This window comes from Zea mays, chromosome 5 (assembly GCF_902167145.1).
Source record: "Zea mays cultivar B73 chromosome 5, Zm-B73-REFERENCE-NAM-5.0, whole genome shotgun sequence".
Classification (NCBI taxonomy): domain Eukaryota; kingdom Viridiplantae; phylum Streptophyta; class Magnoliopsida; order Poales; family Poaceae; genus Zea; species Zea mays.
In genome coordinates this window covers 211,225,831-211,296,461 of record NC_050100.1, presented here as the reverse complement: position 1 = coordinate 211,296,461, position 70,631 = coordinate 211,225,831, and the positions used below count along the sequence as shown (strand labels likewise).

The 70,631-nt window shown below is 45.1% G+C and overlaps 4 protein-coding genes across 8 annotated transcripts; 1 reads left to right on the top strand and 3 right to left on the bottom strand.

Moving 5' to 3' along the window:
* Positions 1-10,826: 10,826 nt before the first annotated feature.
* LOC100381905 (uncharacterized) lies at positions 10,827-42,566 on the top strand. 2 transcript variants are annotated; one of them, XM_020553468.2, is made up of 30 exons: positions 10,827-11,084; positions 11,382-11,629; positions 16,219-16,280; positions 16,357-16,546; positions 16,627-16,758; positions 16,925-17,081; positions 17,585-17,778; positions 17,876-17,977; positions 18,485-18,620; positions 18,696-18,824; positions 21,265-21,604; positions 21,768-21,872; positions 22,448-22,566; positions 23,674-23,782; positions 23,888-23,959; positions 24,315-24,333; positions 34,798-34,913; positions 34,986-35,156; positions 35,229-35,315; positions 38,529-38,660; positions 38,766-38,915; positions 38,999-39,067; positions 39,310-39,468; positions 39,602-39,658; positions 39,731-39,771; positions 40,244-40,363; positions 40,774-41,083; positions 41,156-41,263; positions 41,497-41,562; positions 41,832-42,566. In XM_020553468.2, exons 2-30 carry the CDS (start codon positions 11,386-11,388, stop codon positions 42,291-42,293), a joined length of 4,158 nt encoding a protein of 1,385 aa, XP_020409057.1. In that variant the 5' UTR covers positions 10,827-11,084; positions 11,382-11,385; the 3' UTR covers positions 42,294-42,566. The 2 variants fall into 2 exon arrangements, with proteins under 2 accessions (XP_020409057.1, XP_008646169.1); XM_008647947.3 differs by lacking the exons at positions 34,798-34,913; positions 34,986-35,156; positions 35,229-35,315; ... (9 more) ...; positions 41,497-41,562; positions 41,832-42,566 and adding exons at positions 24,522-24,692; positions 24,765-24,851; positions 26,007-26,138; ... (8 more) ...; positions 28,975-29,040; positions 29,310-30,044 and having other exon boundaries at positions 10,858-11,084; positions 24,315-24,449.
* A 3,075-nt stretch (positions 42,567-45,641) lies between these two features.
* On the bottom strand, positions 45,642-49,421 carry LOC100280772 (protein translocase/ protein transporter). Of its 3 annotated transcripts, none has more exons than XM_008645355.4 (3): positions 49,133-49,421; positions 48,622-48,942; positions 45,642-46,017 (listed from the first exon to the last, which is right to left on the bottom strand). In XM_008645355.4, the coding sequence occupies exons 2-3, from the start codon at positions 48,923-48,925 to the stop codon at positions 45,875-45,877; spliced, it is 447 nt and encodes a 148-aa protein (XP_008643577.1). In that variant the 5' UTR covers positions 48,926-48,942; positions 49,133-49,421; the 3' UTR covers positions 45,642-45,874. The 3 variants fall into 3 exon arrangements, with proteins under 3 accessions (XP_008643577.1, XP_035823876.1, NP_001147166.1); XM_035967983.1 differs by having other exon boundaries at positions 45,642-46,003; positions 49,133-49,391; NM_001153694.1 differs by having other exon boundaries at positions 45,670-46,017; positions 48,622-49,039; positions 49,133-49,243.
* Positions 49,422-52,992: 3,571 nt separating this feature from the next.
* LOC103627653 (uncharacterized) lies at positions 52,993-54,451 on the bottom strand. Its single transcript, NM_001152010.2, has 2 exons — positions 54,276-54,451; positions 52,993-53,792 (listed from the first exon to the last, which is right to left on the bottom strand). The coding sequence occupies exon 2, from the start codon at positions 53,671-53,673 to the stop codon at positions 53,266-53,268; it is 408 nt and encodes a 135-aa protein (NP_001145482.2). The 5' UTR covers positions 53,674-53,792; positions 54,276-54,451; the 3' UTR covers positions 52,993-53,265.
* Positions 54,452-56,951: 2,500 nt separating this feature from the next.
* On the bottom strand, positions 56,952-62,562 carry LOC100191735 (uncharacterized). 2 transcript variants are annotated; one of them, XM_035967662.1, is made up of 5 exons: positions 62,299-62,562; positions 58,838-60,721; positions 58,712-58,761; positions 58,174-58,241; positions 56,952-57,309 (listed from the first exon to the last, which is right to left on the bottom strand). In XM_035967662.1, the coding sequence occupies exons 1-3, from the start codon at positions 62,450-62,452 to the stop codon at positions 58,757-58,759; spliced, it is 2,043 nt and encodes a 680-aa protein (XP_035823555.1). In that variant the 5' UTR covers positions 62,453-62,562; the 3' UTR covers positions 56,952-57,309; positions 58,174-58,241; positions 58,712-58,756. The 2 variants fall into 2 exon arrangements, with proteins under 2 accessions (XP_035823555.1, NP_001130635.1); NM_001137163.1 differs by lacking the exon at positions 58,174-58,241 and having other exon boundaries at positions 56,954-57,309; positions 62,299-62,497.
* Between the last annotated feature and the right edge of the window lie 8,069 nt (positions 62,563-70,631).

Below are 70,631 nucleotides of genomic sequence, written 5' to 3'. Positions count from 1 at the left end.
AATCCTCTCCAAATTCCACACAACGCCATAGTGATTAGAGAGAGTGATTTGCTTGTGTTCTTTCGAGCTCTTGCGCTTGGATTGCTTTCTTCCTCCTTGATTCTTTCATTGCGATCAAACTCACTTGTAAATTGAGGCAAGAGACACCAAACTTGTGGTGGTCCTTGTGGGAACTTTGTGTTCCAAGTGATTGAGAAGAGAAAGCTCACTCGATCCGTGGATCGTTTGAGGGAGGGAAGGGTTGAAAGAGACCCGGCCTTTGTGGCCTCCTCAACGGGGAGTAGGTTTGCAAAAACCGAACCTCGGTAAAACAAATCTCCGTGTCTCACTTGCTTATTCGCTTGGGATTTGTTTTGCGCCCTCTCTCGCGGACTCGTTTCTTTATTACTAACGCTAACCCGGCTTGTAGTTGTGTTTATATTTGTAAATTTCAGTTTCGCCCTATTCACCCCCCCTCTAGGCGACTTTCAGCACCAACATTTGAAACTTTACTCCTGAGGATCATTTCAAGTCGGCTTACCAAGTCAACAGAAGGAATTCTCCTATTGGTAACCCGAGTTGAGTCGGCCAGCCCTCGATACAGATATGCCGGATAGGCCCTGTCTTTCAGTGGCTGAATGTTCTTGAAAACAAAATCAGTGACCACAGCTTCGGCAGTCAGACCTCTCTCTTTCAGTAATCCGACTTCAGTAAGCAGCACGCCTGCCTCGGCCACTTCTTGATCTGTGGGAGACTCAGTCCAACTCGGAGTGCGAACGTCTGGCTGTCTTCCTGACCGGGAGGGGAGAGAATTTCCATAATTATCAACTATAAACCACTCCAGACGCCACCCTTTAATGCTATCTTTGAGGGGAATCTCAAGATACTCGGTCTTCCGCCCATGACGCATCTCCAAACTGGCACCTCCGACCAGCTGATGTTGCCCCCCGGCCATACCAGGGCGACAATGATACAGATACTTCCATAAACCGAAATGCGGCAGCACACCGAGGTAGGCTTCGCATAGGTGAACGAAAATGGAGATTTGGAGAATGGAATTAGGGTTCAAATGAGTCAAGTTGATATGATAGAAATCAAGGAGGCCACGGAAAAAAGGAGAGATGGGAAGGCCGAGGCCGCGGAGAAGGAAAGGAGCGTAAACTACTGACTCGTGAGTATCTTCGGTTGGGACAGTAGTCCCGTGGCAAATCCGCCAAGAACAGAGTTCCTGCGGAGGAAGAACCCCGATGGAGACAAGACGGAGAAGCTCAGCTTCGGAAATAACAGACATATGGTTACCTGCGAAGGGTAACTGACTGTTGGGGTCGATTGTGGGGATCACCGCAGCAGACGAGTTCGCGGTCTTCCTCTTGGGTGCCATCTTGCTTCTCACTGGTGAACAGAGTAGGAGGCGAGTGGCAGAGAAGATTCAGATGCGGAAATGCAAGAACTAGGGCACGAAAAGCAAAGGCGGCTAAAAGTGCAACTCTTATGGGATATTCTTGAGCCAGATACCGCTTCAAAAAGTGCCCAGTCATCACCCGGCGGTTATTTCCAAAACCTCAGCATGCCACGTGGACATCTGGCAGTCATTTCCGAAAAAGCCGACGTGCCACTTCATCACTCGGTTATTATCCTCAAAATAACTCGTGCGGCTGGCTATCACTCGGCGTTGCCTCCAAAACGATGACCTCGTGTTCAATCGCTCGGCATTACTTCTAAAATGTCGGCGTCGACCTTCAATCACTCGGCGTTGTCTCTAAAACGCTGATCTCGTGTTCAATCGCTCGGCATTACTTCTAAAATGCCGGCGTCAACCTTCGATCACTCGGCGCTGCCTCTAAAACGCTGACCTCGTGTTCAATCGCTCGGCGTTACTTCTAAAATGCCGGCGTCGACCTTCAATCACTCGACGTTGCCTCTAAAACGCTGATCTCGTGTTCAATCGCTCGGCATTACTTCTAAAATGCCGGCGTCAACCTTCGATCACTCGGCGTTGCCTCCAAGACGCTGAACTCGTATTCTATCGCTCGACATTACTTCTAAAATGCCAACGTCGACCTTCGACCACTCGGCGTTGCCTCCAAGACGCTGAACTCGTATTCTATCGCTCGGCATTACTTCTAAAATGCCGATGTCGATCTTCACTGACTCGGCGTTGCCTCTAAAATGTTGGTTTCATGTTCGATTGCTCGGTGTTACTTCTAAAACACTGATGTCAACCTTCAATCGCTCGGCGTTACTTCTAAAACGCCGATACCGACTATAATATTACTCGGCGGCTACTTCTGGAAGCGTCAATGCGATGCGCAAGTTATTCATCTACTATATCAAAAGAATCAGTTCAACAATCAGAGAAAGCGAGTCATCGATAAGGGGCCAACGACAGTTCTTCATTAAGGGGAAGTTAATAAGTTTACAAACCAACTCTTCGCGAGTTGGTGCTTCCCTACTTCTACTCTACATTACTACTACTACTAAACTACACTATACTACTCTACATTACTACTACATTATTCTAACTACACTATACTAATATCTAAAGACCAGTGGCGTTTAGCCACTGGCCTTGCTGCTGCTGCCCTTGCCGCCGCCGCCCTTGGTGCTGCCCTTGCTGCTGCCGCCTCTGGTGCTGCCCGTACTGCTGCCGCCTCTGGTGCTGCCCTTGCCGCCGCTGCACCCACCGCTGTTGCTGCCGTCACCGTCGCCGTCGCCACCATCGTCGTCGTCGCCGCCGTCGTCGTCGTCATCTTCGTCCTCGCCGCCGTCCGAGTCCTCCTCGTCCGAGGAGAACTCAGACTCATCCGAGCCCTCGAGCCCGGAGCGCTCGACGGCCCGGATGTACGTCCAGACCTCCGCGGCAATCCCCTGGGAGTCGTCTGAATCATCAGACGACGCCGGGGGAGAGATGGGAGCCGGAGATCCCTCGGACTCGGAGGAGAACTCCTCCTCCGAGTATTCCGAGTCACCGAAATCATCCGACGGAGGAGTCGGCTCGCGCTTGCGCTTGGTACCCTTGCCCATGGTGGAAGCAGACAGAGGGGAGAAGAAGGACGCAGTAAAGAACAGCGAAGAGACGTGAAAAAACCAGAGGAGCAAGGGCGTTATTTATAGAAAGGAAAGGCAACCGCTCACTTCCAACCACGGTCACTGAACAGTCGCAAAGCATTCAATAAGCACTCCCACCCATCTGAAGACACGTCAGACGGCAGACGCCGTTTCATGCAACACTACACCCATTGGGACTCCAGTCAACAGCGCAAAGGATATGATTACACTAGCCGTCCCATCACATTACTACTCAGAAGCAGCCGGCTAAAACACTCAGCGTACCAAGCCGTCCCTTGCCCACACCCATTGGGAGGGGACGCCCAGGAATTATCAGTATATTTTTCAAAACGGTCAGATCCGTGCAGGGCACGCAGTAAATACCTCAAGACAAAAATGAGATATCAGTAAGGATCAGAGGAAAGCCAAATATAGCCAGCAAAGTACAAGACATGACCGACAGAAGCGATGTGAGGACTAGACAGAGAACGTCCATCAAACGTCCAATCAAGTCGCAGAAGCAAATAAATTGCATTACCTAGCAAGATATGGATGGATTGCAAACTCGGCTGCTAAAGACAAAATATATGCTGACCTCTGCAGCAAAATTTTGATGACATAATGCTGACCTCCAAAGCATAATGCGAATAGCTTCATGCCAATTTTTACAAGCAAAAGGAATACCTTCGAATGGATTATCCTTAAAAAATCCATTTGAAGGTCGGGGGCTACACCCATTGGGTGCACCTCCGGTGCACCCCATGGATTATCATTCTAAACCGATATAGCGCCGACTTCTAAGGCGTGGGACAAGATTGAAAAGACCAATCCTCAACCAAGATGCAGGAGCGCGAATGGAGATAATCTTTGGGGAAGACCTTCGAGTAGATTATCTTCTAAAATCTACTCAAAGGTCGGGGGCTACACCCATTGGGTGCACCTCTGGTGCACCCAATGAAGTCCAGAATCCTACAATTCAAAATGCCGACCTCTAAGGCACAAGCACAAAACTAAACTTTGGTCGAACGAGTGATCGGAGCAAGAGAAGACAGCAGGAGGTCATTTCTTGGACCTTGGATCTTTGAGTTGATTACCTCTAAATCAACCCAAAGATCGGGGGCTTGTGGGGGATAGATATCCCCTGGGACCACTAAAGAGATAAAAGACCTCACGAAAGGCCCAAGGGCCCAATAAATCGTAAGGTCGTTCTTTCGTGGGCCTGGGGAAAGACAATCAACGAAGCAGAGAAGACGTAAGACTGGATTGGAGCAAACCCGGACGGCCCACAACGTCGAACGAGTAAATCGCAACAGAGACCCGACTTTCCCGCGCTGAAGCCCCCATGCAACAGAGCCATGCGAGGATAAGTCGGCAAGGGTTACGTAGGGATAAACTCAAGAGGTTTACTATCTTTCAGCTACTTGTTGTTATCATATCCACGTGTACTGCCCCACGGTCGAGTATATAAGGCCTAGGGGGCACCCCTTCAGAACGATCGACCCTACTTTACTTAGCCACCCACGTAAACTCTCTGTGCCTTCAATCCAAAGAGCCCTCTTGTAACCACACTCGAATACTCATCAGGACGTAGGGTGTTACGCATCTCTAAGCGGCCCGAACCTGCAAATCTTGTTCACTGTCCCTCGTGCAATCGGCACGAACCATTTTGCTACAGTCGTTGACACCGTCCTACTCCTAAAAACACCTTGAGGGGTAACCCCAGGTGTGCGGTCGGACCCAAAACACCGACAAGGTATTCCATCCCGAATGGCTTGCCAACCCTGTGCTTGTGAGAAAGAAAGGAGGGAAATGGCGGATGTGTGTAGACTACACTGGTCTAAACAAAGCATGTCCGAAGGTTCCCTACCCTCTGCCTCGCATTGATCAAATCGTGGATTCCACTGCTGGGTGCGAAACCCTGTCTTTCCTCGATGCCTACTCAGGGTATCACCAAATCAGGATGAAGGAGTCCGACCAGCTCGCGACTTCTTTCATCACGCCGTTCGGCATGTGCTGCTATGTCACCATGCCGTTCGGCTTGAGGAATGCCGGTGCGACGTACCAGCGGTGCATGAACCATGTGTTCGGCGAACACATTGGCCGGACGGTCGAGGCCTACGTCGATGACATCGTAGTCAAGACGAGGAAAGCCTCCGACCTCCTTTCCGACCTTGAAGTGACATTCCGATGTCTCAAGGCGAAAGGCGTGAAGCTCAATCCCGAAAAGTGTGTCTTCGGGGTACCCCGAGGCATGCTCTTGGGGTTCATCGTCTCCGAGCGGGGCATCGAAGCCAACCCGGAGAAGATCGCAGCCTTCACCGGCATGGGGCCCATCAAGGACTGAAGGGCGTACAAAGGGTCATGGGATGTCTTGCGGCTCTGAGCCGCTTCATCTCGCGCCTCGGCGAAAGAGGTCTGCCTCTGTACCGCCTCTTAAGGAAGGTCGAGTGCTTCACTTGGACCCTTGAGGCTGAGGAAGCCCTCGGGAACCTGAAGGCGCTCCTCACGAATGCGCCTATCTTGGTGCCCCCAACTGCCGGAGAAGCCCTCTTGATCTACGTCGCCGCGACCACTTAGGTGGTTAGCGCCGCGATTGTGGTTGAGAGACGAGAAGAGGGGCATACATTGCCCGTCCAGAGGCCAGTCTACTTCATCAGCAAGGTACTGTCCGAGACCAAAACCCGCTACCCACAAGTTCAGAAGCTGCTGTACGCGGTGATCCTGACGCGGCGAAAGTTGCGACACTACTTCGAGTCTCATCCGGTAACTGTGGTGTCATCCTTCCCCCTGGGGGAGATCATCCAGTGCCGAGAGGCCTCGGGTAGAATCGCAAAGTGGGCGGTGGAAATCATGGGCGAAACCATCTCGTTCGCCCCTCGGAAGGCCATCAAGTCCCAGGTCTTGGCGGACTTCGTTGTTGAATGGGTCGACACCCAGCTCCCAACAGCTCCGATTCAGCCGGAACTCTGGACCATGTTATTCGACGGGTCACTGATGAAGACAGGAGCCGGCGCAGGCCTACTCTTCATCTCGCCCCTCGGGAAGCACCTACGCTACGTGTTACGCCTCCATTTCTCGGCGTCCAACAATGTGGTCGAGTATGAGGCTCTGGTCAACGGGTTGCGGATCGCCATCGAGCTAGGGGTCCGACGCCTCGACGCTCGCGGTGACTCACAGCTCGTCATTGACCAAGTCATGAAGAACTCCCACTGCCGCGACCCGAAGATGGAGGCCTACTGCGATGAGGTTCGGCGCCTGGAAGACAAGTTCTACGGGCTCGAGCTCAACCACATCGCCCGGTGCTACAACGAGACTGCGGACGAGCTGGCTAAAATAGCCTCGGGGCGAACAACGGTTCCCCCGCACGTCTTCTCCCGAGACCTGCATCAACCCTCCGTCAAGATCGGCGACACACCCGAGCCCGAAGCGCCCTCGGCCCAGCCCGAGGCACCCTCAGCCCAGCCCGAGGCACCCTCGGCTCGGCCCGAGGCACCCTCAGCTCGGCCCGAGGCATCCTCGGTTCAGCCCGAGGTACCCTCGGCCCCCGAGGGTGAGGCACTGTGCGTCAAGGAGGAGCGAAGCGGTGTCACGCCTGATCAAAACTGGCAGACCCCGTACCTGCAATATCTCCACCGAGGAGAGCTGCCCCTCGACCGAGCTGAAGCTCGGTGGTTGGCGCGACGCGCCAAGTCGTTCGTCTTGCTGGGAGATGGGAAGGAGCTCTACCACCGCAGCCCCTCAGGTATCCTCCAGCGATGCATTTCCATCACCGAAGGTCAGGAACTCCTACGAGAGATACACTCGGGGGCTTGCGGCCATCACGCGGCACCTCGAGCCCTTGTCGGAAACGCCTTCCGGCAAGATTTCTACTGGCCGACGGCGGTGGCCGACGCCACTAGAATTGTCCGCACCTGCGAAGGGTGTCAATTCTACCCAAGGCGAGACCCGTTCAACGTTCCGCCCAGATCGGCCGCGGGATTCAAAAACTCAAAGCGAAACAGCCGTTCCTCGAACGGCTCGCGCACGCGCAACGGCCGCCCTGCGAACCGCTCGCCTCGTCGCATTAACTCCGCGGCGGGACAGGCGGCGCCTCTGGCAGGAGAAGCAAGCGACGCTTCACCTTCACCATAATGACCGCGTCAAAAGAGGTACGCCACGTCATTCAATTTCGTATCCTTTTTCTTTTTCCTCTTTCTCTCTCTTGCAACAGGGACCGGGAAAGGGGGATACCCCGAAAAGGATCCTTCTCTGTGAAGGAACCAGGCTCCGAGCCTCCCTACTGATCAGAGGTTCGAAGGCTGGCCCCTCGAAGGGTTCAACAGCCGCCTCAGAGCGCGTGGGCTCCACACCCACTACTGGTCAGAGGTTCGAAGGCCGGCCCCTCGGAAGGGTTCAACGACCGCCTCAGGCTACTCGGGCTCCGTGCCCACTACTGATCAGGGGTTCGAAGGTTGGCCCTCGAAGGGTTCACAGCCGCCTCAGACACAGAGCGAGGGATGACCATGGGTACGTTCGATACATAACCAAGGCTCGGGCTGCGCTCCCGAGGTACCCTAGGACATTTCCGAGACCAGCGGGAACGATCTTGTAACGGAATCCCATCAGAGGGAGGCATCGAGCCCTCGGACCCCGTCGACAGGGGACCGGGTCCGGCAGATCACCCGCAGGTACTTTTGGGCGCGCCTCTGGGCCTCTAGCCGACCCCTAGCGAATGGGGCACGGACGTCCGCTCGGATTACCCGCCAGCAGCTCACCGGAGACACCATGTTCGACGCCCTCCGAGGGCAACATGGCGCTTTCCCCCCTCCTTGCGGAAAGGCGACGCAGGGGCGTATGTAAAAAAGTCGAGTCTGTCCCTGACCGTCCTCTCGCCCTGTGCAGAGGCTCGGGGGCTGCTCTCGCAAACCCGACTCCGGCCAAACCGTTGACAGCGTCAACATACCAGCCCGAGAACTTGGGACCCGACCGTGCACCCGGGCTACGACCAGCTCGCATGAGGGAACGACCAGACCAGCCAAAGCATTGCGCGAGGCATTAAGACATCGGAGGAGTCAAACCACTCCTCCGAGGCCTCGGGGGCTACACCCGGCGGGTGCGCTCGCGCGCACCCATCGGAACAAAATGCAACCGAGAAAGGCTGGTCCCCTTGCAAAACAGTGCGACAAAAGCCTCCAAGCGAGTGTTAACACTCCCTTCGAGGCTCGGGGGCTACTGTCGGGGACCATAATTAGGGGTACCCTCAAGACTCCTAATTCTCAGCTGGTAACCCCCATCAGCACAAAGCTGCAAAGGCCTAATGGGTGCGATTAAGTCAGGGATCGGTCCGTTCGAAGGACTCGATCACGCCTCGCCCGAGCCTAGCCTCGGGCAAGGGCAGCCGACCCCGGAGGATCTCCGCCTCGCCCGAGGCCCCCCTCCAGCGATGAACATACTTCCGGCTCGCCCGAGGCCCTGTCTTCGCCAAGAAGCAACCCTGACCAAATCGCCGCGCCAACCGACCAAATCGCAGGAGCATTTAATGCAAAGGTGGCCTGACACCTTTATCCTGACGCGCGCCCTTCAGTCGACAGAGCCGAAGTGACCGCAGTCACTTCGCCGCTCCACTGACCGGCCTGACAGAAGGACAGCGCCGCCTGCGCCGTACCGACTGCAGTGCCACTTGACAGAGTGAGGCTGACAGGCAGTCAGGCCCGGCCTCAGGCACCATAGGAAGCTCCGCTTCGCCCGACCCAGGGCTCGGACTCGGGCTCAGCCCCTGAAGACGGCGAACTCCGCTCCGCCCGACCCAGGGCTCGGACTCGGGCTAAGCCCCGGAAGACGGCGAACTCCGCTCCGCCCGACCCAGGGCTCGGACTTGGGCTCAGCCCCGGAAGACGGCGAACTCCACTCCGCTCGACCCAGGGCTCGGACTTGGGCTCAGCCCCGGAAAACGACGAACACCGCTCCGCCCGACCCAGGGCTCGGGCTTGGGCTCAGCCCCGGAAGACGGCGAACTCCGCTCCGCCCGACCCAGGGCTCGGACTTGGGCTCAGCCCCGGAAGACGACGAACACCGCTCCCCCCGACCCCAAGGATCGGACTCAGCCCTGGCCTCAGTTGACGGCCTCCGCCTCGCCCGATCCAGGGGCTCGGATTCGACCTCGGCCACGGAAGACATACTCGACCTCGACCTCGGAGGAGCCTCCACATCGCCCAACCTATGGCGCAGATCAGCCACGTCAACAGGAGGCGCCATCATCACCCTACCCCAAGCTGACTCAGGCCACGGGGAACAAGACCGGCGTCCCATCTGGCTCGCTCCGCCAGATAGGCAATGATGGCGCCCCGCACACTCTGTGACGACGGCGGCTCTCAGCCCCCTTACGGAAGCAGGAGGACGTCAACAAGGACTCGACAACTCCGACAGCTGTCCTTCCCCCAGGCTCCAGCGCTCCTCCGACGGCCACGACACTACACGAACCGGGCGCCAAAACCTCTCCGGCCGCCACGATGGCGTGTACTTAGGGCGCTAGCTCTCCTCCGCTAGACACGTAGCACTCTGCTACACCCCCCATTGTACACCTGGATCCTCTCCTTGCGCCTATAAAAGGAAGGACCAGTGCCCTCTTAGAGAGGGTGGGCCGCGCGGGAACGAGGACGAGACAGGCGCTCGCGTAAGGCCGCTCGCTCCCTCACCCGCGTGGACGCTTGTAACCCCCTACTGCAAGCGCACCCGACCTGGGCGCGGGACGAACACGAAGGCCGCGGGATTTCCACATCTCTCACGCCCGTCTCCGGCCACCTTTCTCCCCCCTTCGCGCTCGGCCTCGCGCCGACCCATCTGGGCTGGGGCACGCGGCGACATTTCACTCGTCGGCCCAGGGACCCCCTGGTCTCGAAACGCCGACAATTATCTTTTATCTTTTAACTATATTTATGTTTCAGAAGCTTTAAAATGTACATGCAATTTTTTAGTTGTCTCTTGTAAAACAATTGTATGTGCCTTAGCCTATCCACACTCATACAACTCTACATTTCTACTCTAAAAATATTTTGTCCTTGTCAACAATTTCTTTACCCTATCTCATAATTATCCGTAGTCATATTTACTTATCTCAACTCTATACAAGTATAACGTATTATATTATTTATTTTCAATTCTTGTTAATTCACCAACCACATATGGTTTGTACCATGTACGCATGCCCACATGCACACACGCTGTCCCAAGTGAGATAGAGTAAATGCAAGGCACTCTGTAAATAGCGTTTTTGTTGCCAGCCTCTATTTTACCAGCGTATGGCGTTCCTCACTGCAGCTTTTTTCACGCTGTATCGTGTACTCCAAATCGATATAGGGTCTGTTTGGTTGAGCTGTGGCTGTGAAAAAAGTTGCTGTGAGCTGTGAGCTGTGGAAAAAGCTGCTGTAGGCTGTAAGCTGTTAAAAAGCTAAAAACCGTTTGATGGAAATCACTAAAAGTCATTAAAAATTCTTCGATATATGTTTTCATAGTTCCATCCGAAAAGCCACTAAAAGCAGGTCAGGGGTGCTTTCAGATTTGCACTACGAGAAAGTCGGCTTTTAGAAAAAGCTGCTTCCTGGATCCAGCCCTTTGGTTGGCTTTTGACTTTTAGGGGGGCAAAAATCAAAGCCAAAAGTCAAACCAAACACACCCATAGTATTGCATAAGGTGCGCCACCGTGGACAGCCTTACGCCGCCTAAACCCCTCCCAGAACCCTAGCAGGTTAGCAATCCAAATCCCATGCCGTGCCAGACTACCCAAACTGCCCCTACGAACCCAGCTCACCGAACGCAGATATATCACCTCCGTCAGACCGTCACTCCGTTTCCGTGCAGCGACGGAAAAAAGAGAGTGAAAAGAACGAAACCACTCACCCAGACTCGCAGAGGCCACACGAGAGATTAGGAGGGTTTGCCCATCCGTATAAAAAGGAGCGGCCGGCGAGGGCTGCAGTCTGCAGATCCCGTCTCCGCTTTACCAAAACAGCTCCTCGCCCAATCATTCTCTCTGCCTCGTCCTCGCGCCGCCTCTCATCTTCCGGGAGTCAGCGGCGGCGGTGAGTCACTCTCACTCTCCAATCAAACCACTTCCCATGCATGCTGGTTGTATTGAATCCATTATCCATCTCATCAGGGCGTGCCCCTGAGGTAGAGGGGACCCGATTGGTGAGGGGGTTTAGGGTTTTGATCCTGCGGCAGATTGTTCGGTTGGCTAGTACTTTGTTGCGCTGTGGCTTTGTAGGGCTGGCGATGTTTCCCTGTTGTTTTAGGGAGCCGTGGTGTTTGTTGTCCCGTAATTTTGTATTTTTTTTGGCCTAATTAGATTTGCTGGTGTCGGTTTCTGGTCTGAGCAGGAATATGGCGGGGAAATCCAAGGGTGGGAAGAACAAAGGGAAGGCGCAAGTCGTGGGTCACTCCGCCTCAGCTGAGCCAGAGGTGCTGGCGACTGATGGAGCCGAATTGGTTAATCCAGATAACGGGGAAGTAAGCGAACCCGGGGAAGTAAGCGACCCCCCTGCCACGGAGGATGGCGTGGCAGATGTAGAGAAAGGAGACGGGGATGCTCCGGAGGTTGTGCAGTCTGCAAAAAAGCCAGCTGAAGGTGAGGCTGTGCCTCATTTACTCGTGCACTGATACTGACATACTGCAGATGAATTGTATTGTTTGAGTAGTAACACATTGAACACCTGGGGACATTGTGAATACCTTCGATTTAGTATGTTCTTTGGCTGAAGCTATGCTGAACGAGTGATGTGTTTGCTCATTCGATGTTTTCTATGGCTGTGCTTACACCGATGATTCTGGATATATATTGAAAATAATAGTAATTCGTTTGTGATCTATTTTTTCTGGCCAATCTCTGTTAGAGTAGTTATTGGAAACCCTAACCCTAGAATAGGGTGAGGCGAAGCCGGTGGGCTGGCTGCAGTAGACAGTCTCCGTCAGAGTGCCATGTAGGAAGGCGTTCTTGACGTCGAGCTGATGGATCGCCCAGTTCCGGGAAAGGGCGAGGGAGAGGACGGCGAGAACGGTGGCGAACTTGACGACAGAGCTGAAAGTTTCGTGTAGCGGTCAAGGGAGCCGTCTGAAGTCATCTTGTGGCGAAAGAGCCACTTGCCGATGACTACATTGGTGCCAAGAGGACGCGGCACCAGGTCCCAGGTGTGGTTGGCCAGCAGGGCCGCGTACTCCTCCATGGCCCAACGCCAATGAGGGTCAGCGAAGGCGGTGCGAACGGAGGAGGGGACGGGGGAGACGTCCGGGGGAGTGGTGGTCGTGTCACCGGCCAGGATCAGCCTGTCGATTGGTCGAAGGACGCCTGCGGCGCGACGAGTCACCATCGGATGGATGTGCCCGGGATCGCGGTGAATGGCAACTGGGTGGTACACGGATGGCTCAGAGCGAGGCGCCTGGACGGCGGGAGCCCCGTGCGTGGTCGACTTGCGGCGATGATAGACAACCGCGAGGTCGACGAAACGGATCGCGCTCGTCGAGGGACCCGGGTCCGTGGGCACCGAGGGAGGAGCGCTCCCGCGACGGCGGTAGACGAGGGCAGTGTCAGCGAAGCGAGTCACGCTCGTGGATGGGGCCAGGGTCGCCGGGGCCGCGCGTGGCGCTGGCAGGGTCGACGGAGCCGCGCATGGCGCAGGCGCAGCCGACGGGGCCGCATGTGGTGCAGGTAGAAGTGCGGGCGGGGGCGTCGAAGCCGCGTGTGGCACGAGCGGTGTCGACGGTGCCGCACGCGAGGATGGTGAAGCCGCGCGGGGTGCGGGCAACGGTGCGAGGCGAGGTGCCTGGGGGAATGGGTACTCGGATCAGACTCAAGGAGGGAGTCGAGATCGGTGGGTGGGGAGTAGTCAGCAAGGGGAAACACATTTTTGTCGAAAACAACGTGATGAGAGATGATAATGCGGTGGGATGTGAGGTCAAGACTGTGATACCCCTTGTGGTCAGGGGAGTAGCCAAGGAAGAGGCAGCGAGTGGAGCGTGGAGATAGCTTATGAGGGGCAGTAGCGGAAGTGTTGGGATAGCAGACACAACCGAACACGAGGAGGTGGTCGTAGGAGGGGGTTGTGCCGTACAGGGCAAAGTAGGGGGTGGGGTGGTTCACCGCCTTCGATGGGAGGCGGTTGAGGAGGTGGGTGACGGTGTGCAGGGCCTCTGCCCAGTAGCTGGCAGGGAGAGACGCCTGAAAGAGAAGGCAACGAATCATGTTGGTGGTGGTGCGAATCATGCGCTCGACCCGACCGTTCTGGGCAGAGGTGTAGGGGCACGAGAGACGTAGCTGAACGCCACTGGTGAGGAAGAATGATCGAGCGACGTGGTTATCGAACTCGCGGCCGTTATCACATAGCAGTGCACGGACCGGGCGACGGAACTGGGTGGAGACCCAGGCAAAGAAGTGAGTGAGGGTGGTAAAAGTGTCAGACTTCAACTGAAGAGGAAAAGTTCATAGAAAATAGGAAAAATCATCCAAAATTACTAAATAGTTTTTGTAACCAGAGAGACTGAGTACAAGGGAGGTCCAGAGATCACAATGAACCAGGCCAAAAGCCTGCTCAGCCCTAGAAAAAGATGTAGAAAAAGGGAGACGAATATGTCGCCCAAGCTAACAAGCATGACAGAGGCCCTCAAAATGTCCCCTAATACAAGGATCTAAAGTGCTGGAAAGCTTTGCCATGACGTCAGGTCCTGGGTGGCCGCGACGACGATGCCAAGTGATGGAGGTGGTGGTGGAGACCAGGACGGGAGGTGGAGACGCGCCGGTGGAAGGAGGCCAGAGCGTATAGAGGGACCCGATGCTGTCACATCGGGCGAGTGGGATCCTGGTGGCCAGATCCTTCACAGAAAAACCAGAAGGGTCAAACTCAATAGAACAAGAATTGTCGGTGGTGAACCAACGGACAAAAAGGAGATTGTGAGTAATGTGAGGGGCTACGAGAACGTCGTTGAGATAGAATGGTCCAAGGAGTACCGAGGCACCTACTGAGGTGACTGGAAGAGTGGAACCGTTTCCAACTATGATCGAGGTAGGGCGTGTGTGGAAGGGGATGGGTGTGAGCGAGACAGCATGCTTGTGGTGGGGGTGGTGTGGTAGGCTGCACCGGAGTCGATGACCCAGTTAGAGGGTGGTGGAGCCAACGCCATAATGCTATAGGCGGCGGCGAGAGAGGCTGGGTCCCAGCCTCCAGCAAACGAGGACCAGGGTGTCGTGGTGGGGGTCCTCGTAGGCGGGAGCTGAGGCGAGGCCGGGGTCGTCGGGGGGCCGCCCTAAGGAGGCATGCCATAGGCAGGCGACGGAGGTGTGCTGTAGGGTGGCGTCGTCAGGAGAGCCGGCGCCGGAGGACGGGAGGCATTGGGGCCTGACCCGGCCACATGGAGATGGTGCCGGTCCTGGGGTTGTAAAACGACGTCCAGCCATGGCCGCCACCCACGTCCGCCCTTGCGGGGCGACGACCTCCGTCGGCGGTGGAAGCCGGACGAGGGGCCGCAAGTGTCGCGGCAGGGGGCCGAGCGGGGGCCCCGGTCGGCAGAGTGCGGGGGGCTTGTCCCTTGGAAGACGCCTGTGCACCAGTGGTGGCGCTGTAGAGTGCTGGGGCCGGAGTGGGAGCCTCAATCGTCATGGTGAGCTCCTCGAGGAGAAGCTCATTCCGCACGACATGGAAGGTGGGAAAAGGCATGATCCGCTTGATGAGAGCCTTCAGGTGGCCGTAGCGGGGGTTGAGGCCACGCAGAAGGTTCAACACTAGGGTACGGTTCGCTACCGACTCGCCGCGGTCGCGGAGGGAGTCCGCCAGGCCGTTCATATGGCGGTAGTACTCCCCCACGGAGAGGTCTCCCTGGGAGAACTGGTGGAATTGGGAGTCGAGGTGGAGGGCCTGAGCGTCCCGGTTCCCGAGAAACTGTTCCTCGAGAGCGAGCCATGCCTGGTGGCCCGTGTGTGCCTGGTCGCAGATGATGTCCTGGAGCTCGGCGGTGATGGTGTCGTGGAGCCACGAGAGCACCATAGTGTCCATCAGGGACCAGGCCGGGGACGGCGGGGCGACGATGTCGTCGAGAATGTGGTTGGTGAGAGCATAGCGCTGCAGGGTGAGGAGGACCTGCCCCCGCCAACGAGGGTAGTGGGAGGACGCCGGGTCCAGCACGATGGATACGAGGGACCAGATGTTGTGGAGACCGGCGGCCTGGGCGTGGAGAGCGACGATGTGGTCGACGTCGAGTCCAGAGGCGTGGGGAGCCTCTAGGGTGGGCGGCGATGTCTCATGAACGACTGGAGGGGGCCCGATGATAAGACGCTGTGCAGTGGCCATCTATGCAGTCAGAGCGGCTCCAATGTACGCTCCTGCTCCAGTGCACGGATCGCGGCGCTGTGAGGCCGCTAGGACAGTCTGGATGGTGGCGATGGCAGATGCCAGCGCGGAGTCGGTAGAAGGCGTCGCGGAAGCCTGTGTGGCGTCAAGAACGAGCGGACGAGTGGTGGAGAACCCAGGGGGCGTCTGCCTGGAGAGACGGGTCGGCGAGAGGAGACCATTAAGGGCGCCTGTGCACGACAGGTGCGGCTGCGTCGATGTGGGCGCCGGCGTCCTGCAGGGCGGCGTGGAGGGGACCCATGGCCGCCGAGGGCGCGCGCGGTGGAGAAGGGCCGACGGCGAGGGTGGGATCCGGCGGCGCGGGCGCGACGGGACGGGGGGCGCGCGGCTCCGGCTCCGGCGGAGCAGGGGCGCGGTGGAGGAGACGGTGCAAGGGTGCGGCCCGGTGGGAGGAGAGGGAGGCGCCCGACGCAACCATGTGGTGGTCGGCGGCGACTGTGAAGGGAGGGAGAAGAGGAAGGTGGCATCGGTTGTGGAGGAAGAGAGGAGAGAAAAAAGGAAACTGGCCCTATACCATATTGGAAACCCTAACCCTAGAATAGGGTGGAGATATGTTTTAATAGGCTTGGTGTTGGGCCTGGCCCATTACAGAGGGGCGAGAGGGTAAATACACATGGAAGACCCCCAAACCCTAATACAATTCTAACAGTGATCATCTACATCAGGTTACACATTTCAGTTAGACAGTTAGAACTTTCATCTATGGAATTCAGGATGTGTTGTTGTTGTTGTTTTGCCTGAAAAACCTTGCCTGCGTACTCTTAAGTGGAGAAAGTTCCTGTGAATGTGCTGTTGCTTTAACAATTAACCATTCAAGCAGGAGAGCTTCATCTGTACCCTGTTCCTGTCAGGACACAATCTGGTGAAAAGCTCGAGCTGCAGGTAACTGTAAAAATGTTCTTTCTTTTTCTATTTAACTTACTAGTTCTGTTGTTTCATGGTATGCTGTTATTTACAGCTAAGCCCAGGAGATTCTGTTATTGATGTTAAACAATTCCTCTTGGATGCTCCTGAAACATGCTTCTACACATGCTATGATTTGATATTGCATACTGAAGATGGGTCAGCTCATCAGTTAGAAGACTACAATGAAATATCTGAAATAGCAGATATAACTTCTGGTGGATGTTCACTGGAGATGGTTGCTGGTATGTAACACGTTCCAGTTTCTTCTCTGATGTCCTATATCAGTGCTTATTTTGTGGATCTGAAATAAATGTTCTTTCAGCAATATATGATGAGAGGTCTATTAGGTCACATCTCCGACGTGTGAGGGAGTTACTATCTCTGTCTACTCTTCATGTTTCCCTATCGACATCCTTAACTCTGCAGCAGGAGTCTGCCCAGGGAAAATCTGCAGGTACATCAGGTCCAATGTTTTTTTTTGATCTGCAGTTGTATTTATATCTTCCATATTTGGTGTAAATGGCTCAAGTAATGCTTATTCTACTATATGAATTGCATGCAAGTTTTAAACCAACCTGCTATCGATTTTGACCTTACTTGATTCTACCCCTGCTGAACAGATTCTGGAAAAAGCCCTATTCAGGAGCTTGATGGTTTAAATTTTATGGAGGATAGTGCTGGTGCTCTCACTAATTTATTGGCATCTACACCAGCAGAGATAAAATGTGTTGAAAGCATGGTTTTTTCTTCTTTCAATCCTCCGCCGACCTATCGGAGGTAAGCCTGCTGTCTTGCATCTTACCATTGTCATATATTTGTGAGTATCTTTTTTAGAATCATTCTTATGAAAACGAGGGTGCACAAATCTTGAAGTGCTTCATGGGTTAAGTGAAATATCCTTTCGCTCTTCTGCTTGTGCTTTAAAATGTCATTAGCTGAAAGAGTGAAGCATAGAGGCACCACCCATTATTTTTCAAGTCTGGTAAGATCTGGACATTTTTCCTAGAAAGGTTGTTTTACCTTAAGATATATTGCTTTGCCTATACTTGGTCTATGTTAATATTTTTTTATGCTAGTCATAAGCTGTGGTGCTGGAATTCTGGATAACTGTATTATTGTTTTTCTGTGTATTTCTTATTAAGGGCACAGTTATTCCATGTTAGTGCAGAGGATATATTCCATATAATGGTCCTGATGCCCAAATTCTGTAACATTGTTGTGACCTTGTCACTATCGAGTTGGAATTTTGTGGAATTAACACTTGATAGTGGTTTCCTCAGGTTACATGGAGATCTCATCTATATTGATGTTGCTACATTGGAAGGAAACAAATACTGCATTACTGGAAGCTCCAAATCTTTTTATGTTAACAGTAGCAACAAAAATATATTTGACTCGAAACCTACAAAACAAGGACTGGAGGCCAGCACTCTCGTAGGCCTACTACAGAAGATCAGTGCCAAATTTAAGAAAGGTCTGCTATTGTCTACTCTATTGATCTGAATTTTATCCTTGTTGGCTGTTCTGCGCTATGCTTAATCTTTGCTGACATTTGGACGAATCTTTTGAAGGTTTTCGTGAAGTTTTGGATCGCAGGGCATCGGCTCATCCATTTGAGAATGTTCAGTCTTTGCTTCCAGTGACTTCTTGGCTAGGAGCGTATCCTGTGCCCGGTAATTTTGACACCGATTCCCTTCTGAGTGTATTATATAGTAGAAATCCAGAAGCAAGTAGCTGTTCTGTGGCATGTTTTTTGGGGGTTTCCTTCATATTCTCTAATATGATTTTGAAGTGCTTTGGTGTCAGTATGATTTGACCATGCTATATATTATGGCCTAAAGTTAGTTTTGCCACACTTAGTTAAAATCTAGTTAAACTCTAGTGATCTAGTCTATATTAAGTGCGCCATGAATCCATGATGCTAAACAGAATATGCCAATGCGTTCATCTTGTTTAAACTTATACTATTGGCTTCATAAACTACAAAGGCATTGCAGCAGTACTGTTTACTTCTCAGCTTGTTCTTTACATTGGCTTGGAACACCTTACACTTCTAATTTTGTTTCTTGATGATATTTGATAATGCTATAGTTGATCTCCAATCTTGGTATAAAGTATAAACGTACCATGGGAAATCTGTTATGAGAACTGAAGGCACTACACATTCTTATATGTAACAGAACATAGAAGGGATGCAGCCAGGGCTGAAGATTCTGTTGTGTTGTCATATGGCACTGAGTTAATTGGCATGCAAAGAGACTGGAATGAAGAATTGCAGTCCTGCCGGGAGTTTCCTCATGGCAATCCTCAAGAAAGGTTCTTGAGTTGTTATCCCACTTACTGGATTACCTGCTTTACACCTGTAGTAACTCATTACTTTTGGCTGTGCAGGATACTGCGGGGCAGAGCGCTCTACAAAGTAACATGTGATTTTGTTGATGCTGCAGTAAAAGGTGCAGTTGGTGTCATCAATAGATGCATACCCCCAATAAATCCAACTGACCCAGAATGTTTTCATATGTGAGTAAATATAATGTCTATATTTCTTCTTTGAAATTTGATTAAACAATATCAACAAGTTTTATGTTGGAGTATTTGAGTAGTAAGTTTGTATCCATTCAAGTGGCTATGTATTATTTTTTCATATGATTTTTGAAGCTAATGTTTTTTTGGAGTTTGTTTAAAATTGAAGGGATGACATTGAGAAGCTGTGTAGAGCCTCTGGGATTTTATCCTAAACTAATACATGGTTCGGCTTTGTACTCTCTGCGAAGAGCCCAAAGACCGACAAAAACAAACACTTGTTTAAAATTGGGCAAATATTACTTTTAAAGGAGCTATGTTCCTTCCAAATTGTTAATTTCAAAGTTTCAAACCTCTGAACAATTTAAATCTCTTACCATCTGTGATTTCAGGTGCATTATGGAAACTTAATTTATCTGCATCTGATTTGAATCCAGCATGTTATTTTCAAATTGCTCATCCATTTGTTCCTCATGTCCATTTGAATCTAGAGCATCCAAATGTCGTCACATGGACCACAGCTTAAGTTATGGATTCTGTACGTACTGTTAGAAAATACTTACAAATTTATTGTTGAACCTAGTCGCCACGGGACTGACCAGGTGACTAACCACGATTAGCCATCGACCATATCGATTAGGCGAGCTTAGTTGGTTCTAGTCGTCCTATATATTTCAGGACAATTGTACAGTTCCCTCCCTGTGGTTTCTTGTACTTTTGTTAAGCCTCTTTTTATTCTAAACTTTACAGTGGGGGCCTTCCCTGCTGTATTTTAGGATAAAAAATTAGTATGTATGTACCTATATATATACTATATAGTGTACACAATAAAGCAAGCATCAAGACTACATTAGTGGTCAATCGGCGACTTGTGAAAGTTGATTTCTGCACTGTCCAGAACTCAATATCCATGTCCCAACTCCCAAACATGATCTCAGGATGAAGAACCAGCAAGTGAGTAGCAGAGGGCAGCACAGCAAGCTAATCAGACTTGTAGAGAGGCAGCTTCATCCTGAGATCATGTTTGGTTTGCTACCTGTAGCATGCGCTGGGAGGAATTACGTGCGGGAGGATACACCCTCGTTTGTGGGTGGAGAGGGATCGTGTGGGAAGAATAGCAGTCACTTGCAGGGGGAATGTGTCCAGCGTTCGGAGGATTCCAAGCGCTTCCTAGTGTGCGTTTTTTGGGCACTCCTATGCTAACCCTAACAGGCCATACAGCCTGCCCAAAGCCCACATGTAAACTCAATTAAGCAGGCTCAGAAAAAACAGAGCAGCCAGCCTAGTCGCCCCCTCCTAGTCAGATGACTAATCACGATTAAGCAACAACCAATTAGACAACTAGGTTCTTAGTCGAGCTAGTCGCCTCGGTAACCTCCAGTGGCTGACTAGGTCGATTAATTGTGATTAATCGACGACTTGTAAACACTGTATTATTGAATTATTGATAGTAAATTAATACCAACCTCCACATGAGTCACCAGGTCGATGGTTCGAACTTTGAAGGAACCTCTCCGCATTTGCGGGGAAAGGCTTGCCTCGGTTTATTTTTTCTCTAGACCCCACTCATTGGGGAGCCTCCGACACCAGGTCTGCATTTTTTAATGCCTATTTAGGGCGTGTTTGGCATGGCTCTAGAGCAAAATTTCAAGGAGGAGCTGGCCAGAGCTCGCCAAACACCCAAACTCCATAGTTGTGGAGCTGGCCAGAGCCTGCCAAACACCCTAACTCTAGAGTTGTGAACTCCATAGAGTTTTCAGAGTTGTAGTACAATTTTTTGGAGTACCTCTTTTGCTGGACATGGAGTTTAGGGTTATTTACCCGCCACTACCACTAGTTATGATATAGCAATCTAAACTCTGGAGTAGAGCTGCTCCAACCAGAGTTTTGGAGTAGAGCTGCTCCGGAGTAGAGCAGAGTCATGCCAAACACGCCCTTAAAGTATCCTTTTCACCAATTTGTACTTCCTGGGTTCCATCATTCCATGACACATTCAACTACCCTGTTTCTGTTAACTTGATGCTAGACTATTGTTTCAAGTTTAATTTCAATTTCAATTTTCTCAGTTTATGGGTACTATAATTGATTTTTTGTTTCTCAACATCCACATTATTCTGATATTTTTACTTCTCTATAAAGGATGATGAGGTTATTTGTGCTGTCAATTAAAGTTCAATCTTTACTCTCTCTGCTACAACACTGAGTGTATTGTTATTTGTGCTCTTGTTCTAGCTTAGTGAAGCCTTCGAATGTAAACGGTTTTGCTTTGTGATTTTGGTATTTGTGTAATGCAGATTTTTTTTGTAATATGGATTGTTATGGCTACAAAACTGTTAGGAGCTTGTCACTTCCTTGCAATGTATACATGCTTGGTCAAATATTATTTGAGTTTCTTGACAAGTCTGTTTTAATCTCACTCCTGCTATCTCTGCCCCAGGTATGTTCACAACAATATTTTCTTTAGTTTTGCTGTCGACTCCGACTATGAAGACATTTCAAAGGACCACAAGCCAGATTGCCAAAATGGGTCCAGCAGAAGCACCAAGGTTTCCTCCCCAGATGTGATAACTAAGCCAGATGCAAACCATGGCAAATCTGCTGAGGTAGTTGATTCAAAATCTGAAGAGGCACAACTCGCAGATAGTGAGCAGGCGACATATGCTTCTGCAAACAATGACTTAAAAGGAACTAAGGCTTATCAAGAAGCTGATGTTTCTGGCCTTCACAATCTTGCGATGGCAATAGTTGATTACAGAGGTCACAGGGTTGTAGCTCAGGTCTGTATTTAAATTACATTTCCTCGTATATATAGCGCTTTTAGAATCTTTTGCTGTTTTTTATTATGGTTATGCAATTTGTTTTTTCACTCAACATCTTTTTGTATATTATTATGTCAAAATGTCACAAATGCTAAGCTCAATTCGAACTTTGGACCTGTAGAGTATAATACCTGGTATTCTTCAAGGAGACAAGTCCGATTCCCTTCTGTATGGTTCTGTTGATAATGGCAAGAAGATATCTTGGAACGAAACGTTCCATTCTAAGGTCAGTTGACTGTTTAAAAAAAATCTAATGTCTGTCTGTTGCAATAAAGAGTAAACAATTTTCTCTGCTGAAAGAAGTCTGAAAATTGTCTCCATATTTTTTTACAAGTGGCTAGTCTAAACCTTGAAATATAGCGCATTTCAAATATTTGTTAATTTGCAATACCATCCTGTTTGGGTCCGAAAGGTTTTGGTGCAATGTGAAGTATGATGATCGTTTACATGAATTGGTTTACTGTGCTAAGTATTCCGTACTGAACAACATTGTTGTTAGTGCACACTTGACATGGTTTGACTGACTGATATTTCTGTCTTACTTTCGGAGTGCTTACATTTCAGGGTTTCCCTAGCTTTTTTTTGTGTTGTTGATTTGAAGTTCTTTATTACAATTTCGTTTGCATAAGAATATTTCAATGATTACACTCGATTCTTACTCTTGGTAGGAAACTTGCAGTGATGAAGTTAATCCGCCTGTTGCCATATTAGTATTAATGTTAATGCTATTTCATCTTCTTTTGCAATTCAGCTTGTTCTTCAGTTTAACTAATGTTGTGCTATTCTGTATTGCTATTTTAGGTTGTTGAGGCTGCAAAGCAGCTCCATTTGAAGGAACATGTGGTATTGGATGGTTCTGGCAATCCTATAAAATTAGCTGCTACAGTCGAATGCAAGGGTATTGTTGGGAGTGATGACAGGTAATTTGATTCTTGAAGTTACACGCTGGGGTTTGTTGATGTCTGGTACAAGTAATGGAATCACTTGCGACCTTTTCATTTTCTTTTCTTGAAGGCTCATCAGTTGGTAGTAGTTTACATTTTTCTGTGCACGAAAGCAATGATGAGCATGTTTTGAGTTATCAGTAAGCACATGGTTTAACTGTGTTGCTGATAGACTGGAGAGAAGAGGGCTGGAGCACCCGGATGCTTGCCCTCTCTGCGACCATGAACAGGAAACCACTCAACATCTTCTAGCTTCTTGCATTTCTGGCACATCATTCTTTTACCTTTTGGTTTGGGGAACCTCTCTCCTGGGGCACATGTGTCGTCTTTTGCTTATTGGTGGAAAGAGGTGAGCAGCAAAGTACATAAGGAATGGAGAAAGGGCTTCAATAGTGTCACCATTTTAGGAGCTTGGTGCTTATGGTTGCAAAGAAACCGGGCTGTCTTTGATGGTGAATCTCCTACCATTGGAAAAGTGCAGAGATCCCTGTTTGATGAGCTAGCATGTTGGGTGATGGCTGGGGCCAAGAATCTGGAAAGCTTAGGCCTAGCAACAGCACTTAGCTCGGCAGGAATATTCTAGTGGGCATTGTGTGGTCGTGTTTCTATTGTGCCTCCTGATGGATCAGTTTTTTGTTTTTTTGTTTTTGGCCGCCTTAAGTGGCCTAGGATGCTTGTATCTGTCCGCTTGGACTTCTTTTCCCCCTCTACTTAATATAATGATGCACAACCCTCCTGCGTTTCCGAGAAAAAAAACTGTGTTGCTGGGTTCTAGCAATCCTGTAAAGTTTACATGAACTGTGAGAAACCCTTAAGACATTTCATAATTTGTTGTGACCTTGTTTTTCTTCTTGAGCTATCCTTTTTCTTTTACAGCAATAAACATGTGTTTTGTACTCGTTGGTATATTTAGCACAGTTGTAAAGTTTACATGAACTGTGAGAAAACCCTTAAGACATTTCATAATTTGTTGTGACCTTGTTTTTCTTCTTGAGCTATCCTTTTTCTTTTACAGCAATAAACATGTGTTTTGTACTCGTTGGTATATTTAGCACAGTTGTTTTGGTACTTGCTATCATGCAGACATTACATTTTGGATCTGATGAGAGTGACTCCTCGAGATTCTAACTACATTGGACAAGAGCACCGCTTCTGTGTGTTGAGACCTGAACTTATAGCATCATTTGTTGAGGTCAGCTTGTCACATTTTTTAACCGTATTTACCAAACTGCAACATGGTTTATTTTGTCGAACATTTGAATCACATATTACTGTATTTTATCATTTATATTTGCAGGTTGAATCCATAAAACAATCGTTGAAGCAAAAGGTTCCAGATGCTCCAGTTGCAAGTACTTCTGATGCTAAGGTTCGTGTCGATAGCAATCCCTGTGTTCTTGCTGTGTGTTCAGAAGCGTTATGCATAAATAAGCAACTAACCATTGATTTTTTATGCTACTTCAATAATGCAGAATTGTTGAACTTGTAATCTTGTGTCATTTATATGTTCCCTAAGATTCAGTTGCATGATCCCTAGTTTGATTTCCAAGAGCAGAGGTCTTTAACCCAATGATATATATCAATTCATTGTTACCAATTTATCCCTCAATGAATATTATATTAGTTTGTGCACTCATAGACCATTTTTGTTAACAGAATGAATAATTAGACTGAATAAAGATATGACATTTCACATTTGTAATCTGGAGTTCCTGTTATAACAGGCTACCTCTGTTGAAGGAGATGACAAGTCTGAAGAAAGCTCTGTTCATACACACGAGGAAAATGACAACTCAAGCTCCGAGATTCTTTTCAATCCGAATGTGTTTACAGAGTACAAGCTTGCTGGCAGTGCAGAGGTCTTTAAAACTACTCTTTGTGTAATTAATATCATCATATATACCAATCTGATAACTGTCTGCTATTCCTAGGAAATCGCTGCTGACGAAGAGTTGGTAAAAAGGGCTGGTACATATCTTGTAGATATAGTGATCCCAAAGTTTGTTCAGGATCTTTGTTCCCTTGATATCTCCCCTATGGATGGACAGACTTTAACAGATGCATTGCATCTCCATGGGATAAATATTAGGTATCTGGGCAAGGTGAGTCTATAGGTGGACCAGCTTTGACATTACATTTCATCTGTTCTGTTCATTATATGATTCTTGTTTCAGATTGCAGGCATGGTCAAACATTTACCACACCTATGGGACTTGTTTTCTACTGAGATAATAGTTAGATCTGCAAAGCATGTTATCAAGGTAGTATAACTTCCTAAATTACAATAATTACTCAATCTGGTTGTTGATTGTGTGATTTATTGCAAATTTATGAAAACCTACAATTGTGTATATTTATAGTTAAATGCAGTTAGGGTTTTCGGGCTATCAATATGGAAATGAGTGGTCTCACTACTTTTTTTATTTTAATCCATTTGATTTCCATAATGGTAAATCCGATTTTCATTACTGAGAAGCGATGAAATTTCAACGAGTTAAACAAGTTTTGCAACGTGTTTGCGACCATAACAGGTACTTGGCCACACTTGAACACGAAGGGTTTAGCGGGTTAGGCAACACTACCCTTTAACGATACTGAAGCTTAGTCTTCAGAGACGACTTGAACTAAAGTACTATACTAGGCTACTAGCTAAATAGTTGTGTATTAGAAGCAACTTGAACTAAAGCACTGGCTAAAAGTTGCTTATTACAAGCCACTAAGGATGACATAGCAGTATAGCACACAGGCTGAAGCAAGGGTCAAACCACTGATTCCAAATCATTACTTGGAGTTGGAGATCTCTAGCCACCCTGCTCTTTGATGGAAATGAAGTGCCATTTTCTGCAGAACCTTTGTGCCTTTTTTCACTTGGTGCATGTATGGGTGACAATGGGCTCTAAATTTTACACTATAAGATTTAAGGATCGGATCGGACCCTATTTCTATTCATTTTTGAACTAAATTTTATTTAAGGCTCTACCATTTTGTGAAGAAGCATTTGGATCGTGATCCATTACCACCCCTAGTTGCATGAACTCGTGGTTATAAAGCCCTGTTCAGTATCCCGGACAGAGCAGATTAAACAAATAATCTTGGGACAAAATTTGATTCTTTTCCCTTCGACCAACCATGTACATGTTTTTCTGTAAGGGAGGCTCCATTTATCCAAACCTTGTGACTAATCCATTCAATTCACAGCACCGTATTATTAGATAGTTATTCATGTTTGGTTTCTTATTCTTCAAATTATCCAGCACACCACTGCAAGACCAACCATGTACATTTGTTTTCTGTAAGGCAGGCTTCATCCAAACCTTGTTCTGATTTTAATCCATTCAATTCACATAATTGTTTTATTATGTAGTTATCATGTTTGATTCCTTGTATGCTAACCAAATTGTTTGTTCCCACTCTAGGATATACTGAGACAAAGTTTGGACCATGATATTGCGCCAGCTATTGCTCATTTCTTAAACTGTTTCGTTGGGAAAGTTTTAGGTGCTTCCACAAAGAGTAGTCTTAGCAACGCACAGTCAAAAACTCTGAAGGTATGCCTTCCCAATCTTGGTAATCTTGTGGTTTTGATATCTGCAGCAAATATTACTGTTGAATTTTGTGATGTCACAGTTTCATCTTTTTTATTTGATTTTTAGGGTCACGAAAATAGCCAAACTCAAAAGTCTACTAAAGGCCCTAAACTGAGCCATGCTGCCGTTTCAAGAAAAAGCTTATCAACTTATTCTCATCTAACCTCTGATGGAATTTGGTTTAGCATTAAGGAATTTGCAAAATCAAAATATCAGGTACTTACGATTCCTGCTGTGTTTCTTTGAGGTCTTCACTTTTCTATTTGAGGAACATCACTAATGGAGTTTATTTTTTTTAGTTTGAAGTGCCAGATGAAGCTAGGCTTTCAGCCAAAAGGGTAGCTGTTCTCCGCAACCTATGCCGAAAGGTTAGTACCATTCTGCTTCTGCCTTGCATGCTACTTGTTCATGATCGTTGGTTTGTTTGTTACCAAAAATATTGCTAATTTGTGTTTGGTCCAAGCAACTTCTATTGTGTTTTTTTTGCTAATAATGGCCTGCATGTAGTATACGTGTTCTCCATAGTATAATAGACCCACTGAATCTATCAAATGCCATTGTTTGCGCATCCGTCAATTGCTTTAGTTAGTGTTCCTTGTACATGTAACAGGTAGGAATAACAATTGCTGCACGAAAATATGATATGGATGCTTCAAGTCCATTTGAGGCCTCGGATATGTTAAATCTCCAACCAGTTGTCAAGCATTCTGTTCCAACCTGTACAGATGCAAAGAATCTTATGGAAGCAGGGAAAGTCAGGATGGCTGAGGTATACAGTTCTGTTATTTTTGTTTCTGATATAGCATTGTCGCTGTGACGTCTTATCCTGTTCTCTACATATATAATACTCCGCAGTTTTTTTGTATAAGGATGCAATTTTTTAATGCATTCGAGTGTTTCAGGGAACATTGAATGAGGCATATGCATTGTTTTCTGAAGCCTTTTCACTGCTTCAACAGGTATGCACTAGCTGTTTAACTTGAAATATCTGCAGAACTACTATTTACTTGACCTTTGATTTGAAATTACAGATTACTGGTCCCATGCACAAGGATGCTGCAAATTGTTGCCGGTGAAGTGCTAACTTCTTTACTTGCCTATTGTGTTGGTCTTACTTTTGTAAGGAACACACACATGAAAAACTGAGCAATCTATTGGATGTACTATGCCACGTTCTTCCATTTTAGATCATGGCATATGCTACTTATAGTGTACATGGTGTTAGAAAAAAAAGACTCATGGCTTGTACATGATTTCACTATCTTTCACTTAAGTGAATTACTATACACATTATGCAAGAGGAGCATTAAATCAGGGGCATGATGTTTACTCAGATGAGCATTTGTCGTCATTTACTGTTCCAAATTATAAGACGGTTTCGCCTTTCTAGATACATAGCTTTTGCTATGCACTGTCTAGATACATAGTAAACGCAACACATCTGAAAAAGCCAAAATGTCTTATAGTTTATAATGGAGGTAGTACTGTTCTTCTGTACATTCAGATTAAATCCTCAGGGAACAAATGTTTGTTCTTTGTTATAGGTACCTTGCTATGGTTTTGTACCATGCTGGTGATACAGCCGGTGCAATTGTGCAGCAGCATAGGGAACTCATCATAAACGAGAGATGTCTTGGTCTTGATCATCCGGACACAGCCCACAGGTACGCATATTTGTTTTTAAAAATGTTACTGCTAAATTTTGGTATTATCCTTGAATCTGACATGAAGCCTGACGTTATCATTGGAAAAACTTATTACCTATGCTAAATTCCTTTCGTCTACGTTAAAAACGTGAAGCAACATTGGAAAAATCATCTAAATTTTGCTATAAAATTGTTCTGAAAACGGCCATCTTACCTGATGCAGAAGTTGCAGTAAATTTGAATATGTTGGTTAGCTGCTGAGCTAGTGTTATACTCATGCAAACATTTTTTTTAGCTTATTACTGGTTTCAAGCCAGTTAAACAGAATCATAGTTTCTTTTGTTTTTCTTAAATTTGTCAATTGCATTTTACTCTATTAATTCAGCGAAAGTTTACTATCGTTATCCTGTTATACACATTTTTTTCAGTTATGGTAACATGGCCTTGTTCTATCATGGGCTCAATCAAACTGAATTGGCACTGCGGCACATGTCCCGTACACTGCTGCTGCTAAGTTTGGCGTCAGGACCTGATCATCCAGATGTTGCAGCAACTCTCATAAATGTTGCAATGATGTACCAGGATGCCAGTAATATGAATACTGCTCTTAGGTATCTTCAAGAAGCCCTTATGAAGAATGAACGACTTCTTGGCCCTGACCATGTTCAAACAGCCGTATGCTATCATGCTCTTGCCATTGCATTCAGTTGTATGAGCTTATATAAGCTTTCAATTCAGGTTAGTTCTGACAAAAGATACTGGTGTAGTTATTTCGAACTGTTAGCTTGACATCTTGGTGTTTCATGACAGCATGAAAAGAAGACCTATGATATACTGGTAAAACAATTAGGGGAAAATGACTCACGGACTAAAGATTCAGAAAATTGGTTGAATACATTTAAGCTTCGAGAAGAACAGGTATATTTTCTATGTTTATTAGCATTTTACTTTTTAGAATATTGCAAATTATTTAGCTTTACTGGTTGATTCACTTTTGGCCCTGAGATTATTGTGTGCGTTCTAATGTGCAGTTATTATGTAACGTTACAAAGTTTGTTCGTAACATATATTTCCCCCCATCTGCTTCATTAGCTCTGCATATCTTTGTCATTCTTGCATGGCGAACATTATTCTATTGTCAATCTGCACAGGTCAACGCCCAGAAGCAGAAGGACCAGGGAGCTAATGCATCTGATAACGCTGTTAAATTCTTGAAGGTAAGCTAAATTGCAGACCTTCCTTCTATACCAGCCTAATTCATCCAACTTTAATGGCCGAAACAATATCCATACTTGTACACAGAGCTTACTGTTGAATAAAGTAACGTGCTTTTGTGCTACTTTTGGTTGTCGTAAAGTCTCTTAGCACAAGTTCAATGAGATATTTGGTCTGAATATTAACTCCTATAACTGTATGGCTAATGATATTTATATCTGCTGTTATTGGATTTATGGTTGCATTGATTTGTTTCCTTTTGCCTTTTCAGGCAAACCCTGCATTTTTACAAGCAATGAAGGCTGCTGCGCTCCAATCAGGTGACAGGTCAGCAAATGTCAACAGGTCCCTCAATGCTGCAGTAGTTGGAGAAGGTGTACCACGACTGAGAGGAGTGGATGAGCGAGCTGCTCGAGCGACCGCAGAAGCTCGGAAGAAAGCTGTTGCAAGAGGCCTGAATGTCCGTAATGGCCCTGCGGCAAACCATGCGTCTGATGAACTAGCTCAGATTCTCAAACTCATCAATACTGCTTCGGGGTCTTCCACTTCGGCATCTGCAAAAACCGAGGAATCTGCCTCTGAAGGGCAGGCAACAAATGGATCTGTTCAAAACGGAGCTGCAACCGATGCGAAGTCTGCAGATATCAACGTGCCACCTGCACCTGCCAACCAACCAGTTGGATTGGGGGCAACATTGGAGTTGAAGAAGCAGAAATCAAAGCAAAAGTCGTAGAAAACCCGTGCCTGGAATTTCTTTTATGACTGCAGTTTTGGACTTTAGGGTGATTTGTTTTTTTACATTTATAGAAATTCCACGTTCACGTGGTGGAAGAGTTCATTTGTTTCTGTTGGAGGTTCTTAGGAGAGTTCAATAATCATTACGAGAAAGAAGACAATTGTTTGGAATCATCATTGATAGACCACTGATGAGATAATGGCTAATCCTTAAGCTAATAAATCTGTAGCCGGTACAACCTGTTTAATTTTTTTTTGTGCAAGATTAGTATGCTAATTTGTTGTCCAACGGAGGTGTTGCGCTTATTTCTGTTAATTTTTTTAGTTCTTCTGGTGGTGCGTGACTTTGTGTGCAGAACGATTTTTTAGTGATGCGCGTGCCGGCGTTTGTGCAGGGTTGTGTTCGATATTTCATTTTCAGCATCGCGCTGCCCATGTGCAATTGTGGTGCTATGGATAATGGGATTTTTTGCGGCGTATGCTGGTATATCGTTAATATTATTAATATAGTTCTTTAATATTATTAATATAGTTCTAATATTGCCGGTTATTTTACTATGGTTAGCAATAATGATTTAACTTTGATGAACGCTTGTTTGGCCTGGCCGTGAATTAGTTTTAGCATCATTTTTTCTGACTCGGACAAATATTTGTCCTTAATTTAGATTAACTAAAAGTTTGCGACGGGTAGCCGCATCCACTCATAGTTTTTAAGGGCTTGTTCGGTTATTTTTAATCCATATGGATCGGAGGGGATTGATACGGATTGAGAGAGGTTTTGACTTACTAGGGATTAGAATCCCTCAATCCTCCTTAATCCATATGGATTAGGGTAGAACCGAACACGCCCTGAATGAGCTTTTCTAGTGGCTTCTCGGTAGAAATAGGGATGAACTATTATCGAGCGAAGCTAGCTCAAAATCTTTGGCTTTTTCCCGCATTACTTTTTGATGAGACCCTTAATAAGGATGGAGTTGTTTTTTTATAGGAGCCAAAGTCAAGGCTAGACCTTATATCCATACCCATCATTCGTATAACGTTCATCCTATACACATCTTTATTAAATTCTTGTTCCTAACAAGAAAAGTATTGAGTATACTATATTGTATATGACATTAACAATCACACGACCACCAACAACAATACATCACAAATAAATCTTACATGTAACAAGAAAAACATTATTTAAACATGCAAAACAACAAAAACAAAGTGCCACATGGGCTGGTGGATGGGGTAGCTTGTGGTTGGTCGCCCGGGTTGGGTGGATGAATGCCTAAAGAGTTGAAGAGGCAGGGTTAGTTTTTGCGCTCATTGCTTTCTTCCTCCTCTACGCCCTTGAACGACCGAGGTCCGTGCGGCAGACAATAGTGAGGTACGTGTTGCTGGCGCTATGGACCACACTAGACCTGAAGGGGCGCTTGCTCTCATCGTGGGCATCTGGCCACAACTCATGCGTGTTGGCACAATACGGGGGATTCAAGGGCATCACGTGAGATGCCCTTGGCGCGCCAGCGTCTCCCTATAGGGGAAGGGGCTCATCGGTACGCCCATGACGCAGGAAGGGGCTTGTCGTTGATGGCGTCGTCGAGCCACCCAACGGAGTCCCCTTCAAACCAATTGTACAGCGGCAACGACGACCTAAAATGTTCTCGCGCTTGGGGTCCGCCCAGATCGGCCGCGGGATTCAAAAACTCAAAGCGAAACAGCCGTTCCTCGAACGGCTCGCGCACGCGCAACGGCCGCCCCGCGAACCGCTCGCCTCGTCGCATTAACTCCGCGGCGGGACAGGCGGCGCCTCTGGCAGGAGAAGCAAGCGACGCTTCACCTTCACCATAATGACCGCGTCAAAAGAGGTACGCCACGTCATTCAATTTCGTATCCTTTTCCTTTTTCCTCTTTCTCTCTCTTGCAAGAGGGACCGGGAAAGGGGGATACCCCGAAAAGGATCCTTCTCTGTGAAGGAACCAGGCTCCGAGCCTCCCTACTGATCAGAGGTTCGAAGGCTGGCCCCTCGAAGGGTTCAACAGCCGCCTCAGAGCGCGTGGGCTCCACACCCACTACTGGTCAGAGGTTCGAAGGCCGGCCCCTCGGAAGGGTTCAACGACCGCCTCAGGCTACTCGGGCTCCGTGCCCACTACTGATCAGGGGTTCAAAGGCTGGCCCTCGAAGGGTTCACAGCCGCCTCAGACATAGAGCGAGGGATGACCATGGGTACGTTCGATACATAACCAAGGCTCGGGCTGCGCTCCCGAGGTACCCTAGGACATTTCCGAGACCAGCGGGAACGATCTTGTAACGGAATCCCATCAGAGGGAGGCATCGAGCCCTCGGACCCCGTCGACAGGGGACCGGGTCCGGCAGATCACCCGCAGGTACTTTTGGGCGCGCCTCTGGGCCTCTAGCCGACCCCTAGCGAATGGGGCACAGACGTCCGCTCGGATTACCCGCCAGCAGCTCACCGGAGACACCATGTTCGACGCCCTCCGAGGGCAACATGGCGCTTTCCCCCCCTCCTTGCGGAAAGGCGACGCAGGGGCGTATGTAAAAAAGTCGAGTCTGTCCCTGACCGTCCTCTCGCCCTGTGCAGAGGCTCGGGGGCTGCTCTCGCAAACCCGACTCCGGCCAAACCGTTGACAGCGTCAACATACCAGCCCGAGAACTTGGGACCCGACCGTGCACCCGGGCTACGACCAGCTCGCATGAGGGAACGACCAGACCAGCCAAAGCATTGCGCGAGGCATTAAGACATCGGAGGAGTCAAACCACTCCTCCGAGGCCTCGGGGGCTACACCCGGCGGGTGCGCTCGCGCGCACCCATCGGAACAAAATGCAACCGAGAAAGGCTGGTCCCCTTGCAAAACAGTGCGACAAAAGCCTCCAAGCGAGTGTTAACACTCCCTTCGAGGCTCGGGGGCTACTGTCGGGGACCATAATTAGGGGTACCCTCAAGACTCCTAATTCTCAGCTGGTAACCCCCATCAGCACAAAGCTGCAAAGGCCTAATGGGTGCGATTAAGTCAGGGATCGGTCCGTTCGAAGGACTCGATCACGCCTCGCCCGAGCCTAGCCTCGGGCAAGGGCAGTCGACCCCGGAGGATCTCCGCCTCGCCCGAGGCCCCCCTCCAGCGATGAACATACTTCCGGCTCGCCCGAGGCCCTGTCTTCGCCAAGAAGCAACCCTGACCAAATCGTCGCGCCAACCGACCAAATCGCAGGAGCATTTAATGCAAAGGTGGCCTGACACCTTTATCCTGACGCGCGCCCTTCAGTCGACAGAGCCGAAGTGACCGCAGTCACTTCGCCGCTCCACTGACCGGCCTGACAGAAGGACAGCGCCGCCTGCGCCGTACCGACTGCAGTGCCACTTGACAGAGTGAGGCTGACAGGCAGTCAGGCCCGGCCTCAGGCACCATAGGAAGCTCCGCTTCGCCCGACCCAGGGCTCGAACTCGGGCTCAGCCCCTGAAGACGGCGAACTCCGCTCCGCCCGACCCAGGGCTCGGACTCGGGCTAAGCCCCGGAAGACGGCGAACTCTGCTCCGCCCGACCTAGGGCTCGGACTTGGGCTCAGCCCCGAAAGACGGCGAACTCCACTCCGCTCGACCCAGGGCTCGGACTTGGGCTCAGCCCCGGAAAACGACGAACACCGCTCCGCCCGACCCAGGGCTCGGGCTTGGGCTCAGCCCCGGAAGACGGCGAACTCCGCTCCGCCCGACCCAGGGCTCGGACTTGGGCTCAGCCCCGGAAGACGACGAACACCGCTCCCCCCGACCCCAAGGATCGGACTCAGCCCTGGCCTCAGCTGACGGCCTCCGCCTCGCCCGATCCAGGGGCTCGGATTCGACCTCGGCCACGGAAGACATACTCGACCTCGACCTCGGAGGAGCCTCCACATCGCCCAACCTATGGCGCAGATCAGCCACGTCAACAGGAGGCACCATCATCACCCTACCCCAAGCTGACTCAGGCCACGGGGAACAAGACCGGCGTCCCATCTGGCTTGCTCCGCCAGATAGGCAATGATGGCGCCCCGCACACTCTGTGACGACGGCGGCTCTCAGCCCCCTTACGGAAGCAGGAGGACGTCAACAAGGACTCGACAACTCCGACAGCTGTCCTTCCCCCAGGCTCCAGCGCTCCTCCGACGGCCACGACACCACACGAACCGGGCGCCAAAACCTCTCCGGCCGCCACGATGGCGTGTACTTAGGGCGCTAGCTCTCCTCCGCTAGACACGTAGCACTCTGCTACACCCCCCATTGTACACCTGGATCCTCTCCTTGCGCCTATAAAAGGAAGGACCAGTGCCCTCTTAGAGAGGGTGGGCCGCGCGGGAACGAGGACGAGACAGGCGCTCGCGTAAGGCCGCTCGCTCCCTCACCCGCGTGGACGCTTGTAACCCCCTACTGCAAGCGCACCCGACCTGGGCGCGGGACGAACACGAAGGCCGCGGGATTTCCACCTCTCTCACGTCCGTCTCCGGCCACCTTTCTCCCCCCTTCGCGCTCGGCCTCGCGCCGACCCATCTGGGCTGGGGCACGCGGCGACATTTCACTCGTCGGCCCAGGGACCCCCTGGTCTCGAAACGCCGACAATTATCTTTTATCTTTTAACTATATTTATGTTTCAGAAGCTTTAAAATGTACATGCAATTTTTTAGTTGTCTCTTGTAAAACAATTGTATGTGCCTTAGCCTATCCACACTCATACAACTCTACATTTCTACTCTAAAAATATTTTGTCCTTGTCAACAATTTCTTTACCCTATCTCATAATTATCCGTAGTCATATTTACTTATCTCAACTCTATACAAGTATAACGTATTATATTATTTATTTTCAATTCTTGTTAATTCACCAACCACATATGGTTTGTACCATGTACGCATGCCCACATGCACACACGCTGTCCCAAGTGAGATAGAGTAAATGCAAGGCACTCTGTAAATAGCGTTTTTGTTGCCAGCCTCTATTTTACCAGCTCTATTTTACCTGGGACCTAAAATGTTCTCGCGCTTGGAGATGACAAGTCTGAAGAAAGCTCTGTTCATACACACGAGGAAAATGACAACTCAAGCTCCGAGATTCTTTTCAATCCGAATGTGTTTACAGAGTACAAGCTTGCTGGCAGTGCAGAGGTCTTTAAAACTACTCTTTGTGTAATTAATATCATCATATATACCAATCTGATAACTGTCTGCTATTCCTAGGAAATCGCTGCTGACGAAGAGTTGGTAAAAAGGGCTGGTACATATCTTGTAGATATAGTGATCCCAAAGTTTGTTCAGGATCTTTGTTCCCTTGATATCTCCCCTATGGATGGACAGACTTTAACAGATGCATTGCATCTCCATGGGATAAATATTAGGTATCTGGGCAAGGTGAGTCTATAGGTGGACCAGCTTTGACATTACATTTCATCTGTTCTGTTCATTATATGATTCTTGTTTCAGATTGCAGGCATGGTCAAACATTTACCACACCTATGGGACTTGTTTTCTACTGAGATAATAGTTAGATCTGCAAAGCATGTTATCAAGGTAGTATAACTTCCTAAATTACAATAATTACTCAATCTGGTTGTTGATTGTGTGATTTATTGCAAATTTATGAAAACCTACAATTGTGTATATTTATAGTTAAATGCAGTTAGGGTTTTCGGGCTATCAATATGGAAATGAGTGGTCTCACTACTTTTTTTTATTTTAATCCATTTGATTTCCATAATGGTAAATCCGATTTTCATTACTGAGAAGCGATGAAATTTCAACGAGTTAAACAAGTTTTGCAACGTGTTTGCGACCATAACAGGTACTTGGCCACACTTGAACACGAAGGGTTTAGCGGGTTAGGCAACACTACCCTTTAACGATACTGAAGCTTAGTCTTCAGAGACGACTTGAACTAAAGTACTATACTAGGCTACTAGCTAAATAGTTGTGTATTAGAAGCAACTTGAACTAAAGCACTGGCTAAAAGTTGCTTATTACAAGCCACTAAGGATGACATAGCAGTATAGCACACAGGCTGAAGCAAGGGTCAAACCACTGATTCCAAATCATTACTTGGAGTTGGAGATCTCTAGCCACCCTGCTCTTTGATGGAAATGAAGTGCCATTTTCTGCAGAACCTTTGTGCCTTTTTTCACTTGGTGCATGTATGGGTGACAATGGGCTCTAAATTTTACACTATAAGATTTAAGGATCGGATCGGACCCTATTTCTATTCATTTTTGAACTAAATTTTATTTAAGGCTCTACCATTTTGTGAAGAAGCATTTGGATCGTGATCCATTACCACCCCTAGTTGCATGAACTCGTGGTTATAAAGCCCTGTTCAGTATCCCGGACAGAGCAGATTAAACAAATAATCTTGGGACAAAATTTGATTCTTTTCCCTTCGACCAACCATGTACATTGGCATACGACAAGGTTAAGTGGCCTTTCTTGTACCAAACTCTACGGATGAAGGGTTTCTCTCTAAGATGGATATCTTGGATAAAGACCTTCATCTCGGGAGGTAGTGTGGCTATAAACGTTAATGATGAGATAGGCCATTATTTTCAAACGAAGAAAGGCCTTAGGCAAGGAGACCCACTTTCACCCCTCCTTTTTAATATTGTAGCAGATATGTTGGCTATAATAATTAAAAGGGCAAATATGGAAGGACAAGTCGGTGGAGTTGTGCCCCACTTAATAGATGGAGGTTTATCTATCCTTCAATATGCGGACGACACCATCCTATTCTTAGAACATGATCTGGAGAAGGCTCATAATATGAAATTGTTGCTTTATGTCTTTGAACAAATCTCGGGACTAAAAATCAACTTTCACAAGAGCGAAATATTGTGCTTTGGTGCAGCACAGGACCAAGAGCAATTGTATAGAGATATTTTTGGGTGTAAAAAAGGAGAGTTCCCTCTAAGGTATTTGGGTATTCCTATTCATTATAGGAAGTTGAAAACTACTGATTGGAGGGAGGTAGAGGAAAGATTTGAAAAAAGGCTTAGTAGCTGGAAAGGAAAACATTTATCAATCGGGGGAAGGCTAACCTTAATCAACTCAGTTTTGAATAGTCTTCCCATGTATATGATGTCCTTTTTTCTTGCTCCAAAAGGTGTGCTCAAGAAGCTTGACTACTTTCGATCTCGTTTCTATTGGCAAAGTGATGGGAACAAAAAAAAATACCGCCTAGCTAAATGGAGCGTCCTTTGTCAACCTAAGGACCAAGGGGGTTTGGGCATCATAGATCTCAATTTAAAGAATAGGGCCCTGCTAAGTAAATGGTTGTTTAAACTCCTAACTACGGAAGGAAAGTGGCAACAATTGCTTAGAAACAAATACCTTGGATCCAAACCACTAGTACATGTTGAATGGAAACCAGGGGACTCACATTTCTGGTCGGGGCTGATGAAGGTGAAGCAAGACTTTCTTCGCTTTGGAATCTTCGAAATCAGGAATGGATCACAAGTAAGATTCTGGGAAGACAGGTGGCTAGGCGGCATAGCTTTAAAAACCCAGTACCCCTCTTTATATAACATTGTTCGAAGGAAATTCGAGACAGTTGAAACAGTATTAAAATCAGACAACATAAATCTAGCTTGGAGGCGATCTCTATTTGGGTCTAAGCTTGTTGCTTGGAATGAGTTGCGCCAAAAGCTTGTTAACATACCATTAACACAAGATCAAGATATTTTTCATTGGAACTTGCACCCAAATGGTCAATTCTCGGTAAAGTCTCTTTATCTGGCCCTTATCAAAGAAGAGGTACCGAACCTAAATAAGAGACTATGGAGAATAAAAGCACCCCTCAAAATCAAGATTTTTCTATGGTATCTTCGTAGGGGAGTGCTCCTCACCAAAGACAACCTAGCTAAACGAAATTGGAAAGGAAGTAAAGCATGTAATTTCTGTCAAGGCAATGAAACAATTCAGCACTTGTTTTTCGAATGCCGATTTGCTCGTATGGTATGGAGCATGATGTTTTGGGCGTTAGGAGTCCCAAAACCAACTTCCACTTCAAATATGTTCGGGAATTGGCTTTCACAATTTGACAAAAAATTAAAAAATTTAGCCCTACTAGGAGTAGCAACCATCTGTTGGTCACTCTGGCTTAGTAGGAATGATCTGGTTTTTCAAAAGAAATTTAATATGTCTCCTTTGCAGGTTATTTTCACTACTACCCACTGGCTACGGTCTTGGGTTGTACTGCAGAGGCACGATCAACAGTCTATTGTGATGGAAGCTTCACAACGTTTGGAGCAGGTGGCTACGAAGTTCTTATCTCAGGCGCATGGGTGGCGTTCTAGTCGTAGGATTGACATCCATTAAGAATGTGCTTACCATGTTCTTTTTCTTTTCTCTTTTTCTTTCTTGTCTAGGCTGTGTGCATCTTATTGTTGCAGAGGCCGGGAGACGATTTGTATCAAACTTTTAGATGCAATGAAAAATCTTCCTTATCAAAAAAATGTACATTTTTTTCTGTAAGGGAGGCTCCATTTATCCAAACCTTGTGACTAATCCATTCAATTCACAGCACCGTATTATTAGATAGTTATTCATGTTTGGTTTCTTATTCTTCAAATTATCCAGCACACCACTGCAAGACCAACCATGTACATTTGTTTTCTGTAAGGCAGGCTTCATCCAAACCTTGTTCTGATTTTAATCCATTCAATTCACATAATTGTTTTATTATGTAGTTATCATGTTTGATTCCTTGTATGCTAACCAAATTGTTTGTTCCCACTCTAGGATATACTGAGACAAAGTTTGGACCATGATATTGCGCCAGCTATTGCTCATTTCTTAAACTGTTTCGTTGGGAAAGTTTTAGGTGCTTCCACAAAGAGTAGTCTTAGCAACGCACAGTCAAAAACTCTGAAGGTATGCCTTCCCAATCTTGGTAATCTTGTGGTTTTGATATCTGCAGCAAATATTACTGTTGAATTTTGTGATGTCACAGTTTCATCTTTTTTATTTGATTTTTAGGGTCACGAAAATAGCCAAACTCAAAAGTCTACTAAAGGCCCTAAACTGAGCCATGCTGCCGCTTCAAGAAAAAGCTTATCAACTTATTCTCATCTAACCTCTGATGGAATTTGGTTTAGCATTAAGGAATTTGCAAAATCAAAATATCAGGTACTTACGATTCCTGCTGTGTTTCTTTGAGGTCTTCACTTTTCTATTTGAGGAACATCACTAATGGAGTTTATTTTTTTTAGTTTGAAGTGCCAGATGAAGCTAGGCTTTCAGCCAAAAGGGTAGCTGTTCTCCGCAACCTATGCCGAAAGGTTAGTACCATTCTGCTTCTGCCTTGCATGCTACTTGTTCATGATCGTTGGTTTGTTTGTTACCAAAAATATTGCTAATTTGTGTTTGGTCCAAGCAACTTCTATTGTGTTTTTTTTGCTAATAATGGCCTGCATGTAGTATACGTGTTCTCCATAGTATAATAGACCCACTGAATCTATCAAATGCCATTGTTTGCGCATCCGTCAATTGCTTTAGTTAGTGTTCCTTGTACATGTAACAGGTAGGAATAACAATTGCTGCACGAAAATATGATATGGATGCTTCAAGTCCATTTGAGGCCTCGGATATGTTAAATCTCCAACCAGTTGTCAAGCATTCTGTTCCAACCTGTACAGATGCAAAGAATCTTATGGAAGCAGGGAAAGTCAGGATGGCTGAGGTATACAGTTCTGTTATTTTTGTTTCTGATATAGCATTGTCGCTGTGACGTCTTATCCTGTTCTCTACATATATAATACTCCGCAGTTTTTTTGTATAAGGATGCAATTTTTTAATGCATTCGAGTGTTTCAGGGAACATTGAATGAGGCATATGCATTGTTTTCTGAAGCCTTTTCACTGCTTCAACAGGTATGCACTAGCTGTTTAACTTGAAATATCTGCAGAACTACTATTTACTTGACCTTTGATTTGAAATTACAGATTACTGGTCCCATGCACAAGGATGCTGCAAATTGTTGCCGGTGAAGTGCTAACTTCTTTACTTGCCTATTGTGTTGGTCTTACTTTTGTAAGGAACACACACATGAAAAACTGAGCAATCTATTGGATGTACTATGCCACGTTCTTCCATTTTAGATCATGGCATATGCTACTTATAGTGTACATGGTGTTAGAAAAAAAAGACTCATGGCTTGTACATGATTTCACTATCTTTCACTTAAGTGAATTACTATACACATTATGCAAGAGGAGCATTAAATCAGGGGCATGATGTTTACTCAGATGAGCATTTGTCGTCATTTACTGTTCCAAATTATAAGACGGTTTCGCCTTTCTAGATACATAGCTTTTGCTATGCACTGTCTAGATACATAGTAAACGCAACACATCTGAAAAAGCCAAAATGTCTTATAGTTTATAATGGAGGTAGTACTGTTCTTCTGTACATTCAGATTAAATCCTCAGGGAACAAATGTTTGTTCTTTGTTATAGGTACCTTGCTATGGTTTTGTACCATGCTGGTGATACAGCCGGTGCAATTGTGCAGCAGCATAGGGAACTCATCATAAACGAGAGATGTCTTGGTCTTGATCATCCGGACACAGCCCACAGGTACGCATATTTGTTTTTAAAAATGTTACTGCTAAATTTTGGTATTATCCTTGAATCTGACATGAAGCCTGACGTTATCATTGGAAAAACTTATTACCTATGCTAAATTCCTTTCGTCTACGTTAAAAACGTGAAGCAACATTGGAAAAATCATCTAAATTTTGCTATAAAATTGTTCTGAAAACGGCCATCTTACCTGATGCAGAAGTTGCAGTAAATTTGAATATGTTGGTTAGCTGCTGAGCTAGTGTTATACTCATGCAAACATTTTTTTTAGCTTATTACTGGTTTCAAGCCAGTTAAACAGAATCATAGTTTCTTTTGTTTTTCTTAAATTTGTCAATTGCATTTTACTCTATTAATTCAGCGAAAGTTTACTATCGTTATCCTGTTATACACATTTTTTTCAGTTATGGTAACATGGCCTTGTTCTATCATGGGCTCAATCAAACTGAATTGGCACTGCGGCACATGTCCCGTACACTGCTGCTGCTAAGTTTGGCGTCAGGACCTGATCATCCAGATGTTGCAGCAACTCTCATAAATGTTGCAATGATGTACCAGGATGCCAGTAATATGAATACTGCTCTTAGGTATCTTCAAGAAGCCCTTATGAAGAATGAACGACTTCTTGGCCCTGACCATGTTCAAACAGCCGTATGCTATCATGCTCTTGCCATTGCATTCAGTTGTATGAGCTTATATAAGCTTTCAATTCAGGTTAGTTCTGACAAAAGATACTGGTGTAGTTATTTCGAACTGTTAGCTTGACATCTTGGTGTTTCATGACAGCATGAAAAGAAGACCTATGATATACTGGTAAAACAATTAGGGGAAAATGACTCACGGACTAAAGATTCAGAAAATTGGTTGAATACATTTAAGCTTCGAGAAGAACAGGTATATTTTCTATGTTTATTAGCATTTTACTTTTTAGAATATTGCAAATTATTTAGCTTTACTGGTTGATTCACTTTTGGCCCTGAGATTATTGTGTGCGTTCTAATGTGCAGTTATTATGTAACGTTACAAAGTTTGTTCGTAACATATATTTCCCCCCATCTGCTTCATTAGCTCTGCATATCTTTGTCATTCTTGCATGGCGAACATTATTCTATTGTCAATCTGCACAGGTCAACGCCCAGAAGCAGAAGGACCAGGGAGCTAATGCATCTGATAACGCTGTTAAATTCTTGAAGGTAAGCTAAATTGCAGACCTTCCTTCTATACCAGCCTAATTCATCCAACTTTAATGGCCGAAACAATATCCATACTTGTACACAGAGCTTACTGTTGAATAAAGTAACGTGCTTTTGTGCTACTTTTGGTTGTCGTAAAGTCTCTTAGCACAAGTTCAATGAGATATTTGGTCTGAATATTAACTCCTATAACTGTATGGCTAATGATATTTATATCTGCTGTTATTGGATTTATGGTTGCATTGATTTGTTTCCTTTTGCCTTTTCAGGCAAACCCTGCATTTTTACAAGCAATGAAGGCTGCTGCGCTCCAATCAGGTGACAGGTCAGCAAATGTCAACAGGTCCCTCAATGCTGCAGTAGTTGGAGAAGGTGTACCACGACTGAGAGGAGTGGATGAGCGAGCTGCTCGAGCGACCGCAGAAGCTCGGAAGAAAGCTGTTGCAAGAGGCCTGAATGTCCGTAATGGCCCTGCGGCAAACCATGCGTCTGATGAACTAGCTCAGATTCTCAAACTCATCAATACTGCTTCGGGGTCTTCCACTTCGGCATCTGCAAAAACCGAGGAATCTGCCTCTGAAGGGCAGGCAACAAATGGATCTGTTCAAAACGGAGCTGCAACCGATGCGAAGTCTGCAGATATCAACGTGCCACCTGCACCTGCCAACCAACCAGTTGGATTGGGGGCAACATTGGAGTTGAAGAAGCAGAAATCAAAGCAAAAGTCGTAGAAAACCCGTGCCTGGAATTTCTTTTATGACTGCAGTTTTGGACTTTAGGGTGATTTGTTTTTTTACATTTATAGAAATTCCACGTTCACGTGGTGGAAGAGTTCATTTGTTTCTGTTGGAGGTTCTTAGGAGAGTTCAATAATCATTACGAGAAAGAAGACAATTGTTTGGAATCATCATTGATAGACCACTGATGAGATAATGGCTAATCCTTAAGCTAATAAATCTGTAGCCGGTACAACCTGTTTAATTTTTTTTTGTGCAAGATTAGTATGCTAATTTGTTGTCCAACGGAGGTGTTGCGCTTATTTCTGTTAATTTTTTTAGTTCTTCTGGTGGTGCGTGACTTTGTGTGCAGAACGATTTTTTAGTGATGCGCGTGCCGGCGTTTGTGCAGGGTTGTGTTCGATATTTCATTTTCAGCATCGCGCTGCCCATGTGCAATTGTGGTGCTATGGATAATGGGATTTTTTGCGGCGTATGCTGGTATATCGTTAATATTATTAATATAGTTCTTTAATATTATTAATATAGTTCTAATATTGCCGGTTATTTTACTATGGTTAGCAATAATGATTTAACTTTGATGAACGCTTGTTTGGCCTGGCCGTGAATTAGTTTTAGCATCATTTTTTCTGACTCGGACAAATATTTGTCCTTAATTTAGATTAACTAAAAGTTTGCGACGGGTAGCCGCATCCACTCATAGTTTTGCTTGCCTTATCTCTAGGTCCCATTTGAGGACTTGTTCGGTTATTTTTAATCCATATGGATCGGAGGGGATTGATACGGATTGAGAGAGATTTTGACTTACTAGGGATTAGAACCCCTCAATCCTCCTTAATCCATATGGATTAGGGTAGAACCGAACAAGCCCTGAATGTGCTTTTCTAGTGGCTTCTCGGTAGAAATAGGGATGAGCTATTATCGAGCGAAGCTAGCTCAAAATCTTTGGCTTTTTCCCGCATTACTTTTTGATGAGACCCTTAATAAGGATGGAGTTGTTTTTTTATAGGAGCCAAAGTCAAGGCTAGACCTTATATCCATACCCATCATTCGTATAACGTTCATTCTATACACATCTTTATTAAATTCTCGTTCCTAACAAGAAAAGTATTGAGTATACTATATTTTATATGACATTAACAATCACACGGCCACCAACAACAATACATCACAAATAAATCTTACATGTAACAAGAAAAACATTATTTAAACATGCAAAACAACAAAAACAAAGTGCCACATGGGCTGGTGGATGGGGTAGCTTGTGGTTGGTCGCCCGGGTTGGGTGGATGAATGCCTAAAGAGTTGAAGAGACAGGGTTAGTTTTTGTGCTCATTGCTTTCTTCCTCCTCTACGCCCTTGAACGACCGAGGTCCGTGCGGCAGACAATAGTGAGGTACGTGTTGCTGGCGCTATGGACCACACTAGACCTGAAGGGGCGCTTGCTCTCATCGTGGGCATCTGGCCACAACTCATGTGTGCTGGCACAATACGGGGGATTCAAGGGCATCACGTGAGATGCCCTTGGCGCGCCAGCGTCTCCCTATAGGGGAAGGGGCTCACCGGTACGCCCATGACGCAGGAAGGGGCTTGTTGTTGATGGCGTCGTCGAGCCACCCAACGGAGCCCAACGGAGTCCCCTTCAAACCAATTGTACAGCGGCAGCGGCGACCTAAAATGTTCTCGCGCTTGGGGTCGCTCGTCGCTAAGTGTCGATTGAGCAGAGTGTAGGAGGCAGTCGATATGCATAGACTCTGGCCCTCCGTGTTCAAGGGCTTGAACAATACCGCCTTTTTCGTGAGCTAGTTAATTTAGATTTTAACAATTTTAATTAAGTCTTTTGTTTAGTGCATACCTCTTTAAAAAATTTAACGGCATGCACAAATTCTCTTGTGGAAGGTTTATCATTTTCATTACCACTATCATGATTATGCTCACTTGGAGATAAGTCATTTCTGTTACCTCATTCCATAAGGTATTTGTGAGACAATCATGATGTAGAGCGATGGCAGTGGTGGCTCATTTGTGGGGCTTGATCTTTACTTAATGAATCATCCCATGTTTTGGTTGATGTGAGCGCTTGGCCTTTGCCTATCCTTTTCTTGGGTGTGGTCTTATTTAGGTAATTATCCCTAAAGTGACCATTCTCCCTATATGTGAATCATCCTTTCTTTCTTTTCTATTTTCTATCAATGTTGATTATGATATCTTCAACTTGAATGGTGACACCTATTAGATTTTTCTTGATTATCATCGTCATGACCTTTCTGACTCATCAAAATGTTTCTTCATCTTTGGAGGATGAGGTGAAGGGTTGATCATCTTCATCATCCTCTTCTTCATATTTACTTTAGGATCTTGAACTTTCAATTTGCTTCTTGCCTTTCATCCCTTTTTGTGCTCTTCACACATGACAACAATTCCACAGGCTTTTGGGACATCTCAAATACCACAAGCTTTGGAGTCATGGTGCTCCATATTATGAAGGATGGTGCTGAAGCTCCCATATTATTGTTGTGGTAGTAGGAAGATGATCCTTCTTATAATGTACGCGTCACCTAGCTTAATTAAATTAATATAATTGAGCTTATTAATGATTAGATTTAAATGATAATTCATGTCTTTAACAAGCTTATTATCTTTAATTCTAAAGGAATTATATTCGTTTAAAGCTACATAATGTTTTTTCTCACGTACATTGCTTGTGTCGTCATAGAGCTCGTACAATTTTAACTAAATCTTATTAAAAATTAAACATAAATATTTGACTAAAAATATCCATGCTAAGAGAATCATATAAGCAATTTTTAGTATGAGTGTTCAAGTGAGTTTATTTTTCTCCACTCATGCTAGGTTTCTTAGGATTCTTAATGGGTTTCATCTAGTCGTGAGTGACTCTTCAAACACCTATCAATAGTCTGTAGGTAGCAAGTCATTCTAGCATTATAGTAGGATAAGTGTCGTTGAAGTGAGGTAGCCTATGGGCATTCATATCCCTTTTAATCTAGTGTTAGCTCAACGATGGTTATGCCAAAAGTTGCAAATGAGCCACAAGCTCTAATACCAATGGAAAGAAACGTGGACGCAGTAGGGGGGGGGGTGAATTAGGAGAACTGTTATATGCTACTAGATACTATCTCTTTATTTTTAAACTAAAACGTGAAAAATAAAGGACCGAGGGCATAACTCTTTATAGTATAAGTCAAAATCATGGGTGCATATAAGATAGTCTTTTATTAGATTTTAACTAGAAAAATAGAGACCATATTTTAAACCAAAATTAGATTATCTATTTTATCAGGTCAACGTTCCTATCAATACTTACTACGGGAAAATAGACAATTACACAGTATATCGCGCCACTGCGTTTAATGTGATCAACGATCACAAGAAAGCAAATCAAAGATTTATTCTGAGTGTCATTTCCATCCCTCAAGCATCAGCGATAAACAAGTTGCCATGGATTTGCTTAAGAACTAATTGCATCAGCAAAACAAACATAAAACTGCACATCAGCTTCAAATTCACTGAGTTGATGGCGTGCAAGATTGTTTGCTAGAAGTGCAGACTTGGAATCAATTTGCAGGCTTCTTCTCAGTTGTGTAGGCATAGTACTCTTTGCCGTTGTCAACTCTGGTCGTATTGCCGCCAATGTCCAGCACAGCAGATGTGAAAGCCAGACAGGAGCCTCCGATGAGGGCTGACTGAATACTCTTTCCTGCAAAAGTGGCATCCAGATTAAGCAGAAATCGAAGTTGATAGCCAATATACTAGATACAAGCACATAAATCAGTCCAGACTAAGTGCTGTTCACAACTGACAATCTGTTGCATTCCATCTTAATGAACTAAAGTTCACATGAAAATTATTACTAACCAATTATATAAGTAGCACTAGATTTCTAAATTATCCATCAGCCATTGGAATGCAAACTTCTGTTTAAGGAACAGTCATCCAGTTCATCAGAATTATACTAATCCATGGGACAGCGCAATTGGATTGCTAATTTCTAAGGGCTTGTTCGGTTATTTTCAATCCATTTGGATTGGAGTGGATTGATACGGATTGGGAGAGATTTTGACTTACTAGGGATTGAAACACCCTCAATCCATATGGATTGGGGTAGAACTGAACATGGCCTAAAGAAATAGAAATGTACACTAGTAATAGTTAGGTCAATTGGCAGTCAATAAAAAAAACCAAACAAGAGGCTAACCAAAGCATAAGTATGACACTACTGTCACTAAAAAAAGAGACCCAGTGCTAGAGGCTCCCACCCACATGTGTAGCTCAGAAAAAGGGATAAACCAAGAAAGCCAACCCTTTCCACCGTAAATACGGAGAGGTTCGAACGCGTGACCTAGTAACTCAATAAAACAGTTTTCGCCACTGCTACGCCTATACTTCTATGAAACATATACTCCTTCCGGTCAAAAATACTTACACATTTGGGTCTTCTTTGTAACAAAGGAAAAGTGAAGGAATTTTGAAGGATTGAAATCCTATAGTAAATTTTCCTATGTGACCCTTTGGAACAAAGGATTGAGTTCTTACAAATCCTATAAAATCCCTATAGAATGGGCCATTGTAGTGAGATTTTGGAGGATTTCTAAAATGAGGTCCAACCTCTTGGAAATTTTCCTATGGAATTGTAAGTGGCATACAACTCTATTCCTACATTTTTCCTATCCCTATGTTTTATCAATCCTGCAATCCAAAGGAGGACTTTGTATGATCATTGATGCATATCTTTGGCCGTTAATATCTTCCATAATGTATTCTTAAAATCCATCAAAACTTATGAGATTTTTGCAAATATTTCCCAATATAAATCTACAAATATATCTCACTTGTTTCCAAACTAAATAATTTGAATGTTACTTATAATTGTAGTTTTATGGTTTGACCAACATCTTGTCATAAACATGTTTTAATGACCAGAAGGAGTACGTTCAAAGCTAAATTGCTTATTTGGTGGATGAAATGTTGTGCAGATGCTCACCCACATCATTGCTTATTAGCCCTTATTTGTAACTAAACTTGACTGATGTTACAAGCAAACACTAAGGCATCGTTTGGTTCACATTTTGTAATGCAATGGGTAACTGATAACGGTAAATCATGTTTGTTTTAGTTCAACCGTAATCAGATACCACACTAAAAATTGATACCGGCCTATTCAAACTTGTTACCACCGGTACTCGAGTGTAAACCATTACCATTTACGTTACATTTCGTGAACCAAACAACACATATGATGTTACACTAATTTATCACCACACACAGTGCTTTATACACCAAGATCATCTCCACCCATAGAGGCATTTAAGAAAGTTGTAACTCATATTACTAGAGTTTCCAGTGAGAAGCAAACTGGAGTGAATAAATAACATATAAAATCAGTTTCTAAGTAAATGAGCACGATATCATTTTACTGTATGATAGATTATGTAGGGTAATACTCCTATCTCATAATAACAAGATGTTCTACAAATTCAATGGCCTGTTATGCATAGTTTGAACCATAGGTTGCAATGCTTGAAGAAGAAACTTGTTTACCCCAAATGACAGTACCTATGGCATAATGCTCAGTGCGATCATTTCTAAACCAGGGAACACAAATTGGACAATGGAGCGAATATTATGAAACAACTGTTTGACCCGTATCTGTCCACACAATAACTCTTACTGTGTAGTCACCAGAAGTCACTAGATATAGGAGCACAAACTATGCCGTCATCCATATTTAGGGTGAACCAATCCAAAATGCTCCAGACACCCAAAGAGTAATAATTTCAAATCACATATTTCTCTTTGCAATTTACCGACACAATGTGTGCACTGATCTACAGACACAATGTGCAAGCTAACAAAAAACTGTTAACTATGGACGTTATGTTCATGGGACTATTGACAAAGCAATGTACAATGGTACAAGAGCTTTCTTTTAATTGCTACAAGGGTTATGCCTATTCAGTGACATGAATAAACAACATTTCCAGTGACTCAGAAAAAGATACAACTAAACTATGCATCAATTTGATCCCAAAACCCAGAACTACTCCTTTATGATTTGAGCTCAAGCTTCACTAATTAGACCCAACAATCACCCATAACCTAGCTGACTTATACCATCACATCATGTCAAATATATGGCAGTGAGTAACAATCTCAATTCCCACTTCCCAGTTAACCTCTACATGTCTGCATGCCAGTATCATCAATAAGTAAGAAATTTAGGGCATCAGAAGCGACCAGAAACTAAAGCCAAGGCTTCCCAGGTGCATTTGTTCCCTTGTTAGAAAGGGTTCGAGTTTCTAACCTCTGTAGCCGCAGACAGAGGCTCCGGCAACGAACGCGCCGACGGCCCCGTTGACGAAGTCGCGCTTCTTGCGCTGGCTCTGCACGAGCTGCTCGACGCCGATGTAGAGGCCCCCGATGGTGGCGAAGGTGGCCCCGTAGGTGCCGCACATCTTGAGCGTCCGGATAAGGCCAGGGAGCGCGACGTGGCGCTCCACACGGGGCACGTCGTACCAGGTGGCGACGACGGTGCCCCAGATGGTCCCCGCGGCGAGTCCTGTCACCGCACCCTTCATCGTCTTCGTCAGCGGCGAGTCATCCTCCATCCTCGTTCCTCCGGTTCCTGCACGACAGGTGCAGCGAATCAAAGCCGCACGTGACTCGGGCGGGATCCGGCGAGCGCAACCCTCCCTCGGCGGTTGGCAGAACGAGATCGGGATCTAGCAGCACCGTGCACTTGGCTTAGATGGGCGTTGGGGGTGAGGCTGGCCCCTTGTTGGGAGAGGAGTTCAGCGGAGAGGGGAGCGGGTTACCTGTCTCGAGACTGCGCGGTGTGTGCCGGCGGCCGTCGAGTGCCGAGGCGGGACGGAGAAGGCTGAGGGTTCAGGGGCGGACGGCTGGAGGTCTCGGGGTAGAAATGGAATCGCCAATCGCGTCGTTGGGAGACGAGAGAGACACAGGAAGAGGAGCAGCGCCGTAGGAGTGGGGAGCCCGGTCGCGGCGGCGTCGGTGCCGGGTTCCGGGCCTGTTTTGCGCGTGGGCTGCTTCGCTGCTGCGGAAAAGCCTGGTCTGTCTACGTGGGCCTTACAAAAGGATCACGTTAGAAATTCAGACGCAGAGTAGCGAGTACGTAGCAGACTAGCACATGTACATCCAATTTTTTTTTAAAAAAAGTACATCCAGATTCAACTAATTAATTAATCACTCACTCGGTTCCAATTTATAAGTTGCAGCTATTAGGCATCTTTAATATAGAGATCTTTGATCTGGATGGGGGTTCAGCATGTAGCCATGTACAACAGAAGTTAGCCTGTTTTCTTCAAGTACTCGGATTCTGTCTGGCAAGCAACCCCAACCCCCAGACGCACAGTTTCGTTGGACTGAGTCAGGAACCAGGATCCGGAACCCTGCATGGATGGGTAGCTGGCTATTGCCTGGCAGGCAGCATCCAAACAAGCCTGAATTACGAAACCTACCCTGCCAGCTTCATGTTGTTCTCTTGTTCTTCTTGTTCTTCAATCCAGCTCCCTGCTCGGTACCGGTCGGTTTATCGAAACCGCCTTGATACAGTTTCAGATAACCACCGTTTTTTAAAATTTGTTCTAATTCAAAAAATTTTAAAAAAATCATAAACCCTGAAAACCGCCGGTAAACCGTTTTTTGGACCGGTAAACCGTTATTTTAGACCGGTAAACCACCATTTTTTGCCGGAAAACCGGATTTAATGTTAAGATTGACTTCCACTTTAGACATTTAGCGGTCAATTTAGGCATATTAGTCTTGTTTACTGTTATATGCTATATATGAAGATGAAACCCGTATCTCAAGTCAAGTTTAGGTATTTAGTGGTCAATTTTGGTTTCATTTCCTATCCAAGATGGAATCCGTAGATCAAGTAGCTTCATTTCTCTAACTATTCGTCTGGACAAGATCCAATCTAGAACTTTTAGCTCCAGTTCTTCTTTATGTGTTCCTAAGATTTGCTAATCAGGAGAAAAGTCCAACACTTGGTGAGGTGCACATGCAATACACAAACACCAAACACACATACATGTATGTTTTTTTTGCTTTGTGTATAAGTATTTATCTGTCGTTTTTGTTTTCTCGCTAATGTATCTCATATCTTTTGTATAGACCTGTCACTATCACTATGACGGATTGGAACAATATCACGATCCTTCCAACATGCCTGAGTACTATCACTATGACTCGAGCTGAACATGTGAGTATTGTGAAATAAAGTTGACCTATGTGTCGTTGTCTCGTTGGAGGATTGTAAAAGAACTTGTATTTGAGTATTGCGAACTTCGCTGGTTGTTTGTTGCATGAGAACTGAAGTTTTTGGTTGCATATGTATGTTGTATGTTATTTTGGTGAACGCATGTCGTGTGGATTAATTAATATTTTCTGTGCAATGTGAATTGAGCAAATTACAGATAAATCCTGTCAAAATTTTCCAATTTTTTTTTGTAAAAAACTGCAAAACCCAGTTCATTTCGTGGTAAACCGGCGGTTTAGAGTGGTTTTCACCGGTAAATCGGCTCAAACTCAAATTGATTTGGATTGGTCAAATCGGTCCGTTTTTACCGGTTTTCACCGGTTTTACTGCGCGGTAAATCGTTACCGGTGGGTAACGGTTTTGCCACCCGAAAACGATTTTGTAAATCATGGTCGTGTCTAGGGTGGATATCGAGTCAGCTCAACTCGGCTTGACCGAGCTTGAGTTGGTTCGTTAAGATAACGAACTGGCTCGGCTCGACTCGTTAAGCAACCGAGTCAGAGAACTAGCTCGGCTCGTTTGCGAGCTCGAGTTGTCTCGTTTCGCTCGCGAGTCAGAATAAAAAATAATATATATATATATAATAATATAATCAATTGCTAGTTAATTTCATTGTAGTTTAACACTGGAAAAGACTAATAATACATTTTCATATCACATCATTTAAAACTAAATTAACATAGTTCACACTTATTAATTTATCCAATACAATTATAAGTTTTGTTTTGCTGGTAAACGCTAGCTCATTCGAGCTGACTTGTTAATGAACTTTAGCTCAGCTCGTGACAAAATTAAAATAAGGTGAGTCGACCTAACTACAAGTCGAGGTTATAAGTTATGGGTATTTTGTCGAAGCCCAGTGGTGACCTATGCACCCAACGAGGCAGGGAGCGCGTCCGTCGCGCGAGACCCCATGTGCCGGCAGCGCGGGCCGCGGCGGCAGAGGCAGGCGGCGGCACCGCGGCAGGCCACCACCGGCGGTGGGTGTGGGTCGCAAAGTGCCGCAGCTTTTTGCCAAAAAGCCCTCTGCCGACCTTGTCCCGTGTCGGGTTCGCATCGAGTCCTATGGCAGTGCCATTGCCATTCCATTCCACTCCGGGTGTCAGGATCACGGTACATTTTGTTCTTGCGTTTTAATTCAAATAACGAAAGATCAAATTCAGTTTCCTGAAGAGAACGAAGGATCAAATTCCATTGAACACTGATGCCTGATCAAATTCAGTTTCCTGAAAAGAACGAAGGATCAAATTCCACTGAACACTGATGCCTTCCATTCTTACGAAGCCTGAAATAGGCATCGAATTCGAATCGAACGGTGTACTAGTACAAATCTATAGGCATCTATCTTAAACCTTTGTTTACTTTATTTTAAGGAATTGGAATGGAGTTGTCTATTTTTTAGAATATGACATTACACAACTTTCTAAGTTTATATATAAGGTTCTCTTCAACAGAGACTGTAAAGGCTTCTCTATCCTAAATATAGAGGGTTGAATGGTTCTCTACTACCTCCAGCAACGTCCTCTAAATAGTTCTCTAAATTTAGAGAACGTTGTTAGCTACTTTACATATAGAGTTTCTCTAAATGTCCCTCTATCGGTCTATCCGTTTGAATATTTTAAACAACCAGTTTAGCAAAATTAAAATATATACAGTACATTTGAGAATATGATTTGAGAATATGACAAATACGTATGTACACAAAAAAATGTCTTTAATATGAGTATTTGCGTATAGATGATGTGATTTAGAGGACGTTGTTGAAGAGAAAAGATATATAGATGATGAATTTTTTAGAGAAGACTGTAAATGATAGATATATAGAGAATAGATAGAGACAGTCTAAGCATATCTCAAATTAATAGGTGAGAGATAAAAATTAATTTTACATATTTACAAGCTACTTTTCTAATATACAACTCATAGCACACTCTTCTACTTATTTTTCTATAGCATAAATGCAGTTATCTCTCTCATATGATTTAGAATAACAATCAAATATATTACATATACAAATATATTAATTTAATTAGTTTGTGTCTAAATTATGATTATTAGAATGAAATTTAATTCCAACGAAACAAACGGGTCTTAAAGGTTATTTTCGCATTCATGAATATAAATGATGAAATCCGAGTCCAATCCAAGTTGAGCTAAATGTACTCAGATATGGTAAATGTAAATCCTTATCCATACAAGATAATCCTAGATCAAGTAACCAGATTAGCCAAGCAAACTATATACGTTTAGATATTAGTTTAGCGACCTAAGAACAGCAGATAACAGATCCTCAAGTCAGCACTTATGCTCCTTTTCATTTCCAGAACTTTAGTGAAGTACAAATAAATGAATAGTTGCAGTAAGAGCAAAGGAGAAGACCAGATCACTCAAAATGGCAGGAACACCTTCTAGCATCACTAGCCTTTGTAAACTGAGATGAAATCTCTGCCACAACAAGCTCCAAATAGAATCAGGCCTAGAGCAGCTGAACAAGTAGGTGTACCATTAGTTCATACACTTGGGGCCAAGGGGGAAAAAAACTGAGGCATGCAATCAGACAATGCTAGTTTACATTTCGCTTTTCAGCACTGGGACTGGGAGCTAATAGACATGACGATATTGCAAAAAAATTGGATGCTGCCTTGCACTGAAACTCGCAGGGATGCTTCACTTGCATTCTAGTCCTGCCTCTGCTGCTCGCCGGGGCTTGTTTTTCCGCCGGCTCCCGATCTGCCTGAACCCGTTGGTCCTTGTTGATTCATCACTGCTCGATGGGACAATAGAGTTGTTATCTTCTACGACAATATTGGAGCCCTCTTTCAACGGCCTGCCTCTCTTGTTACCGCCAGCTGCGGCGCTGTTCTTCAGCTTGCCATCGTCAGCTTCTTCTTGGTCGCCGTCCACCTTTTCTACAAAATTTTCAACATCGACTGCCTGATCGATCTTACTGGCGAAGCGCTTTTGGGGCCTTCCCCTCCTCTTTTTTGCAGGCACAACTTCTTCGCCGCTGCTACCTTTATCTTCGTGGCTCCTGACAGTGGTTAGCTTCTTCCCTCTTCCTCTTCCTCTACCCATGGATTCAATTTCAGCAGTTTGCAAATATCGGTCGGTCCAATCACTGGAGCCGCAGGTTCTGTTGAAGTTGCTCCTTTCGTTTTTATCTGATTGCTTGTTGGGAATGAAGTACTAGAATTCTGCAGAAGCAGAACCACGAGTATGCTCAGAAATCTGGGTAGTTAAGGACCAAATATCGTAATGGAGATTGGATTGTGTATGTAACTTATCCTTCGAGAGAAAAGAAGAGAGGATGAACTACGAGGTCTATTGAGATCCATGTCAATCGAAATCGATTCATTACATATACCCACATGAAAAAAGCAATACGCATCTAATCAAATAAAGTAAAACGAAAAGGCCCGGGTTTTTTCTAAAAAAAACTGTGAACGAAACTAAGAACAAGAAACAGAAACAAGGATGCGTATCGAGAACCGATGGATTCAAATCAAACTGCATGCATGTAACCAATTGGAAGCTATATAAATACAAACGATACGCATCTAATAACCAGATGAAGTATTTTTTAAAAATTATGAACGAAAAAGAAACAGAAACAGGGACCGATTCAACAGCCGACCAGCTCCATACATCAATGGATTAATGAAAAACAAGAATCTGACCTTCCATAAAGCTTGCGTCTACTCCAAGCAGCGTCATGCACCCCATTCCTCAAGTCGGCTGGCAAAAAGATGGAGACTTTGCCGCTGCTGGAGGAAAAGGAATGCCAAGGAGCCAACGGATCGGTGGTAAACTTCAGTTCGCGATGCCGGAAGTACCACAGATCGGGAGCTCGCAGCAAAGATTGAGATGTGGTGTGCAGGCAGGAAGGGAAGCAGGGGTGTTTTTATCAACGAAGAGCTAGCGCCCTGGGAGTTTTGGATGGTTGAGCTCGAATAGCTGCTGCTGGTGCTGGGGCAGCACACCGGCTTGGGGGTTAGGGAGGAGAGAGATTTGGTTCGGCTCCAGGATTTTTTTAAATATATAGCTTGTTGAGGGGTCATTAGCTTATGATTTTTATTTACAGTCTACCAACCGTTGAAAAATGGGGGAAGGCGGGGAGTGCTTCGACTGTGGAAGAAATGGGTGAGCAAGATGGATCCTAGGGACGCGGTTCACTTTTAGTCTTTTACCATGATGGGATTTTTGTTCCATATTGGTGGAAATTATTTTTACCAATAGGTTAGTTACCTCAATACCTGACAGCCTGACAATCTAGGCCACTGCTTTCATCCAAGAGAAGATGCCAGCCACAGTCCTCTCTGATGAGCTGGCTCTAGCTCCAGCTCCGGTGAAGTGGATCACCATCTAAATACTTTTTCATAGTAAATTATAGTTTTTATTAATTTTAGTTAAAAAATAGGAATAGAATCTAAACTGATTCGACCTAAATTTTATGTTGTAAAATCTAAAGACTATTACCACCCATACTTACATATCACCCGGGTTCGGGGCTTGTAGTTTTGTTACCAAGGAGTAATTTTGTTTAGGCATTATTCTTTTCAACAGCCGGATTTGCAAATTATAGCTGGTTATGCTTTTCCGTGTCTATTGTTTCAAACTACACCTGTAATATTAACGATTGCTATCACAGTATGAGAGCTCTAGCCGGCAAGTGGGCGTATTAAATTGGAGTGAATCCTGACACTATGATTGTTTTTCTGCCCTTTACTTTGAATCTGAATTCATCTTGTGTCTTTCTTTGTCTGAACAGTTTCGTCTTTTACCTCTCTCACAGGTCACAGCTGCCATTCCACGGATTTTTACAGTCATGCATCAGCGTGTTCGCTGTGGCTGGTTTAAAACTTACTGTAATTCATAAAGACAAAATAAGTAGAAGATTTAAGCCTGATCATGAAGGACAATTTTATCCCGATCAAATGCCCCAACCCGCGGACCGGGACGAGGTCTGTGCCTGTAGCCCCGTACACCTGCAACTGCAATGCCACTGTCGTATTCCTGAATGAATATACTGTATCACACACGCTGTTTCAAGACGTCGCAGAAGATGTACTTGCTGCCCTACCGAGCTACTTATGTCCTATTTCTCCTAAAGCTCGCTTGTAATCTGTTTTTCTTGTTTTGTCCTACCAACAGCTGTAGATTGACCCAACCAAATCTTTATGAACGTTTCCACATTCTGCAGTTATTCAGTACTACAGCTGAAAGGTGAAGTAACTTATACAAAATTCAACAGTGCTTTCTGCCCCCCTGTTCTTCTAGAGAAGTTTATTTTCAGACGCTTCTAAAGAAAAGCATCTCCTGCTGACTTTTACTATTTCTACCGTGTTTTTATCTATATAAATTTCAGCTGAAAGATGAAGTAACTTGTACAAAATTCAACAGTCCTATCTTTACCGGCTTCTACTGTTTCTACAATATTTTTATCTCTACGGATTGCAGCTGTATAAGTCCAAACAGCTAGCTTTAATCTGAGCCGACCAGAGTTTCATTATGAATTCACGCGCTCAGGACATGTGCTACACTTGGACGACTACCGCTGCTGCGCTGCATTAGGGATTCAGGATACATGGGATGGACAAGGAAAAGCCCGCGTGTTTCTCATCACTTACTTTGTGTCTGCATGTGCGTTTCATCAGCTGGATGCAGATAGCAGATTTTGCAAATAAAGCGATACAGATTTGGACCACACCCATGAAGGCACTGCATTTTCCATCAGCATGCCACTGCCATCTGCCGACAGACAGAGGGGGAAATGATCTAGGCACGGACATATTTACAGAAGGACAAATTATGTAAGCCGGATTTCAGCAAACCTGATCCTGATTGACAACCTGTGCTCAATCTAAGGCCGCGTTTGGTTTTCACCAGATTTTATAATCCACAGCCAGCATGTTACCCGAGGAAATCCATTGCAACCTTGATTCTTGGATTTTATTTGGCCTGCACAGAATCCGAGACACAGAATAAGCTGTGTTTGGATCCTTAACGTATTTTAAATATCAGATTTTCAATACCAGTCGTGAAACAAACACGACCTAAATTCAGTAGACAGCCATTTAGGATTTGAATCATGTACTTAGGATGGTAGGCTTGCTAATGGCAAAAAAAAAAACCAAATCGCATCCAACCCATATCCTCGTCTAGGAACCTTGACACCAATCCCACACCCACCAAAAAAACACAACGAATAAATCAAACCCAACCCATCCAATATTTTTGTTAACCCTAAATCAATTCGTAAACGGGTGGAAACCCATTGAAAACCTATGGGTTCAGGAGCTTGCTGTCTAACATCAGGGAGTGGCAAATTTACATGTAGCTTCTGTGACATACAATAACAGAGAACTGCATACAGTGGCAGATTTGGTTGATAAACTTTCAGGTCTTGAGAGAAATAACAAAGAACATCTGTCAAATATCCTTAATGCACAACAATCTTTTTGGCAAGAAATACTGAAATAGGAACTCATTACCATGAATCCAGAGTGATAAAGAAAACAATACTCACCCCTGATCAAGCAGACAGTTTTACACATAAAGAAAACAGTACACACACCAATCTACCACATAACACGGCAGTTTTACACCTTGCGTATCAGTAGAAAGAGTATCTGATCAAGCTTGAAGCGAGCAGCAGTGGAAGGGTCATCCCTAAGCAGCTACAGGAGCCCGCAGAATGATGCATAAATCTCCCTGGAAGGAAAAAGAAAAGTACCACATGAAAAAAACAGCACCTGATGTTATCTATATGCAACTATGCAAGTATTGCTATTATTAGATGAAAAGAATATACAGATAAAGGATATGGAACTATAAAATTACATAAGCATGAAATGTATAAGTTTCTTTATGCAATTTATACTATCAACGCAGGCACTTGTATATTTATGCACTCTCACTCCTTGTCAACGCATGTTTCACCATAGAAAAAATTCGAGTAACCGTGGCCACTCGAGAAACCTGATGACACATGTTTCACCATAGAGAGCCCAGCAAGCAAGCTAGTCAGCTAGCATCAGTTGAAAGCATAGCGGTGTACATTAGGTATTAACAAAAGAACAGATACATAAAAAAAAAACTTAACCTGCGGGGGTAAGACAGCCCCCAGGCATTGTATTAAGAAGAAGACCTTCTCACACAGGTCAAGAAAACCCCCGAACCCCTGCCCCACCCATACACAGCGGCATCGAAGCCCATGTGAGAACGACCACGACCGGGGCTGAGCCTTAGACCTGTGCTTTGGCGTGGGACAGACGAGGGGATTTTTTTAACCACAGCCTGAAATTCGCTCCCACGGAGAGTCGAACCCAGGACCTGAGGAGTGCTACTCAGACCACCTAACCAACTCAGCTAGAGGCCCAGTTTGCAACTGAAGGCAATATGCAACAAGCAAGGTGTATCTCGTATGCTCGAGTAGTTTAGAACCCAATGCAGTATCCTTGCACCTCCCATCCATATTTTATATTTTATATTTCCTTTTGTACAGCTTTTGAACTTTATAGCTTTCTTTTCTATGCACGAGATGAGCTCTGCATTGTGTTGAAAATTAAGTATTACTTCCAACAAAGGTAGAAAGATGTAATCTGTCAACACATCAATCCATAATTATGGATCATCACATGAACCTGCACGGCATTAGAAAAACTAGTGAAAAGAGTACCAGCAATTGGTGCTTTCAGGATATAATAGAAGGACCCTAACTAGCCAAAGGAAAGAAAAAAACTATTGCTTTTCAGAAGTACGTAAGCAATGGGACAGAAAAGATACCAGATGAAGATGCATACTAAGGGAAGAATACAACAAATAAGCTCTATAAATCAATTGTGGACAGCGGACTGTCGCTTTTGGAGCAGGCACACTTGAGAAAGGATCCGAAGGAAGCAGTTTCCTAGTGATGGAAAAGTGGCTAATTCAGATGTTAAATTTACAGTTTTAGCTGATAATGTTTCCTAATTATCTCCTCGCCCTTGGGCCTAGTGATAGTTTGTTTGGGTGGAAGAGGAGGAAATGAATTTGTGAGGTAGCAGTAGCAGGCCTGACACAATTCACACAAACAATGAAGTTTGATTGGCCATCAAATGAAGTTTCATTGTACCTTGAATGCCGTACTGTTCAACATGTTTGAAGGAAGTCAGATCAACTAAGCTGTAAAATTTAGGAAAAAGAAATAAGAATATGTTCAGTCCAGACATACTATATACTTGTTAAACTTATTAAGTACCTTGAATATTTGGGTATTCATATAACCAATCCTTACAGCATACAAAGCATTCAAGTGTTTCTGGTGTCATTGTGCTTCGATTATCATCAAGAATACGACCACCAGCGCTGAACGCAAACTCCGAAGGAACAGTGCTCAAAGGTATTGCTAAAATATCACGCGCCATAGCTGAAAGCACCGGGTATTTGTTTGCATTTGTCCTCCACCAATTTAGAATTTCAAATCTTTCATCTATTCTCACAAGTTCTTCCTCTAAGTATGTGTCAAGCTCAGACTTTGGAAAACGTCTTCCTCTTATTTGGGACCATTGAGAAAATTCTTCATCCAACCTTCTTTTTCCAAGAACTGTTGAGCCTAAATTACTAGTCCTTATATCAATAAAAGGTGAACTTTTATTATCTATTTGAACAAGTGTTGCATATTTTTCAAATAATTTGGTGAGACATTGTTTAACCAAGACCACGTTTATCTGGATGTCAACAAAATATTGAGACATCTTCTCATAAAAGAAGTCCAAAAAATCCATCTTCTTTGATGGATCAAGTATGGTGGCTAAGACAAGTGTCATGTTATACTTGCCCTTCTCCCAGTATTTATCGAACTTAGCATCCATCGCCCGTGCCGAATCCTTAAGCACACAATTGATTTGCCAATTTGTATTTCTCAGAGTTCGATGGATACATAGCACATTATGTAAAAACAAATGAGATGTTGGACTTCTATGTGTCGAGAATGCTTTTGTAGCTTTCTCAAATGCCTCAAGAAACTCTCCAATTGCCTCAGAATTTGTCCACTCTTCATCATTTGGTGAAGGCTCAAGTTGTTCTTCAGCATATCTTTTCAAGACAACCTTGTACTCAATGGCCTCCATAATCATGTCGTGTGTCGAATTCCAACGGTTTGGAACGTCAAGAATTAATCTATCCTTTGAAGGCAATCCAGACCTCTCAGCAATCCCATTAAAAGCTTGTATGCGGGAGGGTGAGGAATTGATATGTCTGACCAGCTCACGAATCTTATAGATTGCTCCATGAGCAATTGCCATTCCATCTTGAACTAAGAGAATCAATATGTGTGCACAACATTGGACAATACGAAGATCGCCTCCAAATAGCCCACTTTCTCGAAGGTCACGCACTGACAGATTGTTAGAAACATTATCTAATGTGATAGTAAACATCTTCTCTTTTATCCCCCACTCTTTGAGACACTCTGTAATTCCTTCTTTGATTGCTAGGCCTGTATGTGGATATTTCAAATATTTGAACGCAATAATCTTTTTTTTCAAGATAAAGTCTGCATTAATGTAGTGGGCTGTCAAGCAAAGATAACCCAACTTCTGATTTGAGGTCCAAAGATTAGTTGTCAAGCAAATCCGAGAGTTAAGACTTTGTAGCTCATTTCTTAGCTCTTGCCTCATCATCTTGAATCTGGTAATACAATCATTTTGCATTGTTTGACGCCCAACACCGCTGAATGATGGCTGCATTGACTCCATCCACTGAGCAAAGAAAGGATCGTCAAACTTGTTGAATGCGACCTCGGCACTGATGCACCACTTAACCATACACTCACGAGCCTTTTGAGAGTCAAACACAAATGAAGCTTCCGCTGGTCCTTTTTCCATTGTAGCAATGAATTGCTTGCGGTCCTCAACTGAAATTTTAGGACATGTATCCGCAACGTGGTTTCTAAGGCTATTTGTGCTTGAACTCCTCAACATCGCCCCGCAATATTTGCAAATAGCCTTCATCACGCCATTGACCTCAACTAACTCCGGTTGAAAATACTCCAAAAGCTTTGCCCTTCTAGGCAGCGTTTGCACCGATTGGTCATCCGAGGTGGCATTAGTACCTGAACCCTCGGATACCTCTAAATCCATCTCTGTTTAAAAGAAAAATAAACTAAGTTAAAAGTTCATGGATACAATTACAGCTTAAAAAATACTCGTTCACTACTGCTGCTGTAATATAAGTATTAAAAGGCATGCCATAAGCAACACAACAACCAACACTCACTCCTAACACACAACAACCAACACAACCTACACCACCAGATTAACTATCAGCCAGCAACAAAAAAAAACGGCAATCAAATGGAAAAAGAAAAACCGCTGTGGTTTACAACAATTTCAGAGTACTAACATAAATATAATTTTTTTTGAGAGGTGGGATATTCATGGATTGGAGGCTTAGAACAAAGCAAGATTACTATATTCCTCCAGAATAATAAAGACCAATTGTATTCCTCCAGAAGCACCACGAGCAATTCTATGTCTGAAGAAAGAATGGGACACAAGACATTATGGGATTTCAGTGAACCATTCTGTCAAACGCTTCCGTCCAGTAAAAGAAGAATACCGTCTGTTAACATCTGTGCCAAAGCCAAACTATAACAACAGCTATCATACAAGTTTTGCACCATAAATCCATCAGCCGATATGTAAAGACAAGAGCAGCACAAATTGTTCAATGATAGAAGTAAGTTTTAAGTACAGTTTGCGTCGAGTGATGAACAAATAACAGGTATGCACTTCTACTGGGTCCTAAAAAGGCTGGTCATAAGATTGATGTCAGCTACCACTAATAGCGTCATCATCGTAAGATTGCCAATTGAACCCGGATAAGATAAATGGGCACATAGAGATGGCAACGGGTACAAACCCGCCGGGTTTTGCTATCCCAAACCCGTACCCGTGAAAATTATTTATGCCCATTAAAAAACCCGTACCCATGACGTGTTTGAAATTTTGCCCAAACCCGTACCCATCGGGTTAGCGGGTACCCACGGGTTACCCGCGGGTTTTATCTCCAACATGCTTATTCTTTTTATAATCAATAAGTATCGCAATGATTAATGAGATCATGGTCCAAAATTTATGTAATGAACAACGAGTTCATGATTTGGTATAAAAAATTAGTAGAGAGAATTAAATACAAATAATAAGTTGTATAATCAAGTTACCTTACACTAAGTTATACATCCACCACATATATAACACTAGTAATAACTATAATAGCAAGCAAGCAACACTCTCACCAACTATTTATACATTCACTATTTGATAAAAATTAGGAAGTAAATAGGTAGATAACAAGTTTGTTGTTCGTTTATAAAATAAAATAACAATATGCACTAGTTTGGTCGGGTTTAAAAAACCCACGGGTTCACGGGTTTGAGTACTATAGGAACAAACCCGTACCCATGAACCCATCGGGTATACATTTATGCCCATTAACAAACTCATGGGTACGAAAATTGACCTAAACCCGTACCCTAATGGGGTAAAAACCTATCGGGTTTCGGGTACCCATTGCCATCTCTATGGGCACAGCTTGGATTGCACCGCAGCCTCGGTTCGATTTCTCCCCATGAATTCGGACACTTTATGTTCTTTCTGGGCACCAGGCGCCGGCAGCTCGCCCAGATCACAGAGACTGGAGAAGGTGGGGGGTACTTACTGACCACGGAGACTGGAAATGGGACCGTCTTCGCTTCGAGCCGTCTACTAGGTCGTGCTGGCGTGCGGGAGGAGCGGCGACGGACTACCAGACGGAGGGCGGGGGCGGAGCGGGAGGAGATGGGGGAGCGCCGAGGGGCGGCCGGCGAGCGCATGGGCGGCGAGCGGGGACGGACTGCGGGCGGACGGGGGCAGCGCCGAGCGCACTAGCGCACGGGAGTACAGGACTAGTGCTGGAATATGGGCAAGCTTTTCAATCCAGCACAAGCGACCCAACAATAAAAACAAAAAGAGCATAAAGCACGGCCTGACATAACCCCGAATGTATTTCACGTCGGAAACAGTTCTAGACCAGAAAACAGTGGTCCACTCATTCTAGCCTAGGAACCAATCCGAAGGACACGAAACCGAGTTTCGTACTGGGCCGTGAACAACGGACAATCTCTAAACCCGGTGGCTTCTGTTTTTGATCCAAGTTCAAACGAAGGTCTGTTCGGTTGTTAGGGATTGGAGTCCTGGATTGATTCCTAGCCAGATTACTTCTCTAATTTATATAGATTTTGATGAGCTAGAATAAATCCTAGTGTATTCTGGAACAACCGAACGAGCCCGAAGGGTTGTTTCAATCCAGGCCAAATTCCAATCCAGATTATTTGTTTCCACCCGGAAGGAGGCTAGGAACGGTCTAAACCAGCCAAAACGAACGGGACCTAATTTGGATCCAACTAACACGGTTCGAAAAGTGAGACTATGTCGAATCTCAAATTTTGACCCGTCGGACCCCAGTATACATATGGGTCGGGCTTGATCTAACAGACTAACACGACCTAATAAAGCTTATATTGTTTAATTTCTTTAATTTAGTAAGTTATAGATTTTATGTGGTTGTAATATTTGGACTTTACGTAGTCAAATAATGCTCACATTGTTTAATATCTTTAATTTAGTAAAACATGGACTTTATATGGTTGTAATATTTGAATTTTATGCGTTTCAAATATATGGGTCGAGCTTGGGCTAATACGGCCCAACAAAGACACGATGTACTTTAGGACCGGATTAGATCATTATTTCTACTATTTGGGATAAAACGACACAACCTAAAAGTTTTTTAGGTCTTCTTGACTCAAACCCATTTGGTCTAAAGCACGATGGGCCTAAGTCGGACAGGGCCAAGCCCAACCCAATTTATAGCACTATACGGGACTATGGGAGATTGGGAGTCAGATACCGAATATGGACACAAAATACTCATTTACACCCGCCCCGTTCGTAAAGGATGGCATGTTCAACAATATCGGGAATTCAAGATGACAATTGAGTAACCTTGAAAGCTCCTCGACATTCTCGCACCTTTTGAGTAACCTTGAAAGCTCCTCGACATTCTCGCACCTGAAGAAGGAATCCTTGGAAACCAACATTGGACCTGAGTCCATAGTTGTCCGTGCGAAGACCATACTGAATAACATATTTTCGATTTACAGAGTTATGTACATCTCAGTCATTCAATCATCATTAATAGTGAAGGTCACTTCTTGCCAGCTTACAATAAAGGATTGTATCATGAAAATGCATTAGTATAATCTTATTGGGGAAACGATCCCCGAGCCCCCAGGGCCCACTAGTCAGTAGAAAAACAAAGGAAAAGTTCACCCTAGAAGGATCCGCCCCTGGTAAATCTGAGACACCGAGCCAAGGGTCAGGCATGGCAGAGCCGCAAGGGGGTTGAGCTTATTGAGGGGAAGCCACTCGAGTTGATTCCATGCCTGACAGGAACTAACCTGACGTGTCGCATTAACTGTGTCTGGCGTCGAACCACAAAGTACGAGTCGGTCCACCTTCCACTCATAATGTACGGGCTCCTAGGCTTACGACCCAGTCATGGCCTATCAAGCCTAGGCCTAAGCGCGCTAGCCACCTACAACCTCTGCAATGCGACGAGTCGTGCCAAGACCCAGGCTATGGTAGCCAGGGGTCGGCACCGCGCCAGGACTCTTCGCCACCCATGCCGCCCGTCATAAATGAGCCCGATCAAAGATGATTGGACGACCAAGATGTGCCCTAAAGCATGTCGATCGACAAACAACACGGGAGGACACCGTCCATCCCTAAAAAAGCATGAAATGGGAAGGATTATAGAAACCCTAAACTGAAAGTCGCCTAGAGGGGGTGAATAGGCGAAACCTGAAATTTATAAACTTAAACACACACTAAGGCTGGGGGTTAGCGTTAGAATTAAATTCAAGTCCGAAAGATTGTTTCTCTTGCTAAGAGTTGCTCAAAGGATGTAGATGACGTATGGGAGCAAACTCAAATCATTACTAGCAAGGAAACGTTAGAGAGAGGAAAGAGGGCAAACAAATCAAGCAAGAATCAAAGCGAGTAGACACGGTGATTTGTTTTACCGAGGTTCAGTTCCTAAGAACCTAGTCCCCGTTGAGGAGGCCACAAAGACCGGGTCTATTCCAACCCTTTCCCTCTCTCAAACGAACACTTAGACCGAGTGAGCCTTCTCCTTAATCAAACGGGTCACTAAGACCCCACAAGGACCACCACACACTTATGTGTCTCTTGCTTAGCTTTACAAGCACTTAGGAAAGGAATGAGGAAGGAAGAAAGGCAATCCAAGCGACAAGGACAACAAAAGAACACAAATGATCCTCTCACAAGCCCTTAAACACTAGAGTTGATTTTGGGAACTTGGAGTGGATTGATTGCTTTGATTGTGTCTTGGAGTGTTGGACTTTGCTCTTGCAATGAATGAAAACTTCAGAATGCTTGGATGACTTTGAATGAGGTGGTTGGGGGTATTTATAGCCCCCAACCACTTCCTAGCCGTTGGCTGTTTATGCTGGCGATGGGCGCACCAGACAGTCACTGTTCACTGTCCGGTGCGCGCCATGTTATGTCACACCCGGATTTAAGGAACAAAGCCGGGTGCATCTCATACATGCGCCAAGAAGACAACATATATAATAACAGAGTGTATAGAGATAAATGTCATAAATCATCAGAGTATTTATTACATAGCGGAAGACTTATTACAAAATAAAAGATAAATATAAAACGAACTAATGATCGTCGGCGCCAATGTCAACTGAGAAACGCCACCTAGATCAGATCAAACTCCTCGCCTTGAGGCTCCTCCTGAGCCACCTGCTCTTCTCCTGTGGGGGGGTGTGAGACAGCAAGAGTGAGCTCACATACGTTCATAGCTCAACAAGTCGTGGGGAATAATGTGGCATGAACTCACCAAAGGTGGGAGTTCATGAAGTGTAAGGCTGATCAATGAAATAAAGGCTAAGGTTGAGCATTGCTTTTATAAGTTGGTCAAAATTTTATTAGCAATTACTAAGTGTAAGTAAATACCAAACCTTAATAATAATAAAGAACAGTAATAATAAAATAATCCCAAATGCGATGCAAATGTCAAATTGAATTTAAGTTCCATAATTAATCATGTGAGGGTCCGAGCCGCTCTTGACCGTGAGCACGACTAGTATACCAGTTTTACACTCTGCAGAGGTTGCGCATCTTTACCCACAAGTCATGTTACCCATCTGCCAAGAGATGGCCAATCCCATACACCTCTACCGAGGAGGCGAGGCAAGGTAACACTACGAGGCCTTTACAAAGTTCCACTAGCTTCAGAAATCCCGCTACAGTTTATAGGAAGCTCCAATGCAGGGTTCTTGCCTGACCGCCATCGCAGCAAAATCAACCCAAGGACCTCCCTACACTGACCACTCCCCTACTGCCCTTGCCCCTTTCGGGTAAGGAAGACCTCCACTAGCTTTCCTAGTTAATCAGCCAAGGGCGTCCCATTATACCCTTGTGGTAGCACTGTTTTCCCGGGTGGTCGCTCCATGTTCCCATTAATTTAATGATCTTAACATGAACAGTAATAATAACAAGATAATAACAGGATAACCATGAGTAGTATATCTCCATACCCAATCCACATAAAGCAATAGCAAGTACTACCCAAAAATATTTCAGGGGTGAACAAGGTATAGAGGTAATCAAAACTGGGGTAACATAAAGGATCCCATCAAAATTAAACTATGCAGATCATTAAAATTAATAAGAACATGGCTGGGAAAAGTAAGTGATCAAGGGCACAACTTGCCTGGCACTTGAGATTCGAGGTACCAATTTGCTCAGATGACACGTGTCCTCGCGCTAGTCGTAGCAATACAAACAAACATGGTATAGATAAAATTAATATCACACCAAACATAAGAATATACTGCATAATAATGATCTACGCGTTGCTACGAGATCGTGGGAATGAGAACCCCTAAAATCGGAGTTACAGTTAAGGAGTTATGAATTTCTGAAGATTTTATGTGTTTGATACGGAAATAATTAAGTGGTCAAATTTAATATAGTTTTCATGCTAAAACAGAGTCATTAAGTGCTAAACAATATTAATACAAAATTATAGAAATTGGAACGGGTCAAAAACGAGTTAAAATGAATTTTCTATGATTTACACAAGTTTCTAGTATTTATTTTTGCACTAAAAATAAATTCCTATTTCATTTTCCCCGATTTTCTAATTTTCTGGACTGGGCGTCAATTATAGGAAAGCGCAGGGGCTAACGCATAAGAAATCCTAAGACACATAGCGCTACTGTGTGGACTTCGGGTCAATTCACTAAAAGGACGATGGCTCATATGCAACATTGACGGCCGAAAGGGTAACTTGTGTTTTGAGCCGTTGGATTCCCCATCTATGGCTCTGATTAGATCCAAGTCTCACGAACCGGTACACCACGCTGGTCGTTCGATTCCAGATCGACGGCCAGATCTTAATTCCCTATCATTAAATCTTGCCCGCCCATTCTTTGATCAACGGCCCAGGTTCACCCAGCGAACCGGTACGCGAACCATTTAATCGTGGCCACCCAGGCCAGATCAACGGTCGCCGTTCATCTCCCCCCCACCAACCAAGCAGGGGCGCCTCCGCCATGACCGCGCGGTGGAGGAGATCGACCGTGACCCAATCGGTCTCCCCCGAGCACCACCATCAAATTAAATGGAGCTACACGAAGCTATGAACACGGCGAATCAGTGGCAACAGGTCATACCGAGAATGATGGTGAGGAGACATCGGTCCACGTGCTCTGCAGATCCGCGGTGATGTTCCCACGCCGACGAGAAATTGGTTCGGCACCGGCCACAAAGTTGGTCTGGCTACAGCGTACCCCGTCCTTGTGTCCCAGGGAACATCCCAGGATGGTTGCCGATGCTTCAATGTCGTCAGACACGCAAGTCCACGACGGCGGGCGGACATCTCTGCCACCCAGCGGCGAGGAAACCCAGCCCTCGCGTCGACGGACACGCGAGGACCTCCTAGATGCCCAGCGCGAACACTGGCCGAGCCCCCTAGCTCCCCGCGGCAACTCATCTCTCTCATCCCAATCGCGAGCTCACAGCAGGCGCTAACTTCCTTTGTTCCTGGCGGTGGCGATCTATCCTGTTGGCCCCAATGAATTACAGGAGGCGGCAGCGGAGCACTAGGGATTACAGAGGGAGTGCAGGGCGGTACGTATATGCGCTAAAGACTAGTCGTGGCCAACAAATCCGAGTTTCTGGGGATTGAATCCCCCACGGATCGGCAAGGTTGTTACGCGCGGAAGGATTGGAGGGAGCGCAGATCGCGTTCGGTCCGTGATTCCTGGCGGCCGCCACACATTCGGTTGCAACGAAGTGAGCTGGACGACGACGGTGCCACGCCCGAGAATTCTGGCCTGGTTTTACGCACGCATACAGAGGATGGTTGTTCAGGCGCCGTGAGGAAGACGGACCTGCCCACCGGCCCCACCAGTCAGTGGCTTAGTGGAAGCGATGTAGCAGAGGCTGAGCAGTGGGCTCAAGCAGACGGTGAGTGGGAATGCGAGTGGCGCAAAGCGTGTGACTGCTAGGCGGGACCCGCGTGGCAGTGGGTGCGTGTGAGACCGGCCCACCCGACAGCGCCGGTGGAGGCATTCCTGGGCCGAGGAGAGGGGAGAGGGGAGTTGGGCCGAGTTTGGCGTTTAGAGCCCAACGCAGTTGATATTCCTTTGTCTTTATTCTTTTCCCTTTCAATTTCAAATTTAAATCCCAATTTGAATTTATATGTGTGACTTTCATACCTAGATCAACTGTACAATACCAATATGAACCTCATTGAATTAATTATTATATTTATTTTATATGTACAATATTTTCTTCTCTTTCTCTATTTTCTAGAATTTCTTTTAGATGTTAAATTCTACTTTGGACTTTAATATATTTCTTGTCACATTGTTTTTTATATTGTTACAAAATACACACAAAATAAAATCCGAGCATGATGCATAATTTAGTGGTATACCTTTTATTAATTATTTGTTTTTTTTAAATATGGTGCTCACATGTGATGATAAATAGATACAACACACACATATAAATAAAGGAAATACATTTTTTTCCCTTTTATATTATCTCTTACAAATTGGGTATTACAAATCCTACCCCCCTTAAAAAGAATCTCGTCCTCGAGATTTAAGAAGGTCCAGGGAAAAGGTGGGGAAAATCTATGCGAAGCTCTTCTATTTGTAACTGTTTCTCAGGGACACGGAAACACTTCTTAAGTTGAGACACATGAAATACATTATGTATATCAGATAGATTATCAGGTAGCTCGAGTTGATAGGCCAAACAAAAATTCAACTTCATATCCATATTCTCATGAAAACTTTTCCAAAATCTTGAGGTAAATTGTGATCCTCTATCCAAAATGATCTTCTTCGGTGCACCGTTTAGAGACACAATCCGAGCCATATATAACTCTGCTAGCTTGGCTCCCATGTAATTAGTCCTCACAGGTATGAAATGAGCCACCTTTGTTAATCTATCCACAATCACCCAAATAGAGTCATATCCTGCTGGAGTGCGGGGTAGTCCAACAATGAAATCCATACCAATTTCTTCCCATTTCCACTCGGGTATCTTCAATGGGTGCAATAGTCCAGCTGGTCTTTGATGTTCGGCCTTGACTCTTTGACACACATCACACTTAGCCACATGTGCAGCAACATCTCTTTTCAATCCATACCACCAGTATTTCTGCTTCAAATCCTGATACATCTTAGTGCTACCAGGGTGGATAGAGTAGTCAGAATCATGAGCTTCTTTCAATATAGTCTCATGAAGGCTATCAATCTCCAGAACACATATCCGATCCTTGAACCATATAGTACCTTGCTCATCCTCCGTGAATTCCGGAATTCTACCTTCCGTAATCAGATCCTTAATCTCTTGAATTTTAGCATCACCCACTTGGCCTTTACGAATTTCTTGCTCCAAGGTAGGTTCCAATTCGATGGTAACTCCTTCCATATGTGTAACAATTCTCAGGTTGAGTCTCTCAAAATCTTTTGCTAATTCATCGGGTAGCTGGACAACAAAAGCGGAGTGATCATGCTCCTTCCGACTCAAGGCATTTGCAACCAAATTCGCCTTGCCCGGGTGATAGTGAATCTCCAAATCATAATCCTTAATAAGCTCCAACCAACGGCGTTGCCTAAAGTTGAGATCATTCTGAGTAAATATGTACTTCAAACTCTTATGATCCGTATATACTTGGCACTTAGTTCCCATAATGTAGTGTCTCCAAATCTTAAGTGCATGCACAACTGCTGCCAGCTCCAAGTCATGGGTGGGGTAGTTCAATTCATGTTTCCGCAACTGACGAGACGCATAGGCAATCACATGACCATCTTGCATAAGCACACATCCAAGTCCTTGGCCACATGCATCACAGTAAATGTCAAATCCCTTCTGCAGATCTGGCATAATCAATACTGGAGGTGACATCAATCTCTCCTTCAATTGATCAAAGCTTTCTTGGCACTTCTCATCCCACTTGAATTCTCATCCTTTCTCCAAGAGCGAGGTCATAGTCTTGGCAATCTTAGAGAATCCTTCAATAAATCTCCGATAATATCCTGCAAGTCCCAAGAAACTCTGGACCTCAGTAACTATAGTGGGTATGCTCCACGCCACTATCTCCTTTACTTTAGCAGGATCCACTGATATTCCTCCATTAGAAATAATATGACCAAGGAATGGCACCTTGTCAATCCAAAACTCACACTTGCTGAACTTAGCGTAGAGTTGATTATCTCGTAGCTTCTGTAGCACCAACCTTAGGTGTTGTTCATGATCACTTTCATTCTTAGAATAGATAAGAATATCGTCGATAAACACCACGACGAATCTGTCCAAATACTCCATAAACACCTTATTCATCAAATTCATGAAATAAGCTGGTGCATTGGTTAATCCAAAAGACATAACAGTGAA

Bases quoted from the DNA above. Each gene is read 5' to 3' on its own strand.
- LOC100381905 (XM_020553468.2), top strand. From the start codon at position 11,386: ATGGCGGGGAAATCCAAGGGTGGGAAGAACAAAGGGAAGGCGCAAGTC. The intron at 17,779-17,875 runs GTCTGCTATTGT...AATCTTTTGAAG, and splicing joins CAGTGCCAAATTTAAGAAAG to GTTTTCGTGAAGTTTTGGAT. The intron at 35,157-35,228 runs GTGAGTCTATAG...TTCTTGTTTCAG, and splicing joins ATATTAGGTATCTGGGCAAG to ATTGCAGGCATGGTCAAACA.
- LOC100280772 (XM_008645355.4), bottom strand. From the start codon at position 48,925: ATGGAGGATGACTCGCCGCTGACGAAGACGATGAAGGGTGCGGTGACA. The intron at 46,018-48,621 runs GTTAGAAACTCG...CCACTTTTGCAG, and splicing joins CTCTGTCTGCGGCTACAGAG to GAAAGAGTATTCAGTCAGCC.
- LOC103627653 (NM_001152010.2), bottom strand. From the start codon at position 53,673: ATGGGTAGAGGAAGAGGAAGAGGGAAGAAGCTAACCACTGTCAGGAGC.
- LOC100191735 (XM_035967662.1), bottom strand. From the start codon at position 62,452: ATGCGCTCGCCGGCCGCCCCTCGGCGCTCCCCCATCTCCTCCCGCTCC. The intron at 60,722-62,298 runs GTAAGTACCCCC...TCTTTTAAACAG, and splicing joins ATTTCCAGTCTCCGTGGTCA to AGATGGATTTAGAGGTATCC.